Source organism: Delphinus delphis, chromosome 18 (genome assembly GCF_949987515.2).
Source record: "Delphinus delphis chromosome 18, mDelDel1.2, whole genome shotgun sequence".
Classification (NCBI taxonomy): domain Eukaryota; kingdom Metazoa; phylum Chordata; class Mammalia; order Artiodactyla; family Delphinidae; genus Delphinus; species Delphinus delphis.
In genome coordinates, this window is record NC_082700.1 from 41414928 (window position 1) to 41487016 (window position 72089).

Sequence of the window (72089 nt, forward strand, 5' to 3'; positions counted from 1 at the left end):
TAGCTTATTTCACTAAACATAATTTCCTCGTGTTTATCCATTTTACCACATATTGCAAGAGTTCATTTTTTTTCAAGCTAAATAATATTCCATTGCCTGTATAAACCACATATTCTTTATTCATTCATCTGTCTATAGACATTTAAATTATTTCCATATCTTGGCTATTGTAAATAATGTTGTAATAAACATGAGAGTATAGATAATTCTTATCTATAAGAATCAGTTCAGATGCTGATTTTATTTCCTTTGGATAAATATATTCCAAACTGGAAATACTAGATAAGGTAGTTATATTTTTAATATTTGAGGAACTCCCATGTTGTTTTCCATAGTGGCTAAACCAGTTTACATTCCCACCAAAAGTGTACAAGCTTCCCTTTCCTCTAGAACCTTGCCAATACTTGTTATCTCTTATCTTTTTAATACTAGCCATCCTAGCATGGGTAAGGTGGTACTTTTTTTTTTTTTTCATTTCCCTGATTACTAGTAATGTTGAGAATCTTTTCATGTACCTATTGGCCAATGTATGTCTTCTGTGGAGAAAGCCTATTCAAGTTATTTGCCCATTTTTAATAGTTTTTTTCCCTATAAGTTGTAAGAATTCTATTTATATTTTGGATATTAACCTCTTCTCAGATATATGGCTTGCTAATATTTTTTTTTTTCCCATTCAATGGCACTTTTTTTTTTTTTTTGGCTGCATTGGGTCTTCATTGCTGTGCATAGGCTTTCTCTAGTTTTGGTGAGCGGGGCCTACTCTTCATCGTGGTGCATGGGTTTCTCACTGCGGTGGCTTCTCTTGTTGCAGAGCACAGGCTCTAAGCTCATGGGCTTCAGTAGTTGCAGCACTCAGGCTCATTAGTTGTGGCACATGGAAACTAGAGCACATGGGCTTCAGTAGTTTTCGTGTGTGGGCTCAGTAATTGCAGTATGTAGGCTCTAGGGCATGTGGGCTTCAGTGATTGTGGAGTGCAGGCTTGGTAGTTGTGGCTCGTGGGCTCTAGAGTGCAGGCTCAGTAGTTGTGATGCACAGACTTAGTTGCTCCACAATATGTGGGATCTTCACAGACCAGGGATCAAACCCATGTCTCCTGCATTGGCAGGCTGATTCTTAACCACCACACCACCAGGGAAGTCCTGGCAATTTTTACAGAATTAGAAAATACAGTTTTAATAATATAAAACTAAAACAGACTCTGAATGGCCAAAACAATTTTTAGAAAACAGAATAAAACTGAAGACATCACACTTACTAATTTCAAAATATATTACAAAGCTACAGTCATTAAAACAGTATGGTACTGTCATAAAGACAGACATAAATCAATAGAACAGAATAGAGAGCTCAGAAATAAATTCACACATATATGGTCAATTTTGATAAAGGTGCCAAGAATACACAATGAGAAAAAGATAGTCTCTTCCACAAATGTTGTTGAGAAAACTGAATACTCAAATGCAAAAGAATAAATTTGCATACATATTTTATACCATACACAAAAATACACAAGTATACAAAATGGATTAAAGACTTAAATGTAAAACCTGAAACTGTAAAACTCCAGAATAAAACATAGGGAAAACCTTCCTAACTTGGGTCTTCACAATGATTTCTTGTAGATGACACCAAAAGCATATGGAACCAAAGCAAAAATAGACCAGTGGACTACATCAAAATTTTGTTTTGATGTATTTATAACATTGTTTAGAAATTCACGCTTTAACTCAGGCTTAAAGACTCATCCTTTATGACAAAATTCCATAGCTCCATGAATGTGCATAGGTAAATATATTTAGGAACACTTTCATAGCATTGCCTAAACCATAAGTAGATCTTAAGAGATAGGGAAAGGCAAGTGACAGGATGGTCACTTATTTTGGATTAAGACTGTCCAGGAAAGGTCTTGATGAAGAAAATAGGAAGGAAGTGAATGAAATTCTCAGGTGGAGGGGAGATTTATTTAATATCAACTGGAATGATGTTCCATTGCAAATATCTACAGTGAGATTGTCCTCAGTGTATCCTTATCTTGGGTTAACATGGACAGAAGTAAGAGAGAATGATCCAATAGTGTGGGAGAGAGAATTGGATCAAAAAATAAGAACTCTTAATGAGATTCTAAAACATGAATATTAAGAATTAGGAAGACAGAGAAAAAAGAAAAAGTGTACATTCTTAGTATATTGAAAGTTATGATTTCAGAAATACAAATAGAGAACTGCCATCACAAGTAGCCACAATATTACAAATATATATTATTCATATGTCAAAAACACTAATAATATAAAAATCATATCAAATATCTCTATTTGCTATCAAAACATTTCTGTATTAATAAATGTGTCATTCAGAGATATCAGCTCGGTGTTTTGTGACTGCCTGGAGGGGTGGGGTAGGGAGGGTGGGAGGGAGGGAGACGCAAGAGGGAAAAGATATGGAAACATATGTATATGTATAACTGATTCACTTTGTTATAGAACAGAAACTAACACACCATTGTAAAGCAATTATACCCCAATAAAGATGTTAAAAATAAATAAATAAATGTGTCATTTATTTCCCATGTATATGAACACATCAGCTTCATATGTTTTATTCCATAAAAAAAGGAATTAAAACTTAATTCAGTATTCCTCAAAGTGTATTTCACAGAAAAGTAGGTTTTATTAGATGCTTGAAACAAATAAATAAAAAATGTCCATACAGTTAGTCAGAATGAACTAGCCAACCAGAGAGATGGATGTTGTCTAACCAAATTCCCGTGGGAAAGCCCTGGCTTCTCTGATTGCAGTTTAGATTAAATTTGCTCTCATCTTCTGAGTTGGACAGTCAGTTTCACCAGTTAACATCAGTGTTTCTATGTTACTACTGGGCTGACATATGTCACTTGATTCATCCTAATCTATGAAGTGTCAATGTTATCCACTGTCTGCAAAAGGCCTGGAGTAAAGGGATGAAACAAAGGCTTGCAATTTCAATTTGCAGGATGTTGCTGAAACTATAATACTGAGCCTCTTATTAAAAACTAAGTGGGAGGTGGATAGACCTAGAGTCTGTCATACAGAGTGAAGTAAGTCAGAAAGAGAAAGACAAATACTGTATGCTAACACATATATATGGAATTTAAAAAAAAAAATGTCATGAAGAACCTAGGGGTAAGACAGGAATAAAGACACAGACCTACTGGAGAACGGACTTGGGGATATGGGGAGGGGTAAGGGTAAGCTGTGACAAAGCGAGAGAGAGGCATGGACATATATACACTACCAAATGTAAGGTAGATAGCTAGTGGGAAGCAGCCGCATAGCACAGGGAGATCCGCTTGGTGTTTGTGACCGCCTGGAGGGGTGGGATAGGAAGGGTGGGAGGGAGGGAGACGTAAGAGGGAAGAGATATGGGAACATATGCATATGTATAACTGAATCACTTTGTTATAAAGCAGAAACTAACACCCCATTGTAAAGCAATTATACTCCAATAAAGACATAAAAAAGAAAAAACAACTAAGTGAGATTTGCCCTGTACAAAAGGGCAGAATACATTCATTTGTGATTATCTAAATTCTGAAGGGAATTTTATCCCTTCCAAAGAGTTGATTAATTTCCAGGAACAGTGAGAAACAGTGGCAAGGAATATGATCTTGATCATCTCCATCACATGGCCTGGCAGAAAAATCCTCAGATGACCTGTGCTGTGTAATTGCTTCCTTCCTTCTTTCTTTCTTTCATTTATTTGGTGTGTCTCCTGCATATGAAAGACTATCATTTTCTTTTGCAGAGAAAAATTCCCTACTTTCATCGCATTTCTCTGCTACGGCATGACTTACACAGGTATTTCCTTCTTTCCTTTGGAATTTCCTTTCTGCCTCTAGTTTATCCCAAACTTGCCTCCTCTTACAAAGATGATGATACTGTTTGGCATTCACATAGAGGCTCTTCTTCAAATATCTCTGTCCCAGTAAAGGGATACCTTAGATAGCACGCACAGAGCCAGCTCCAAACACCACCATGACCGTCCCTCCTGAATTGATCACATAACCTGCCACTGGTAGAATTATGATAGACCTTTGTTGGTTGTGTTGGTTTTGGCTCCTGTCTGAACAGTCTGTGCCCCTATCAAACTTGCTGCTGGATCATGCCTTTCCAGTGAGTGATGTCATCTTCCTTAAATGGCTGATAGAAGATGGTCTGTCCTTCAACAGTCTGTGCTACTTGCTGCCCCTAGAGAGTGATCTGCTGCTGTGTTTGTGTCTGACTGGTAGTGACAGTTGTCTGTGGCTGCTGGATGATGATATGATGCATCTGGCCCTTGCAAAGTCTGTCCTTTCTTTTACTCCCAGATCTGGATCTATCTCAATGGAACCAACTGTATCTGCTACAAATATTCTGTGTCCCAGATACAGGTACTAACATGATGGTTTCATCATGTCCACAAGGGATAGTTTGGATAATGATAGGTTGGACAGAGATTAACACTAACTTGTACCACTAATGTATGCCCCTGGACCTGCTGTTGAATCCATCTTGCAATCTGCTCTTTTGAAATATTGCTCTTTGGTGCATTCTGCTCTATGGTCCAATGAAGTTAAAATCTTATTCAAAGACAGCTTTGCTCTGGAGATCCTAGAAGATTATGAAGTATATTTCAGAGTGCAGGGGAGTTGGTAATAGTCAAGATTGCTCTGGGTCTGGTGCCTGAAAATCTGGACCTAAGTGTGAGAGAGAAAGAGGTGCATCTCTATCTGGCACTAGCACTCTGCAAGGGTCAAGAACTCCAATGTGCCTGCTCCAGTGGTCACATCCATGCATGGGACTGGCGTCTGCAGGCCTTGGACTAGAGTGCCTGGAGGCACTCACAGGCTCTGGGCCAAGGCCACCAGCTCTTTTGCTCATGTAGGTAGGCTAAGCTCAATTCTAACAATCTATTTTTTTATTTAATATATATTCATAAACATATGCATATGTACACTGGACTACATTACTTTCTGAAAACCATTCTAGGATATTTAGGCAAGTATTATTCATAAAACCATCTATAAGGCATTAGAAAAAGTGAAAACAGCAAAGAAAATTCCTATGACAATGCAAACTAAGAGATAAAAGAGACATAGAAAGACAGTTCTAGGGATATTAGCAGAATAACAACCCTGTCTAAAAATCAGAGACTAGAGCACATAGTGATATTTGAACATGATCTTTAATATAGAAATACTTTGACAAGAAAAGTGGGAAATTTTTGGAAAACAGGATAAACTTCTTTCAAAAAGTGGGGAACAATCCAATTTGACATTAATATGAGACACACAAAGGAGCAGTGGTCTTATATTAATAAGACAATATTAATAATAAATATTATAAATAATAAATATAATATAAAAATAAATATTATAAATATAATAATAAATATAAGACAATAAAGGAGTTGCAATCTTCTATATTTTGTTACTGTGTTCTCTCAACTTTTTTTTTTTTCTTTCTACAGATATGCTATATTTGTCTAGTATGGACTTCTTGTTGCAACCCTGTAAGTCAGCATTTCCAAGGGTTCTGGCTTTAAACTTCTTACTTTGTACACTCATCCTTAGAGCTGACATCACAGCCATGGCTTCCTGAAAAACTTTAATGCTGATGACTCCCATCTTAAATCAGTCTCCTAAACTGCAGACTATTTCACCAAATGCCTCCTAGTTATCTCCCAATGAATGCCCTATAATGATTCTAAAACCATTATGTCCATCATTTCCTCACATATCTATGTTACGTTGAGTTCTCTAACTTAATATATAGCAATGAAATGCTTGAAAAAAACAATAGAGGAATCCCTAGGCAACAGTAATAATCACATGATGTCACATCTGTAGACAATTTAGAATATCCTTCAGAAATTTTCCACACAGAGGAAATAAAAGAAAGTGATAGCGATCCACCTTAAAGATAGTTTTACTGGAATAGAATTTCTCTGAAATGTGCCTCTGTGGAGAAGTAGGAAGAAAGAGCAAAAGAGATTTTCAACTGAAAGGGAGGCATGCAGGACTAGCTACATAATTTACAGCGCCCAGTGAAAAATAAGAAGTGGGACTCCTGTTAAAAAATTATTAAGAATTTCAAGTCAGTAGCAGTAGAACATTAAACCAAGTGTGAGACCCTACCATGTGCAAGCCCTGAACAACTGCATAGCCCACACACCTTGAAGCCATCCTTACGTGCAAGGATCCTTATGTGCTAAACCATCCTTTTGTGCTAAGCCATCCTTAGCCTGCCGAAATTGGCAAGTTAGAAAATACTTGGGGTTCACATAAAAGAGCAATAGGTATTCATAACGAAATTTTAAAGACAATTGAAAGAGAGACAAGATCTCTAAATGAGGACAAATTGTGACATAGACATTTTCAGTATCCTATTAATCTTCCATTCAGCTCTACCTGTAATTAAATCAGTGATGATATGAAATATTAAGGAACTATGCTTTTACTTTATTAGCTCATAACCATTCTACATTCATAACTTTTCTTAGAAGTATGATTGACATTTATTAACATATTTTGTAATAAAGAAGTTCTCACTGTGTCCATCATTACTTACCTTAATCTGCATGTGCTTATTTTAAAGAAAATATTCATATGGCTTCTATGAAGATTTGTTTTCACTTCTGACATTTTATCTGCAACTTCCTACATGGTAACTTCAGAAATAAAGCGTATATTGCTTATAAGCTTATCTCTATATTGATATTGTAGGCTATTATTTAATTCCTTCCATTATGTCTTAGTGGTACAAACTCTGCTATTATTGATCATGCTATATTTCAAGACCTATTGAAAAAAATCTTTTGTTGTTTAATTCACTTTCAATGTAGCACATCTTCATATCGTCAACTCTGCCTTTTCATTCAATGGATTTTACCCTCTTTAGATTTATTACATTGTTTACTCTTTTCAGCTTATGAACTATTTTCTCAGATTCAAGAAAATTAGGCACCCGTGAAAAATATAGGAGGATACATAAAAGCATTCTATATTCTATTCTGGAATATATTTGTGCATCATTGTTGACATATGCCCCCTGCTGGTCCAGTTTTGATCCCTCTTCATTGGAACCTGTCAATCATTCTAAATTGTATGTGGGTTTTATAATGTGAGGATATTTCCCAGAGGCTAAAATAACTGAAATTCTTGGGTAAATTGAAAAACAAACAAGTACGTGAATTAATAGATTCAACAAAAGACATGACAGAATATGCAATTCTGTGTATATTTATTATTTGGATTTTCAATGCTGTGCCATAGAGAAAAGATGGAAAAAATCTATTGCTAAAATTGTTATAGTAAAAGGTTTTTAAGCTCATCTTGCTTTTAGAAAATAAATGAGGTAAGTTAAATATCCTGAGTCGTATCAGGGAGAAAAAGCTATCTAATATCCTGTGTTTGGTATAAGTTTTTTTATGTTTTTAATAAATGGTGCATATAAATCTTTTGATATATAATTTTAGTGGTGTATATAGAAAATGAGGTTTTCTGTAATTCTAACCTCTTTTGCATTGTCATGTGCTACTTTCGCTTCCAATGTTGTTATATTGTATATCTAGTATCTCTTTTCTTGTTCATTTCATACTTATGAATTGGGAAATGCTTATTAGAAAACATTTTTATAAAGTTCAAAAAAAACACAAATTATAAAATGTCCATATATAATTTTCATTTTTTGCAAATTAATGTTTGTTAAATGTCTGTTGTTCGTTATCATATTGTAAATTCCATAATGGTGGTAAAATATTTAGTTCTAGATTAGGTGCACAGTTCCATGGTCATAGTTTCCAATATTTTATCAATTCGCCACATGAGTTCCAAATTCATATTTATTCTGTGAGAATTTTGTAGTAACTATACAAGCACAATCCAAATTATAAAATATAGGAGTATTTGGATGAGTTTGTTTTTATTTTTGCTTGTGTTTATTTACTTTGTGAGAGTGCAATAACCTCCAAAGTTTTATTTATTTAATAGTCTGTGAATCAAAACTCATTGAAAAATGACCAATATCAGGCATGTGATGTGTCAGTCATATTTCCTGAATAATAAAATTTTTACCATAGGAGCTACTGTCCTGGGTTCTAGTTTCTCCTCCTCACATACATTTGAACATGTCTGTGTTTATGCTGTTGTTTGAGAACATATATGTTAGGTATGATACAGGCATCTCAGTGAAAAACAGCCTTAACTGGCAATCAGTTCAAGAATACAATCTCAGAGGATAATTCATTGAAAATTGGGGAGATTCTCACATTTCTGTTGCTTTTCTATAATCTTTCACATGAGAATCACATCTTAACTACCAAAATAAATCCAAAAGAAACAGATAAGGAGAGTCAAGAACAGAATGGTGATCTTACCCAGGAATAAAGGTACATGCTTAGTATAAGGGGAAGATAAACAGTAAGAAAAAGTCCCAACTGTAATGTTTACAATGCAGTTATAACTACATCATAAGCATTATCAACTTTAAATAAATTCACATGTAAGTAGGGAATGGTAGCTTGGAGGAATACATTTCATAGGTGTAATATAAAACTATATTTACTTGAGATTACATTAATTAAAAACAAGAGCAATGAGCTCATGAAAAATCTTCCAAGCTGAAGCAGGATATGTTACAAGTAAATTTACCATTTAATTATATCTTGAGGTCCAAATTACTTCATACTTATGGAGATGGCTATTGAACTCAAGAGAATAAGGCTACAAGATATGCATCAAATGGGACTGGTTTGTGGGTCAGGCCTATTGCAGCAGATTATCAATTCTGTAATGAACGCTAATACCAGATTCAGTACTTCCCATAAATTTGAAGAGGTAAAGAAGAATTTTAGAAAAAAAAATCAAAGCCATAAGTGTCTATATTGTCCCTTTTACTGCTAACATCCACTAATTCTCTTGAGGTTCACCCTCTGATAATTGGTATTCTTTGTTGTGAATGGAATTGTCTAGGCTTCCACAAATAATTTTGACTAATAGATGTATTTATAGAATCTTATGCATTGCAAATAGAGAACAAACTGCATATATTAAAAATAAACCATGGACTAGAGAAAAGAAAACCTCATATTCAAAAGAAACATCATAAGACCGTGGCTTCTAACCATAATGCAATAAAGTTAAAAATCAATGAGATGATGTAAAATCCTCATATCTCTACGTTAACAAACTACAAAGTGAATGCTGAGTTTAAAAGAAAATAAGGAAATTTGCAAAATACTACTTAATTCTTATGGAATTTTCTTATACCAAAATATATAAGCCAAAACTAAACTAGCCATTGTAAGAAAATTTGTAGTTTAAAATACAGTTCAAAAGTAAAATGTGTCTACTATACAGCCACTAGAATGGCAAAAGTTAAAAAGACAGACAATAAGAGAATAACAAACATCTGTAAGGATGTGAATGAATAAATATTCATATACTGCTGATGGCAAAGTAAATGGATACAACCACTTTGGAAATTTTTATACCTTGGTGGTATCTTTTAAAGTTAAACAGTTGAATATCATTTGACCTAACATTTACATGCTTAACAGAAATATTTATGATATATATTAACCATATAATATGCACTAGAATGTTCGTGACAGTACTATTTTAATTGACCTAGAACTTTACCAGATGCCCCAAAATAAATTAAATTGTAAATATAAATAAATTAAATTATGCAAATTAAATTGTAGCATATCCATATAATGTAATTCTTTTCAAAAATAAGAATAATCTGGACTACTTGCAATATGAATAGATCTCATAAAGCATTATGACAAGTAAAAGAAGCAAGACAAAAGAATATACACTATTTGGAAGAAATGCTATAGAATACCATAGAGAACGTTGCTTTGAAAGAGGATAGGAACCTAAAGGGAATACAGGACAGCTTTTAAGAGGTTTTGAATTTTGATCTAGGTTGCTAGTTTCACAAAGTAGTCAGTTTGTTAAAATTATGCGAGCTATACTCTTATGTGCACTACTCAGTATTTATATTACCCTTCAATAAACAGTTTTAAAGGACAGATGAATAAATGTTGAAAATATGTAAATTCTCAAGTCAAAATTTTAAAAAGAATAAGAAAGCAAATCCAAAATATGAAGAATGAAGGACGTTGGTTTTGAGAAAGAGCCATGGCAATGAGTGAGAGCAAATTACAAAGCCTGACTCATGTTTGAGGATGATGAAAGCAATGATTTGGATTCAATTAATGTTAGTACCACCTTAATTTATTATGTAATTATCAACAAGTAGTTCAAATTAAAACTCAATTTTTGGTCACAGATACATTTTCCTTCTTTCAAATAGAAAGAACAAAACAGAAAATTAATAGATAAAGGAATCCATGTAGATCATTCTTTTTCTGTTTTAACTGGTAATAGGAGACAGAAGTTGGGAGGGAATATAAATACAAAAGCAGCAATTTTACCTTTCCACATTCTGTTTCTTATTGTATTACTGGGTCTATTTTTGTTTGTATTATGGTAAGTGTGGAGTTTTGATAACCTGTAGGGACACTTTCTCATAAATCTGGTGAGACATCTTTTACTTCCACAGTGAAAAACACAGGGCCAATTTAATTGACAGGTGACAGTACTTTCAGCAAAACTCACTGTACCAAAAACCCTAACACAAAAGTTAGAAAGAATAAAAACTCTATGCAGTTTAGCTCTTTAGCCTGCTGGTACTTGAACATGTTTTACTACCCATATGGTTTATGAAATTACAAGTATATGTCTCGTCCTATTCAAGAGTTCAATAAGCCTTTTCTCATTAATAATTGATTAACTGATCATAACATTTCTTAAGGATCTTTAGCCAAGGAAAGAAGGTGTCACTATATCAGGATAATGATGTATGTGGTCTGTAGCAACTATCTCAGGCTCCGGGTCTGTATGACTGGCAAGCTCCATTTAACTAGACATAACTGGCCATTTGGGGACATAACTTTTGGATTTTGCAAGAGCATTACTCTATTCCTTCAACAAGTTTACCATGAGTATTAAAAAAAACAAAAAAAAGCATTTGTGTAATAACTTCTTTCTCTTTGCCACTAGGCCATATTTCCTAACCCTAACCGTCTCTGCATGATCTACACTGTCTTGGCATATCAAGATAAAAGGCCATCTCAATTTCATAGTGCCAGGGCATTTAGGACTCTTATCCCTTAACTTTTTATTGAGTCTTTAATGAAAAAGAGTGACCAAATTAATATTTCTTACTTTAATTACACATTCCAAACACTTAGGAATATAACAAGTATTCCATCGAATATTCACCTTGATATTACCACCAGACAACTAACAACGACACACACATACATACAAACAGACTGCACGTACTTCCTCCTACCACATCGTATTGGTAAAGTTTGAGTATGAGAGAATATGCCTGAACCATTATAGAGTAAGGCAAATTTTGGAATTTTGTGGAATGTGTATATTGTACTGCATGTACACTATCCCCTCAGATGCATTGGTGAAACAAACTATGTGGATTCCATGAAAATTTTTCCTGGGAACAAAATACAGTATATTTATTCATGTCTCTTAAAATGACTTGCTGAACAATTTACTCCAGTGGATGTCATTATTGAATTGGAGAGCTTTCTATTTTTATTTGTTGATGTCTAAGTGCTTTTACGATTGCTGTCAATCAGAGATCGATGTCCTTGGGCACTCTTTGGAATGGAAAATGTCATTTTATTTGAGAGATTGTTGTGTACAAGTACCACAATTAATTGATCATATAGACCCTCCACCTTCCATAAGGACTTTATAACTTCTACCCACTTTTCCAAATCCTCTATTACACAGCCTCATTGTAACTGTGAGGACCTATATAACAAAGATATTCTCATGTGGATATTTTAAAGCCAGTTAACTTCTACCAGTGGAATAAAGGAAATAAACTTAACAAATCAATTACTTCATTCCATTCCCTTGTTGACAGGGCAACAACTATCGTTGTCAAAGTTTGTACTAATGATTATAAGTGTGACACAATGTTATTTAATCCATTCTAGTTCCACTGTGAGGTACCATGACCAATCTACATAGAGGGAGTTGTTTAACAAAAGTAATATAAAGTAAAATAAAATAAATAAATTTTCTTTTACATCTTTGAATATCCACTTAACCTAGAAAGAAGCATTTAAACTTCTTAACCACTAAGACAGGCTGTTCAAATTAAGGGATTTCTGTTGTACCTTTCCCATTATTCTGATCCTTGACTTCCTTCCAAATTCATAAAATAACACTATCTTCTGAAATCTCATTTATTTAGTCCCATAATACTTACTGCCTGATCTAACATTATGGTTTTCCTAATTTAGAAGGCATCAGAATAGTTGTTTTCTCTGCTTGCAATGACTCCACTAATATTTATATTACCCTAAATAACTCTCCATGTCAATAGGCAGTATCTACATCCCATATTAACACTAACTTCAGCACAACTGCATGTTCCATAGAATGTAGAATGACATAATGGGGGGTGTGACCTTCATGTTTAGCTATTACCAGCCAGGTAAGCTCTGGCACTGGGTTTGCTAAATATCTGGGCCAAAGGGATAAAGTGTGCCATCCTGAGAAGCAATCAAGATATACTACTTTTTTCCTTTTCTGTGACTACCATAGGGTCCTACCACATTTGAGTGGGTTGGAACTTTCTTTGCCAAATCCAGAGTTCTGCTAGTGACTAATTAAGTAGATAATAAGATGATGAAGCATTTGATAAATGACAGGCACAGAAGATCCACATGGAGGCATCTAAGCAACAGTGATCCCACTCAGGTGTCCCCAGTTATACTACAGATTAAGAGTCAGTCTCTGAACTCATACCAGTTGAAAGACATCTGTTAAAAAGAATCTGAGACTAGACATTACAGGGGACCTTGACTCAACAGTGCATGCAAGAGTAACAAAAGATCTCACCAGGGGAATTTACCAGTAGAGGCTAGGCCACCTCCAGAGTCCAATCCTCAAACCCTCACTTGGGTTAGAGATTGAAAGGTGCCCTCCTAAACCTTTTTTGAATTGCATGTTGTACTCAAGAGAAGACTGTAGAGACCTGACTGGTTTTCTGCCACAGGCCGTCTCCTAGAGGCCTCTTAGAATGTTCTTCTTTGTTCCTTTTTGCTTAAACCAAAACAAAGGGAGTATGCATCTTATATTTATATCAGCCTTTCCCCTTTCTCACTTAAACCACTAGGCTATTCTGTCAGTCCTGCCACAGCTACTCTAATGCCAGTAGAGTACATTTATAAAATATTTTTCAGAGCTTTGTGTGTGCGTGTGTATGTTTGTGCATATGCGCTTATGTACACACTCATAGGCTATAAAATAGGGGAAAATGTCTGTCATTGGAAAAATTGATCAATAAAATGTGGAGGATGAAGACTGTATAATATATATAACATTTAGAAAAAGTCTTCACAAGCAACCTAGGAGAATATTAAATAACACTCTTCACCCAGGTACATTCTTCTTTCCTCAAAGAGGATGGCAAAAGGAGTCTTTAATTTTATCTGGCAGCCTTAAAATAGAGCGGTGATTTTTTTGAATCTTAAGCCCCTTCTTAGACAAGGAGAACTGTCATGTCTCCTGCTCTATGTATGTATTTACATGGATATATATACGTGTAATAGGTTGTTCACTTTAGTATAATAACTGGTATTGTTGGTCTATTTCTCCACATCTGGCTGTTCGACCCACTTTGATCATCCCACAATGGCTAAAATAACCTTCTACTTTGTTTTCTATCTAATCTAAAGTTTGAGTGCTTTACCAAACTTAAAATTATAAAAGCAGCTGCCATGAAATAAAACTATGTCTATTCTCAGTAGCCTGGCATATGAGATATGTATCACTCACTGGATTATGAGCTAGATAAGTATAAGAACTTACTTTGTCATATTTACCAATTTAACCCTGGTGCACAGTACACCACTGGTTTTAATTGTTTTTTAAATAATAAATGCCTTTTAAGTTCCAGCTCCAGTTAAATATTGTAGCTCTTTCTGTGTATTCTTCTTCACACCAGACAATATCATAATCATGTGTGGAATCTCGTACTGTAACTTCCTATTATTTGTTAAAATATATTCTCAAAATATAGATTAAGTAGCTTTTCAAACTTAGAACTGTGGCAGAAATTACTTCTGGTTCTTCTCTATGCTGGACTCAAAAGAATATTATACTGCCCTGTTCCCTGAGGTTAACATGTTTATATAATACTTTGGCCAAGAAAATGTGAGTGAAACTGACATATATCACCCCTGGGTGGAAATACTTAATTGCTAGTGCTTGACTTTTCCATTCATTCTTTCTCATTCATACAGAACTAGAAAGTTGTGTATTCCTGATATATGTGTACAGATGGTTGAGCCTCATTCAGCTTGGCTCACTGAACTGCCTCATAAGGATAGTTGCACGAATGATCACTTAGATTTGCAGGGGTATTTACCTCAGTTACTGAGATCAAAGAGTTGTGAGTTGTCAGAGCATAACATAGTCTGTCCTGATGGACACAGAAGTTTCTCACTTCATTGTGTTTTCTTAGCCTGTCTTTTCCCCTAAGGAAATGAGTAATACCTTTTTTTATTTCTTTCTGCATTTTATTTATTTTTTATTTTCTCTTTTTTTATTGAGGGATAATTGCTTTAAAGTGTTCTCTTATTTTCTGCTGTACAACAAAGTGAATCAGCTATATGTATACATATATCACTTCCCTCTTGGACCTCCCTCCCACCCCCACCCTCCAATCCCCCCATCTAGGTCACCACAGAGCACCGAGCTGACCTCCCAGTGCTATACAGCAGGTTCCCACTAGCTATCTGTTTTACACATAATAGTATATATTTGTCAATCCCAATTCCCAATTCATCCCACACCCCTTCCCGCCATGGGACCAAACATTCATTCTTTACATCTGCCTCTCTATTTCCACCCTGCAAATAGTTTCATTTGTACTATTTTTCTAGATTCCACATATATGTGTCAATATACGATATTTTTCTCTTTCTGACTTACTTCACACTGCATGACAAACTAGAGGTCCATCCACATCTCTACAAATGACCCAATTTCATTCCTTTTTATGGCTGAGTAATATTCCATTGTATATATGTACCACATGTTCTTTATCCATTCATCTGTTGATTGACATTTAGGTTCCTTCCATGTCTTGGCTATTATAAATAGTGCTGCAATGAACATTGGGGTGCATATTTCTTTTCGAATTATGGTTTTCTCTGGGTATATGCCTAAGAGTGGGATTGCTGGGTCATATGATAGTTCTATTTCAGTTTTGTAAGGAATCTCCATACTATTCTCCATAGTGGCTGTATCAATTTACATTCCCACCAACAGTGCAAGAGGGTCCCCTTTTTTCCACACCCTCTCCAGAATTTATAGTTTGTAGATTTTTTGATGATGGCCATTCTGACAAGTGTGAGATGATAACTCACTGCAGTTTTGATCTGCATTTCTTTAATAATTAGTGATGTTGAGCATCTTTTTATGTGCTCCTTGGCCATCCGTATGCTTTCTTTGAAGAAAGGTCTATGCTTTCCACCTATTTGGTGATTGGGCTGTTTGTTTTTTTGATATTGAGTTGCATGAGCTGTTTGTGTATATTGGAGATTAATCCCTTGTCAGTTGCTTCATTTGCAAATATTTTCTCCCATTTTGAGGGAGAATTATCTATTCATCTGGTTTATGGTTTCCTTTGCTATGCAAAAGCTTTTAAGTTTAATTAGTCCCATTTATTTATTCTTGTTTTCATTTTCATTACTCTAGGATGTGGTTCAAAAAAGATCTTGCTGTTATTTATGTCAAAGAGTGTTCTTCCTAAGTTTGTTCTCTAATATTTCTATAGTGTTTGGTCTTACATTTAGGTCTTTAATCAATCTTGAGTTTATTTTTGTGTATGGTGTTAGGGAGTGTTCTAATTTCATTGTTTTACATGTAACTGTCCGGTTTTCCCAGCACCACTTATGAAGAGACTGTCTTTTCTCCACTGTATATTCTTGCTTCCTTTGTCATAGATTAGGTTACCATAGATGCATGGGTTTAACTCTGGGCTTTCTATCCCATTCCATTGATGTATATTTCTACTTTTGTGCCAGTACCATACTGTCTTGATGACTGTAACTTTGTAGTGTAGTCTGAAATCAGGGAGCCTGATTCCTCCAGCTCCGTTTTTCTGTCTCAAGATTGCTTTCACTATTAGGGGTCTTTTGTGTTTCTATACAAAGTGTAAAATGGTTTGTTCTAATTCTGTGAAAAAGAGACATTGGTAATTTGATACAGATTACACTGGATCTATAGATTGCTTTGATAATACAGTTATTTTCACAATACTGATTCTTCCCCTCCTAGAACATGGTATATCTCTCCATCTGTTTGTGGCATCTTTGAGTTTTTCATCAGTGTTTTATAGTTTTCTGAGTACAAGTCTTTTACCTCCTTAGGTAGGTTTATTCCTAAGTATTTTGTTCTTTATGTTGCTATGGTAAATGCAATTTTTTTCCTTAATTTCTCTTACTGATATTTCATTGTTAGTGAATACGAATGCAAGAGATTTCTGTGCATAAATTTTGTATCCTGCAACTTTACCAAATTAATTGATTAGTTCTAGTAGTTTTCTTGTGACATCTTTAGGATTTTCTATGTATAGTATCATGTCATCTGCAAATATTGATAGTTTTCCTTCTTCTTTTCCAATCTGGATTCCTTTTATTTCTTTTTCTTCTCTGCATTTTGTGGCTAGGACTTTCAAAACTATGCTGAATAGTAGTGGTGAGAATGGACATCCTTGTCCTGCTCCTGATCTTAGAGGACATATTTTCAGTTTGCTGTGGGTTTGTCATATATAACCTTTATTATGTTCAGGTAGGTTCCCTCTATGCCCACTTTCTGGAGAGTTTTTATCATAAATGGTGTTGAATTTTGTCAAAAGCTTTTTCTGTAACTATTGAGATGATCATATGGTTTTTATTCTTCAATTTGATAATATGGTGTATCATATTGATTTATTTGCATATATTGAATAATCCTTGAATAACTGGGATAAATCCCACTTGATCATGGTGTGTGATCCTTTTAATGTGTTGTTGGATTCGGTTTGCTAGTATCTTGCTGAGGATTTTTGCATCTATGTTCATCAGTGATATTTGTCTGTAATTTCTGTTTTGGTGATATCTTTGTCTACTTTTGGTATCAAGGTGATGGTGACCTCGAAGAATGAGCTTGGGTGTGTTCTCTGCAATTTTTCAAAGAGTTTGGAAGGATGGGAGTTAGCTCTTCTCTAAATGTTTGATACAATTTATCTGTGAAGCCATATGGTCCTGGACTTTTGTTTTTTGGAAGATTTTTAATTAAAATTTCAATTTTGGGCTTCCCTGGTGGCACAGTTGTTGAGAGTCCGCCTGCCGATGCAGGGGACGTGGGTTCGTGCCCTGGTCCGGGAAGATCCCACATGCCGCGGAGCGGCTGGGCCCGCGAGCCGTGGCCGCTGAGCCTGCGCGTCCGGAGCCTGTGCTCCGCAATGGGAGAGACCACAACAGTGAGAGGCCCGCGTACTGTAAAAAAAAAAAAAAAAAAAAATTCAATTTTGTTACTTGTGATTAGTCTGTTTATATTTTCTATTCTTCCTAGTTCAGTCTTGGAAGGTTGTACCTTTCAAATAATTTGTCCATTTCTTCCAGGTTGTCCACTTTATTGGCATATATTTGCTTGTAGTTGTCTGTTTTGATCCTTTGCATTTCTGCAGTGATAGCTGTAATTTCTCCTTTTTTGTTTCTAATTTTATTGATTTGAATCCACTCCCTTTTCTTGCTAAAAGTTTATCAATTTTGTTTACCTTCTCAAAGAACCAGGTTTTAGTTTCAATGATTTTTGCTACTGTTTTCTTCGTTTCTATTTCATTTATTTCTGCTCTGATGTTTATGATTTCTTTCCTTCTATAACTTTGAGTTTTGTTTGTTCTTCTTTCTCTAGTTGCTATAGTTGTAAGTTTAGATTGTTTATTTGAGATTTTCTTTGTTTCTTGAGTTAGGATTGTATTGTTATAAACCTCCCTCTTAGAACTGCTTTTGCTGTGTCCCAAAGGTTTTGGATCATTGTGTTTTCATTGTCATTTGTCCCTAGGTGTTTGGGATTTCCTCTTTGATTTCATCAGTGATCTTTTGGTTATTTAGTAGAATATTGTTTAGCCTCCATATGTTTGGAATTTAGAAATCAATTACAGTTTTTTCCTGTAATTGATTTGTAATCTCATAGTGTTGTGATTGGAAACGATGCTTGGTCTGATTTTAATTTTCTTAAATTTACCAAGGCTTGATCTGGGACCCGAGATGTGATCTATCCTGGAGAATATTCTGTGTGCACTTGAGAAGAAAGTGCATTCTGACACTTTCAGATTGAATGTCCTATAAATATCAATAAAGTCTATCTGATCTATTGTGTCATTTAAAGCTTGTGTCTCCTTATTTATTTTCTGTCTGAATGATCTGTCCATTGGTGTAATTGGGGTGTTAATGTCCCCCACTATTATTGTGTTACTGCCGATTTCCCCTTTTATGGCTGTTTGCATTTGCCTTATGTATTGAGGTGCTCCTATGTTGGGTGAATAAATATTTATAATTGTTAAGTCTTCTTCTTGGATTGATCCCTTGATCATTATGTAGTGTCCTTCCTTTCTCTTATAACAGTCTTTATTTTAAAGTTTATTTTATCTTATATAAGTATTGCTTCTCCAGCTTTCTTTTGATTTCCATTTGCATGGAATATCTTTTCCATCCCCTAACTTTCATTCTGTATGTGTCTCTATGTCTGAGGTGGGTCTCTTGTAGACCTCATATATGGGTTTTGATATTGTATCCATTCAGCCAGTCCGTGTCTTTTGGTTTGAACATTTAATCCTTTTACATTTAAGGTAATTATCAATATGTATGTTCCTATACCATTTTCTTAATTGTTTTGTGTTTGTTTTTGTAGTTTTTTTCCTTCTCTTTTGTTTCCTGCCTAGAGAAGTTCCTTTCATTTTTTTTTGTAAAGCTGGTTTTGTAGTTCTGAATTCTTTTAGCTTTTGCTTGCCTGTAAAGCTTTTGATTTCTCCATAGAATTTGAATGAGGTCCTTGCTGGGGAAAGTAATCTTAGTTGTATGTTTGTCCCTTTCATTACTTTATATATATCCTGTCACTCCCTTCTGGCCTGCAGAGTTTCTGTTGAAAAATCAGCTGATAACCTTATGGGGATCCCCCTGAATGTTATTTTTTGATTTTCCCTTGCTGCTTTTACTATATTTTCTTTGAACTTAACTTTTGTTAGTTTGATTAATATGTGTCTTGGTGTGTTCCTTCTTGGGTTTGTCCTGTACAAGTCTCTCTTCACTTCCTGGACTTGGGTGGCTATTTTCTTTCCCATGTTAGAGAAGATGCAGCCCAAGTGCCACCCCTGACATGGTCTCCTCTCACTACCCAGGTCCAGGTGGGTTGAGTGTCACTCCCCTCCAAGGCCTCCTGTGGTGCAGCAAGTCCCTGCGGGTCTGCATGTGGAGGCCTGTACCCCTGCTGGCCTGCAAGGGAAGCTGTGCTCTGTGCCAGCTCCAGGAACAGATACTGGAGGCAGAAATACATGCGGAGGTGGGGCTGACTCAGAGGGTCCAGGGATGTACCTAGAGGTCTTGGAGGGCTGCTGGGGAGCTGGTGGCTTGTGGGGTCTTTGTTCTCAGGCCTGGAGTTGGTCCTGTGCTCCTGTGGTGGGAACAGTGAGTCCAAGCCACTGGGCTAACAGAGAGCTTTGGTCCCAAGGAATATTAATCAGTGTGAGGTCTCCCAGAGGTTCTCCTCTTGGTACCAAGACCCAGCTCCACCCAACTGCCTGCAAACCCTGGTGCTGGATACCTCAGGCCAAACAACCAGCAAGACAGGAACACAGCCCCAGTCATCCAAAAAAAAAAATAGATAACAAAAAAACATGCTACAGATGAAAGAGAAAGGTAAAACCTACAAAACCAAATAAATGAAGAGGAAATAGGCAACCTACCTGAAAAAGTATTCAGAGTAATGATAGTAATGATGATCCAAAATCTCAGAAATATAATAGAGGCATAGATTGAGAAAATACAAGAAATGTTTAACAAAAACCTAGAAGAACTAAAGAAGAAACAAACAGTGATGAAAAACACAATAACTGAAATGAAAAATCACTCAAAGGGATCAATAGCAGAATAACTGAGACAGAAGAACAAATAATTGAGTTGGAAGATAGAAAGGTGGAAATAACTTCTGAGGAGCAGAGCAAAGAAAAAGAATGAAAAGAAATGAGAACAGTCTCAGAAGCCTCTGGGACGACGTTAATCACACCAACATTTGAATTATAAGGGTCCCAGAAGGGGAAGGGTCTGAGAAAACTTTTTGAAGAGCAATATCTTCTTTAAAACTAAAATACCTTTATGTTCATTTGCAGATATCAAAAGAAAGAGTTAACTAGTGAAATTCATTCTTTCAAAAGACCCAAGAGTGAAAGAGTACATGGAGAAAGCAGGCTGAGGCCCTGAAAAATGAACTATGGTTCTTACTCTCTAATCTGTTCCTTTTTTGGAACATTCTACCTCTTCTGGCTTGCAGTAAAAAGCAGATTGTAATTCATAAGTAGTCTTCCTCAATTGCCATTACATTGCCACTCATGAAAGCCACAGCAGAGTGAGTTCCTGTTTTCCTTAGTAAAAGAATAACTTCACTTAGTGGTATAGTTAAACATGGCTGTGAACCTAATTATATTAGTAAAATATGGTTTCAATAGGCCAATAGTGACCATGCCTGTATAAGTAAGGTCAGGCAGCTATTAAAACCAAAACACATTCATGCACAAAGTATCATTGCTGTTCTATTTTTTTTCTAACACAAATACCCCAATGTTTGAACCTCTCTACATCTGCTTCATAGAATCTACTCTGTTTTCCCTTTTTCTGTTATTCTGTATGAATTCCAAAGCTATACACTCTATACTTTCTTATTTCTGAATTTTCATGTCCTGCTAAACGAGTTATTCTTATGCTAAATGTGATATAACAAAATTTTGCATACATATTATGTTTATGTAGGTTAAAAATAAACTACATAATGTTTTGTAGTAAAATATTGTCAATTAATTAACTGAAAATACATAATCAGAGTTATACTAGTGAGACAGCATAACAGATACAATTTTATATTGATTTGTGCTAATACTGACCATGTATCTGAGCAGGACCCTATCGGACCTTTCTGAGACAGACCCTTCCCCCATATCCTCTGCTTTAACTCCTCTCTGAAGTACCTAGATAACAGTATCTGATGAATATTTCCTGAGTTGTTTTATAGATAAGAAAAACCCTCACCAAATGGAAGATGTTAACTACTTGATGACCATGAGCCCATAGCCCCAGCCATTGGAGCCAAATGATTGATAATTTTAATCCCTGTGACACTGCCCTGTTACCTTACCTTACCATTAATCAATCAGAGAATTGTACACAAGTTGATCATATATTCTGCAACCTCACTCCATCACCTGCCTTTTAAAAGTGCTTTACTGAAATCCTTCAGGGAGTTTGGGGCTTTTGGGCATGAGCCACCTGTCACCTTGCATGACTCTGCAATAAACATTTCTCTGCTCCAAACTCCGATGTTTAGGAAGTGTATGGCCTCATTGTGTATCAGGCACGTGAAATTGGGCTTGGCAATAACTAATCAGTACTTGTGAGCTAGTGATCCACATGGTACCTTGGTAAGTAATCATCTTTGGGCAACAAGTTTGAGAACAAGTTGGATTTATGTGACGTTTCCATGGGTTTCCAGTTCATGTATTACTCATTAACATGTACACTGGATACTTGGAACTTATTTTTCATGTAATTTTTATTCACCACTTTATTCTAAATATGCCACTTATAGGGCAGTCTCCTTTATATACATTTTTTGATACGTGATGAAAATGTTACAAATAGTATAGCTGAGCAGAATAAGGAGAATAGAATAGGTCAGAAGAAATTGAATGTTACAATAGATCTAAATTATTTTGGTATGTGTTATAAACCGCTAGATAAAAAGTGCCATAAAGTTGAGGAAATGGCCTGAAAAATAAAATGAGCTTGTGATATAGGGGAAAAAGAACTGGTGAAGGATTTTAATTACCTAGTGCATAAAAATAAATCTAAAAATGTGCTGTTCAGAACTACATAATATTGTCTCATAGTCAAGATATCACTTACCTTCTTTTCACTCCACTTAAGGTAAAACTTCTATATAATCCCAAACTATACAGTTTTTTTTCAAATTATCTGCTCAGTTTTGTGTAAGTTTTGACTCATTTATTTGGCATAGATATTCTAAATTTTTAAAATTAACTTTAGTTATGGCATTTTTCCTAGTTAAAAAATAACACTTTGATTATGATTAAACAGTAGATATAAAACAGACCAGAAATCTATTAATAGGTTACTAGGAAAATCAAACTGAAAATAAATTATATTAATATATGTAGTTCAAAAAGAGAACCATAAGAGTTCAGCACATTTAGAGTAGAAAAGCACTGCAAATCTACCCACATGTATTTTGGAATATCTATATTGTTGAGTCTTGGAAAGGAAAACAAAACAAGTTAATGAAATGTCAAAAGTCCAAAGTTGAATTTAAATAAAAGCATTTCACCTAAAATTACCAAACAAGTTTGAACTGAAGTTTAAATCATCATAACTTTGCCCTGTACCTCAATTTATTGCTGTACCACTTTGTCTTCAGAGAAAAAGAATGAAAAAGAAGAATCAAAGAAAGTGTTTGCAAGCACCTGAAATATCAAGGGTCTGGATTCTAGTTGCTAATTGGTTTAAATCCTTAGATAGGCACCTCTTATAGCAAAACCTCTTATTAGTAAGCTTATTTTTTCCCTCAGCTCACTGGTGTCTGGACTTCTATAGGAAAAATTCTATTTAACATATCAGAGGAATTTTCATTAATCACTGTGCTTCAATAGTAATTTACTATGTAGTATTTAAAATAAATGTATCCTGTTTATAAAGGAATAAAGGCATCTTAGTGTGCTAGGTTAAACAATAAATAGTTTATAAGTGAATTAAAACATGATGACTTTCTCATCTTCTACAAGCATAACAACCCAGATTCTGGAACCTAGAGTTAATTTACTTTCCCATAAAATATTGAAAAAGGCTACAGTGTTCTTTTGTATTCATTACCAGGTACTTGAACTTCAGTTTTGCAAAAAGATAGAAAATCTTGATAACTTGCTCCAGAAAAGTCTCTGATAAAATTTAATATAATACATTGATTAAAACTTAAGTATTTGAAAGTTGATGCCTGAACTCATAGCCCAAATTTTAGCCATTTTTAGCTCGGACACCTTGAGCGAGTTCATTATTCTCTTGGAGTTTCAGGCCCCTAATCTGGAAAATGAGGAAAATAATAACTTACAAGGTTATATATAGAGAGATTAAATGAGATAATAATATAAAATGCTTAGGACAGTGACTAGCATTTGCTGTATAAAAGTGGACTTTCATTTTCTGTAAGCTATTATTTTTGAAAATCAGAGATAAATGGTTCCATCTAAGAGTGCATAGTGTTTCAAAGATAAATTTGAAATGTCCTTCGGGCTAGATGTCAAATATTGTAATTGATTTTTTCTTGGGTCCGTAGCAGAAGAGTTTGATATTTCTAAGTGTATAAATTCATTTCCAGAGACTTAGTAGGAAATCTTTATATCTCAGCTACCAGTTAACCCTTCATGGTATTTCAGGCAGTCATTTCTGCAATCCGGCTGGCAGTGTATAGAAAAGATTTCCTCTTGATAGAAAATTGAGACATTTTTGATTTTTATTATTATTATTTTTTTTTGCGGGGGGGAGGTACGCGGGCCTCTCACTGTTGTGGAATCTCCCGTTGTGGAGAACAGGCTCCGGACACGCAGGCTCAGCAGCCATTGCTCACGGGCCTAGCTGCTCCGTGGCATGTGGGATGTTCCCGGACCAGGACATGAACCCGTGTCCCTTACATCAGCAGGTGGACTCTCAATCACTGTGCCACCAGGGAAGCCCAAGACAGATTTTTTTTAACATCTTTATTGGGGTATAATTGCTTTAAAATGGGGTGTTAGTTTCTGCTTTATAACAAAGTGAATCAGTTATACATATACATATGTTCCCATATCTCTTCCCTCTTGCATCTCCCTCCCTCCCACCCTCCCTATCCCACCCTTCCAGGCGGTCACAAAGCACCGAGCCGATATCCCTGTGCCATGCGGCTGCTTCCCACTAGCTATCTACCTTACGTTTATTAGTGTATATATGTCCATGACTCTCTCTCGCCCTGTCACAGCTCACCCTTCCCCCTCCCCATATCCTCAAGTCCGTTCTCCAGTAGGTCTGTGTCTTTATTCCTGTCTTACCCGTGGGTTCCTCATGACATTTTTTTTCTTCTTAAATTCCATATATATGTGTTAGCATACGGTATTTGTCTTTTTCTTTCTGACTTACTTCACTCTGTATGATAGACTCTAGGTCTATCCACCTCATTACAAATAGCTAAATTTCGTTTCTTTTTATGGCTGAGAAATATTCCATCGTATATATGTGCCACATCTTCTTTATCCATTCATCCGATGATGGGCACTTAGGTTGTTTCCATCTCCGGGCTATTGTAAATAGAGCTGCAATGAACATTTTGGTACATGACTCTTTTTAGATTTTGGTTTTCTCATGGTATATGCCCATTAGTGGGATTGCTGGGTCATATGGTAGTTCTATTTGTAGTTTTTTAAGGAACCTCCATACTGTTTTCCATAGTGGCTGACCCAATCCACATTCCCACCAGCAGTGCAAGAGTGTTCCCTTTTCTCCACACCCTCTCCAGCATTTATTGTTTCTAGATTTTTTGATGATGGCCATTCTGACTGGTGTGAGATGATATCTCATTGTAATTTTGAGTTGCATTTCTCTAATGATTAATGATGTTGAGCATTCTTTCATGTGTTTCTTGGCAGTCTGTATATCCTCTTTGGAGAAATGTCTATTTAGGTCTTCTGCCCATTTTTGGATTGGGTTGTTTTTTTGTTATTGAGCTGCATGAGCTGCTTATAAATTCTGGAGATTAATCCTTTGTCAGTTGCTTCATTTGCAAATATTTTCTCCCATTCTGAGGGTTGTCTTTTGGTCTTGTTTATGGTTTCCTTTGCTGTGCAAAAGCTTTGAAGTTTCATTAGGTCCCATTTCTTTATTTTTGTTTTTATTTCCATTACTCTAGGAGGTGGGTCAGAATGGATCCTGCTGTGATTTATGTCATAGAGTCTTCTGCCTATGTTTTCCTCTAGGAGTTTGATAGTTTCTGGCTTTACACTTAGGTCTTTAATCCATTTTGAGCTTATTTCTGTGTATGGTGTTAGGGAGTGATCTAATCTCATACTTTTACATGTATCTGTCCAGTTTTCCCAGCACCACTTATTGAAGAGGCTGTCCTTTCTCCACTGTACATTCCTGCCAACTTTATCAAAGATAAGGTGACCATAGGTGTGTGGATATATCTCTGGGCTTTCTATCCTGTTCCATCGATTGATCTTTCTTTTTTTTTGCCAGTACCATACTGTCTTGATTACTGTAGCATTGTAGTATAGTCTGAAGTCAGGGAGCCTGATTCCTCCAGCTCCGTTTTTCGTTCTCAAGATTGCTTTGGATATTCAGGGTCTTTTGTGTTTCCATACAAATTGCGAAATTTTTTGTTCTAGTTCTGTGAAAAATGCCAGTGGTAGTTTGGTAGGGATTGCATTCAATCTGTAGATTGCTTTGGGTAGTAGAGTCATTTTCACAATGTTGATTCTTCCTATCCAAGAACATGGTATATCTCTCCATCTATTTGTATCATCTTTAATTTCTTTCATCAGTGTCTTATAATTTTCTGCATACAGGTCTTTTGTCTCCTTAGGTAGGTTTATTCCTAGATATTTTATTCTTTTTGTTGCAGTGGTAAATGGGAGTGTTTTCTTGATTTCCATTTCAGATTTTTCATCATTAGTGTATAGGAATGCCAGAGATTTCTGTGCATTAATTTTGTATCCTGCTACTTTACCAAATTCATTGATTAGCTCTAGTAGTTTTCTGCTAGCATCTTTAGGATTCTCTATGTATAGTATCATGTCATCTGCAAACAGTGACAGCTTTACTTCTTCTTTTCTGATTTGGATTCCTTTTATTTCCTTTTCTTCTCTGATTGCTGTGGCTAAAACTTCCAAAACTACATTGAATAACAGTGGTGAGAGTGGGCAACCTTGTCTTGCTCCTGATCTTAGTGGAAATGGTTTCAGTTTTTCACCACTGAGGATGATGTTGGCTGTGGGCTTGTCATATATGGCCTTTATTATGTTGAGGACAGTTCCCTCTATGCCTACTTTCTGCAGGGTTTTTATCATAAATGAGTGTTGAATTTTGTTGAAAGCTTTCTCTGAATCTATTGAGTAGACCATATGGATTTTCTCATTCAGTTTGTTAATATGGTGTATCACATTGTTTGATTTGCATATATTAAAGAATCCTTGCATTCCTGGAATAAACACCACTTGATCATGGTGCATGATACTTTTAATGTGCTGTTGAATTCTGTTTGCTAGTATATTGTTGAGGATTTGTGCATCTATGTTCATCAGTGATATTGGCCTGTAGTTTTCTTTCTTTGTGACATCCTTGTCTCGTTTTGGTATCAAGGTGATTGTGGCCTTGTAGAAGGAATTTTGGAGTGTTCCTCCCTCTGCTATATTTTGGAAGAGTTTGAGAAGGATAGGTGTTAGGTCTTCTCTAAATGTTTGATAGAATTCGCCTGTGAAACCATCTGGTCCTGGGCTTTTGTTTGTTGGAAGACTTTTAATCACAGTTTCAATTTCAGTGCTTGTGATTGGTCTGTTCATATTTTCTATTTCTTCCTGATTCAGTCTTGGCAGGTTGTGCATTTCTAAGAATTTGTCCATGACTTCCAGATTGTCCATTTTTTTGGCATAGAGTTGTTTGTAGTAATCTCTCATGATCTTTTTTATTTCTGCAGTGTCAGTTGTTACTTCTCCTTTTTCATTTCTAATTCTATTGATTTGAGTCTTCTCCCTTTTTTTCTTGATAAGTCTGGCTAGTGGTTTATCTGTTTAGTTTATCTTCTCAAAGTACCAGCTTTTATTTTATTGATCTTTGCTATTGTTTCCTTCATTTCTTTTTCATTTATTTCTGATCTGATTTTTATGATTTCTTTCCTTCTGTTAACCTGGGGGATTTTTTGTTCTTCTTTCTCTAATTGCTTGAGGTACAAGGTTAGGCTGTTTATTCGAGATGTTTCCTGCTTCTTAAGGTGGGCTTGTATTGCTATAAACTTCCCCCTTAGAACTGCTTTTGCTGCATCCCATAGGTTTTGGGTCGTTGTGTCTCCATTGTCATTTGTTTCTAGGTATTTTTTCATTTCCTCTTTGATTTCTTCAGTGATCATTTCATTATTAACTAGTGTATTGTTTAGCCTCCATGTGTTTGTATTTTTTACAGATCTTTTCCTGTAATTGATATCTAGTCTCGTGGCATTGTTGTCGGAAAAGATACTTGATACAATTTCAATTTTCTTAAATTTACCAAGGTTTGTTTTGTGACCCAAGATATGATCTAACCTGGAGATTGTTCCATGAGCACTTGAGAAAAATTTGTATTCTGTTGTTTTTGGATGGAGTGTCTTATAAATATCAATTAAGTCCATCTTGTTTAATGTATCATTTAAAGCTTGTGTTTCCTTATTTATTTTCATTTTGGATGATCTGTCCATGGGTGAAAGTGGGGTGTTAAAGTCCCCTACTATGAATGTGTTACTGTCGATTTCCCCTTTTATGGCTGTTAATATTTGCCTTATGTATTAAGGTGCTCCTATGTTGGGTGCATAAATATTTAAAATTGTTATATCTTCTTCTTGGATCGATCCCTTGATCATAATGTAGTGTCCTTCTTTGTCTCTTCTAATAGTCCTTATTTTAAAGTCTATTTTGTCTGATATGAGAATTGCTACTCCAGTTTTCTTTTGGTTTCCATTTGCATGGAATAATTTTTCCATCCCCTTACTTTCAGTCTGTATGTGTCTCTATGTCTGAAGTGGGTCGCTTGTAGACAGCATATGTAAGGGTCTTGTTTTTGTATCCATTCAGCCAATCTGTGTCTTTTGGTGGGAACATTTAATCCATTTACATTTACGGTAATTATCGATATGTATGTTCCTATTCCCATTTCCTAATTTGTTTTGGGTTCGTTATTATAGGTCTGCTCCTTCTCTTGTGTTTCTTGTCTAGAGAAGTTCCTTTACCATTTGTTGTAAAGCTGGTTTGGTGGTGCTGAACTCTCTCAGCTTTTGCTTGTCTGTAAAGATTTTAATTTCTCCATCAAATCTGAATGAGATCCTTGCTGGGTAGAGTAGTCTTGGTTGCAGGTTTTTCTCCTTCATCACTTTCAGTATGTCCTGCCACTCCTTTCTGGCTTGTAGGGTTTCTGCTGAGAGATCAGCTGTTAACCTTATGAGGATTCCCTTGTGTGTTATTTGTTGTTTTTCCCTTGTTGCTTTTAATATGCTTTCTTTGTATTTAATTTTTGACAGTTTGATTAATATGTGTCTTGGCGTATTTCTCCTTGGATTTATCCTGTATGGGACTCTCTGTGCTTCCTGGACTTGATTAACTATTTCATTTCCCATATTAGGGAAGTTTTCAACTATAACCTCTTCAAATATTTTCTCCGTCCCTTTCTTTTTCTCTTCTTCTTCTGGAACCCCTATAATTCGAATGTTGGTGTGTTTAATGTTGTCCCAGAGGTCTCTGAGACTGTCCTCAGTTCTTTTCATTCTTTTCTCTTTATTCTGCTCTGCAGTAGTTATTTCCACTATTTTATCTTCCAGGTCATTATCTGTTCTTCTGCCTCAGTTATTCTGCTATTGATCCCATCTAGAGTACTTTTAATTTCATTTATTGTGTTGCTCATCATTGCTTGTTTCATCTTTATTTCTTCTAGGTCCTTGTTAAATGTTTCTTGCGTTTTGTCCATTCTACTTCCAAGATTTCAGATCATCCTTACTATCATTATTCTGCATTCTTTTTCAGGTAGACTGCCTATTTCCTCTTCATTTGTTAGGTCTGGTGCATTTTTATCTTGCTCCTTCATCTGCTGTGTGTTTTTCTGTCTTCTCATTTTGCTTATCTTACTGTGTTTGGTGTCTCCTTTTTGCAGGCTGCAGGTTCGTAGTTCCTGCTGTTTTTGGTGTCTGTCCCCAGTGGCTAAGGTTGGTTCACTGGGTTGTGTAGGCTTCCTGGTGGAGGGGACTAGTGCCTGTGTTGTGGTGGATGAGGTTGGATCGTATCTCTCTAGTGGGTAAGTTCACGTCTGGTGGTGTGTTTTGGGGTGTCTGTGGCCTTATTATGATTTTAGGCAGCCTCCTTGCTAATGGGTGTGTTTGTGTTCCTGTTTTTCTAGTTGTTTGGCATAGGTTGTCCAGCACCATAGCTTGCTGGTCATTGAGTGAAGCTGGGTGCTGGTGTTAAGATGGAGGTCTCTGTGAGATTTTTGCCATTTGATATTATGTGGAGCTGGGAGGTCTCTTGTTGACCAGTGTCCTGAAGTTGGCTCTCCTACCTCAGAGGCAGAGCCCTGATCTTGGCTAGAGCACCAAGAGCCTTTAATCCACACGGCTCAGAATAAAAGGGAGAAAAAATAGAGAGAATTAGTAGAAGTATGAAGAAAGAAAGAGAGAAAAGAGGGAAGGAAGGAAGGAAGGAAGGAAGAAAGAAAGAAGCAAAGAAGGAAAGAAGGCAAGAAGGAAAGAAAGGAGGGAGGGAGGAAGGAAAGAAGGAGGGAAAAAAGGAAAAGAGACAGAAAGAAAGAAGATACGGTAAAATAAAATTAAGTATAATAAAGTTATTGAATTAAAAAATATTTAGAAAAAAAAGGGACGGATAGAACCTCAGGACAAATGTTGGAAGCAAAGCTATACAGACAAAATCTTACACAGAAGCATACACATACACCCTCACAAAAAGAGGTAAAGGGGAAAAAATCATAAATCTTGCTCTCAGAGACCACCTCCTCAATTTGGGATGATTCATTGTCTAAAGGAGCGAAGGGAGGAAAGAAAGAAAGAAAGAAAGAACGAAGGTAAGGTATAATAAAGTTATTAAAATTAAAATTAATTATTAAGAAAATAAAATTTATAAGAAACCATGGACGGATAGAACCCTAGGACAAATGGTGGAAGCAAAACTATACAGATAAGATCTCACACAGAAGCATACACATACACATTCACAAAAAGAGGAAAAGGGGAAAAAATAATAAATCTTGCTCTCGAAGCCCCCCTCTTCAATTTGGGATGACTCGTTGTCTATTCATGTATTCCACAGATGCAGGGCACATCAAGTTGATTGTGGAGCTTTAATCCACTGTTTCTGAGGCTGCTGGGAGAGATTTCCCTCTCTCTTCTTTGTTCTCACAGCTCACAGGGGCTCAGGTTTGGATCTGGCCCTGCCTCTGCATGTAGGTCGCTGGAGGGCGTCTGTTGTTTGCTCAGACAGGATGGGGTTAAAGGAGCCGGTGATTCAGGGGCTCTGGCGCACTCAGGCCGGGGGGGAGGGAGGGGCACTGCATGCAGGGCGGGCCTACGGCGGCAGAGGCCGGCGTGCTGTTGCACCAGCCTGAGGCCCGCCATGCATTCTCCCGGGGAAGTTGTCCCTGGATCCCGGGAACCTGGCAATGGCGGGCTGCACAGGCTCCGAGGAAGAGGGGTGTGGATAGTGACCTGTGCTTGCACACAGGCCCCTTGGTGGCGGTAGCAGCAGCCTTAGCGTCTCCTGCTTGTCCCTGGGGTCCGTGCTTTTAGCCGCGGCTCGCACCCGTCTCTGGGGTCCACGCTTTTAGCCACGGATCATGCCTGTCTCTGGGTTCCACGCTTTTAGCCGTGGCTCATGCCTGTCTCTGGGGTTCGCGCTTTTAGCTGTGGCTCGCGCCCGTCTCTGGAGTTCCTTTAAGCAGCGCTCTTAAATCCCTCTCCTCGCGCACCAGGAAACAAAGAGGGAAGAAAAAGTCTCTTGCCTCTTCGGCAGGTGCAGACTTTTCCCAGGCCTCCCTCCCGGGTAGCCGTGGTTCACTAACCCCTTCAGACTATGTTCAAGCCGCCAATCCCAGTCCTCTCCCTGTGCTCAGACCTAAACCAAAACCCGAGCCTCAGCTCGCAGCCCTGGCCGCCCCAGCAGGTGAGCAGACAAGCCTCTGAGGCTGGTGAGTGCCGGTCGGCACTGATCCTCTGTGCGGGAATCTCCCCGCTTTGCCCTCCGCACCCCTGTTGCTGTGCACTCCTCCGCGGCTTCGAAGCTCCCCCCGCCACCTCCCACATTCTCCACCCGCGAAGGGGCTTCCTAGCGTGTGGAAACTTTTCCTCCTTCACAGCTCCCTCCCACTGGTGCAGGTGCCGTCCCTATTCTTTTGTCTCTGTTTTTTCTTTTTTTCTTTTGCCCTACCCAGGTACGTGGGGGAGTTTCTTGCCCTTTGGGAGGTCTGAGGTCTTCTGCCAGCCTTCAGTAGGTGTTCTGTAGGAGTTGTTCCACGTGTAGATGTATTTCTGGTGTATCTGTGGGGAGGAAGGTGATCTCCGTGTCTTACTCTTCCGCCATCTTCAAGGTCCCCCCCAGATTTTTTTAAAATATAAATATTACCAGTTCCTATGCTAGATTCTCAGTAATATATTTTTCCCTGTGTTTAACATATAGACTATTTTTTGCTTTAGGAAATTAACCTTGCTAGAGATAATGGTAATATTTTATTTCACTTCTACAAACATCATGAAATTGTGGGTGATTTTTCTAGGCAGTATTCATCTATTAAAATCCAGATAATCGAGACGAGGGGAAGATGGTGGAAGAGTAAGATGCAGAGATCACCTTCCTCCCTACAGATACACAAGAAATACATCTACACGTGGAATAACTCCTACAGAACACCTACTGAACACTGGCAGAGACGTCAGACCTCCCAAAAGACAAGAAAGTCCCCACATACCTGGGTATGCCAAAGAGAAAAGAATAAACAGAGACAAAAGGATAGGGATGGGACCTGCATGAGTGGGAGGGAGCTGTGAAGGAGGAAAAGTTTCCACACACTAGGAAGTCCCTTCGCGGGTGGAGACTGTGGCAGGTGGCAGGGGGAGCTTCGAAGCCACGGAGGAGTGCACAGCATCAAGGGCACGGAGGGCAAAGTGGAGAGATTCCCGCACAGAGGATCAGTGCCGAATGGCACTCACCAGCCCAAGACGCTTGTCTGCTCACCCACCAGGGCAGGCAGGGCTGTGAGCTGAGGCTTGGGCTTGTCAGAGTACAGGGTGAGGACTGGGGTTGGTGGCGTGAACACAGCCTGCAAGGGGTTAGTGCACCATGGCTAGCCAGGAGGGAGTCCGGAGAAAATCTGGACCTGCCGAGGAGGCAAGAGACTTATTCTTCCCTCTTTGTTTCCTGATGTGCAAGGAGAGGGGATTAAGAGCACTGCTTAATGGAGCTCCAGGGACAGGTGTGAGCCACGGTTAAAAGCACGGACTCCAGAGACGGGCATGAGATGCTAAGGCTGCTGCTGCTGCCACCAAGAAGCCTGTGTGTGAGCACAGGTCAGTATCCACACGCCCCTGCCAGGGAGCCTGTGCAGCCTTCCACTGTCAGCATCCCGGGATCCAGGGAAAACCTCCCCGGGAGAATGCACGGTGTGTCTCCAACTGGTGCAACATCATGCTGGTCTCTGTCACTGCAGGCTTACCCCGCACTCTGTAGCCCTCCTTCACCTCCGCCTGAGTGAGCCAGAGCTCCCGAATCAGCTGCTCCTTTAACCCCATCCGGTCTGAATGAAGAAAAGTTGCCCTCCGGTGGCTCATGTGCAGAGGCGGGGCCAAATGCAAAGCTGATACCCGGGAGCTGTGAGAATAAAGAAGAGAAAGGGAAATCACTCCCAGCAGCTTCAGAAGCAGCGATTTGAAGCTCCACAATCAACTTGATGTACCCTGCATCTGTGGAATACATGAATACACAACGAATCATCCCAAATTGAGGAGGTGGACTTTGAGAGCAAGATTTATTATTTTTTCCACTTTTCCTGTTTTTGTGACTGTGAATGTGTATACTTCTGTGTGAGATTTTATCTGTATAGATTTGCTTCCACCACTTATCCTAGGGTTCTATCCGTCTGTTTTTTTTTTTTTTCTTTTTAAAGAAAAAAAAATTTCTTAATAATTATTTTTTATTTTAATAACTTTATTTTATTTTATCGTATTTTATTTTATCTTCTTTCTTTCTTTCCTTGTTACCCTCCTTCCTTCCTCCCTTCCTCCTTTCCTAACTCCCTCCTTGCTTTCTTTCTTTCTTTCTCTCTTTCTTTCTTTCTTTCATTCTACTTTTTCTACCTTTTTTTCTGAGCTGTGTGGATGAAAGGCTCTTGGTGTTGCAACCAGGAGTCTGCACAGGCTCCCCGGCAGGGGTGTGTGGATACTGACTGTGCTGTGCCTCTGAGGTGGGAGAGACACCTTCAGGACACTGGTCCACAAGAGACCTCCCAGTTCCACATAATATGAAATGGTGAAAATATCCCAGAGATCTCGATCTCAACACCAACATCCAGCTTCACTCAATGACCAGAAAGCTACAGTGCTGGACACCCTATGCCAAACAACTAACAAGAAAGGAACACAACACCACCCATTAGAAGAGAGGCTGTCTAAAATCATAATAAGTCCACAGACACCCCAAAACACACCACCAGATGTGGACCTGCCCACAAGATAGAAAAGAACCAACCTCATCCAACAGAACACAGGCACTAGTCCCCTCCACCAGAAAGCCTACACAACCCACTGAGCCAACTTTAGCCACTGGGGACAGACACCAAAAACAATGGGAACTATGAACATGCAGCCTTCAAAAAGGAGACTCCACACACAGTAAGATAAGCAAAATGAGAAGACAGAAAAACACACAGCAGATGAAGGAGCAAGATAAAAACCCACGAGGCCTAACAAATGAAGAGGAAATAGGCAGTCTACCTGAAAAGCAATTCAGAATAATGATAGTAAAGATGAGCCAAAATCTTGGAAATAGAATAGACAAAATGCAAGAAACATTTAACAAGGACCTAGAAGAACTAAAGATGAAACAAGCAACAATGAACAACACAATAATTGAAATTTAAAATACTCTAGATGGGATCAATAGCAGAATAACTGAGGCAGAAGAATGGATAAGTGACCTGGAAGATAAAAGAGTGGAAATAACTACTGCAGAGCAGAATGAAGAAAAAAGAATGAAAAGAACTGAGGACAGTTTCAGAGACTTCTGGGACAACATTAAACACACCAACATTCGAATTATAGGGGTTCCAGAAGAAGAAGAGGAAAAGAAAGGGAGTGAGAAAATATTTGAAGAGGTTATAGTTGAAAACTTCCCTAATATGGGAAATGAAATAGTTAATCAAGTCCAGGAAGCACAGAGAGTCCCATACAGGATAAAGCCAAGGAGAAATATGCCAAGACACATATTAATTAAACTATCAAAAATTAAATACAAAGAAAACATACTAAAAACAACAAGGGAAAAACAACAAATAACACACAAGGGAATCCCCTTAAGTTTAACAGCTGACCTTTCAGCAGAAACACTGCAAGCAAGAAGGGACTGGTAGGACATATTTAAAGTGATGAAGGAGAAAAACCTACAACCAATATTACTCTACCAAGCAAGGATCTCATTCAGACTTGATGGTGAAATTAAAATCTTTACAGACAAGCAAAAGATGGGAGAGTTCAGCAACTCCAAACCAGCTTACAAGAAATGCTAAAGGAACTTCTCTAGGCAAGAAACACAAGAGAAGGAAAAGACCTACAATAACGAACCCAAAACAATTAAAAATGGGAATAGGATCAAATATATCGATAATTACCTTAAAGGTAAATGGATTAAAGCTCCCACTAAAAGACATAGACTGGCTGAATGGATACAAAAACAACACCCACATATATGCTGTCTACAAGAGAACCACTTCAGACCTAGAGACACATACAGACTGAAAGTGAGGGGATGGAAAATGATATTCCATTTAAATGGAAACCAAAAGAAACCTGGTGTAGCAATTCTCATATCAGACAAAATAGACTTTAAAATAAAGACTATTAGAAGAGAAAAAGAAGGACACTACATAATGATAAAGGGATTGATCCAAGGAGAAGATAAAATAATTGTAAATATTTATGTACCCAACATAGGAGCAACACAATACATAAGGCAAATACTAACAGCCATGAAAAGGGAAAATGGCAGTAACACATTCATAGTAGGTGACTTTAACACCCCACTTTCACCAAAGGAAAAATCATCCAAACTGAAAATAAATAAGGAAACACAAGCTTTAAATGATACATTAAACAAGATGGACTTAATTGATATTTAGAGGACATTCCATCCAAAAACAGCAGAATCAACATTTTTCTCAAGTGCTCATGAAAAATTCTCCAGGATAGATCATATCTTGGGTCACAAATCAAGCTTTGGTAAATTTAAGAAAATTGAAATTGTAGCAAGTATCTTTCCTGACCGCAACGCTATAAGATTAGATATCAATACAGGAAAAGATCTGTGTAAAATACAAACACATGGTGACTAAACAATACACTATTTAATAACAAAGTAAACACTGAAGAAATCAAAGAGGAAATCAAAAAATACTTAGAAACAAATAACAATAGAGACAATATGACCCAAAACCTATGGGATGCAGCAAATGAAGTCCTATGAGGGAAGTTTATAGCAATATAATCCTACCTTAAGAAACAGGAAATATCTTGAATAAAGAACCTAACCTTGCACCTATAGCAATTAGAGAAAGAAGATCAGAAAATAACCACAAAGTTAGCAGAGGAAAGAAATCATAAAGATCAGATCAGAAATAAATGAAAAAGAAATGAATGAAATGATAGCAAAGATCAATAAAACTAAAAGCATGTTCTTTGAGAAGATAAACACAATTGGTAAACCATTAGCCAGACTCATTGAGAAATAAAGAGAGAAGACTCAAATCAATAGAATAAGAAATGATAAAGGAGAAGTAACAACTCACACTGCAGAAATACAAAAGATCATGAGAGATTACTACAAACAACTCTATGCCAATAAAATGGAAAACCTGGAAGAAATGGACAAATTCTTAGAAATGCACAACCTGCCAAGACTGAATCAGGAAGAAATAGATAATATGAACAGACCAATCACAAACACTGAAATTGAAACTGTGATTAAAAATCTTCCAACAAACAAAAGCCCAGGACCAGATGGCTTCACAGGAGGATTCTATCAAACATTTAGAGAACAGCTAACACCCATACTTCTCAAACTCTTCCAAAATATAGCAGAGGGAGGAACACTCCCAAACTCATTCAACGAGGTCACCATTACCTTGATACCAAAACGAGACAAGGATGTCACAAAGAAAGAAAACTACAGGCCAATATCACTGATGAACATGGATGCAATAATCCTCAACTAAATACTAGCAGACAGAATTCAACAGCACATTAAAAGGATCATACACCATGATCAAGTGGGGTTTATTCCAGGAATGCAAGGATTCTTCAATATACACAAATCTATCAATGTGATAACCCATATTAACAAAATGAAGGAGAAAAACCATATGATCATCTCAATAGATGCAGAGAAAGCTTTTGACAAAATTCAACACCGATTTATGATAAAAAACCCTGCAGAAAGTAGGCATAGAGGGAAATTTCATTAACATAATAAAGGTCATATATGACAAACCCACAGCCAACATCACTGTCAATGGTGAAAAACTGAAAGCATTTCCACTAAGATCAGGAACAAGACAAGGTTGCCCACTCTCACAACTCTTATTCAACATAGTTTTGGAAGTTTTAACTACAGCAATCAGAGAAGAAAAGGAAATAAAAAGAATCCAAATCAGAAAATAAGACGTCAAGCTGTCAATGTTTGCAGATGACATTATACTATACATAGAGAATCCTAAAGATACTACCAGAAAACTACTAGAGCTAATCAATGAATTTGGTAAAGTATCAGGATACAAAATTAATGCACAGAAATCTCTGGTATTCCTATACCATTATGATGAAAAATCTGAAATTGAAATCAAGAAAACACTCCCATTTATCATTGCAACAAAAAGAATAAAATATCTAGGAATAAACCTACCTAAGGAGACAAAAGACCTGTATGCAGAAAATTATAAGACACTGATGAAAGAAATTAAAAATGATACAAATAGTTGGAGAGTTATACCATGTTCTTGGATTGGAAGAAGCAACATTGTGAAAATGGCTCTACTACCAAAAGCAATCTACAGATTGAATGCAATCCCTATCAAAGTACCATTGGCATTTTTCACAGAACTAGACCAAAATATTTTACAATTTGTATGGAACACAAAAGACCCTGAAGAGACAAAGTAATCTTGAGAACGAAAAACAGAGCTAGAGGAATCAGGCTCCCTCACTTCACACTGTACTACAAAGCTACAGTAATCAAGAAAGTATGGTAGTGGCAAAAAAAAAGAAAGATCAATCGATGGAAAAGGATGGAAAGCCGAGAGATAAACCCATGCACATATGGTCACCTTATCTTTGATAAAGGAAACAGGAATATACAGTGGAGAAAGGGCAGCCTCTTCAATAAGTGGTGCTGGGAAAACTGTACAGGTACATGTTAAAATATGAGATTAGATCACTCCGTAATGTCATACACAAAAATAAGCTCAAAATGGATTAAAGACCTAATTGTACTGCCAGAAACTATCAACCTCCTTGAGGAAAACATAGGCAGAACACTCTATAACATAAATCACAGCAAGATCTTTTATGACCCGCCTCCTAGAGAAGTGGAAATAAAAACAAAAATAAACAAATGGGACCTAAAGAAGCTTAAAAGCTTTTGCACAGCAAAGGAACCATAAACAAGACCAAAAGACAACCCTCAGAATGGGAGAAAATATTTGCCAGTGAAGCAACTGACAAAGGATTAATATCCAAAATATATAAGCAGCTCATGCAGCTCAATAACAGAAAAACAAACAACCCAATCCAAAAATGGGCAGAAGTCCTAAATAGAGATTTCTCCAAAGAAGATATACAGACTGCCAAGAAACACATGAAAGAATGCTCAACATCATTAAGCATTAGATAAATGCAAATCAAACTACAATGAGATATCATCTCACACCAGTCAGAATGGTCTTCATCAAAAAATCTAGAAACAAGAGATGCTGGAGAGGGTGTGGAGAAAAGGGAACACTCTTGCACTGCTGGTGGGAATGTGAATTGGTACAGCCACTATGGAGAACAGTATGGTGGTTCCTTACAAAACTACAAATAGAACTACCATATGACCTAGCAATCCCACTACTGAGCATATACCCTGAGAAAACCACAATTCAAAAATAGTCATGTACCAAAATATTCATTGCAGCTCTATTTACAGTAGCCTGGAAATGGAAACAACCTAAGTGTCCATCATTGGATGAATGGGTAAAGAAGATGTGGCATGTATATACAATGGAATATTACTCAGCCATGAGAAGATACGAAATTGAGCTATTTGTAATGAGGTGGGTGGACCTAGAGTCTGTAATACAGAGTGAAGTATGTCAGAAAGAGAAAGACAAATACCTTGTGCTAACACATATATATGGAATTTAATTTAAAAAATGTCATGAAGAACCTAGGTGTAAGACAGGAATAAAGACACAGACCTACTGGAGAGTGGACTTGAGCATATGGGTAGGGGGAAATATGAGCTGTGGCCGGGCGAGAGAGTGGCATGGACATATATACACTGCTAAGCGTAGGGTGGATGGCTGGTGGGAGGCAGCCGCATAGCACAGGGAGATCAGCTCAGTGCTTTTTTACTGCCTGGAGGAGTGGGCTGGGGAGGTTTGGAGGAAGGGGGATGCAAGAGGGTAGAGATGTGGGAGCATGTGTATGTGTTTGGCTGATTTGCTTTGCTGTGGAGCAGATGCTAACACACCATTGTGGAACAATTGTACTCCAATAAAGAATTTTTAAAAATCCAGATAATCACATCAAAGCCAAACTGATCCTTTATGGTATTTATAGTTAGAGTAATATCAAATTTGGCAATTTTATATTTTCTTCTTGACATTTCTAAACCATATGAGTCAAAAAAATCCATATAAAGTTTTACTCAGAATTTGTGGATTTCAAAGCATTCGTTAAAATTCTTTAATTACAAAAACTTCCATAGCTACCACCTATAAATCTCACCTCCCTGAAAACAAAATCCTATGTTCTCCTTCACATCTATTTGAGAGGATGGGATTTAGAGGCAAACAAGAAATAAATTACGGCTGACTACACTGTCATTTTTTGTTGGAGTGCTTCTGATCTGAACCCATCCTGTGAGATCTTGGCCTATAATGTCTTCTTTACCTACAAGCCTTGAAAAAGCTGAGTTGAGTATATACTTTGGGATCAATAACAAATTCCAAAATCACTAAATATATATTTCAGATTTGTTTGGAGACTACTTGTAAATGAGACTCACAAGTCAGGAGTCCCAAGTTCCAATTTTCTAATAAAGGAAAAATATACACATAAAGTAAACCTACCTTAAGTGATTGCAATTTTTTTGTTTCAATATTTTGATCATTTAATTAAATTGTAGCAAACCTCACATTTTTTTCAAGTTCAGATAATATGCTAGTTGTCACCTTCTGATATTAATTCCGTTCTACATATATTTAAATTAATTTCTAATTAGCCCTAGGTGGATAAGTTTCTGTTGACTATTACACATGCGGTTTACAAAATATCAACAATTACAGAAAGACACTTATGATGCTCAGTCATTGGTTTAATTTAGTATGTCACTGCAGGCAACTAAAAGAATCATAAATATGCTTCTTCTCCTTAAGTATAGATATAATACTAAGAGTATTATTCCAACCGTCTTTTGTCATAGACATATGAGGCTCTTAACCTGGCCACCAAAATGAAACATTTATAATTTAGAAAATAATTGCATATAGTTAAGTGTACAAACTTGCATCAGAGAATAGAGATAATTATCTAGATTCTTTACTGTAAATTCCCAAAGTAATTTTCATCTTACTTGTAAAAATATTTGACATTTTATATCTGAAAAAAAATGCTGTTTTTGCATTTCACTTAAACATCATTACAATACTTGTAAACATATGACCACAAAAATATTTTCTTTAGCACTAAAATTGTATATCATATGTTTAAATATTGTCACAATAATAATAAATAACAGAAGGAAACACATAAAATAAACTAATTGTGCTAAGAATCTATATTTTTTTGGCTTAATAGAAACATCTTCTCATGAAAGAAAAAAACTGTTCCAGTGTACCAATTATTTTCTTAACAGGATAAATAATCTGCATTAAGAGTATTTAATCTCAGGTAATAGAAGACAAAACCATTAGAACCATTCATACAATTTCTTGGTGTTAACAATCCAATTTGTGAGCTCATTTTGAGGAAATTTCAGTCCCCACCACAAACACTATGGTAGTTTCCTTCCCCCAGATTGGTTCATAACCTTGACTAGAGATATAAAAAAAGAAAGAAAGAAAAAAAAAAAACATGTTAGACAAGAGTAAAACAATTGGGATAGGAAAAGCTATATAATTAAATATAAAAGAAAATTTTTTAACGATTTCCTTAATCTAAAAATATAATTTGGTATTATGGACATATTTCCATAAAGAATTGGTATTTCATAGTTATTTTATACCTAGAGTTATTTCCTTTTTTTAATATGAAAAAAGAATTTGCTCCTTGGCAAACATCACATAAGGCTATTAGCTCAATATTTTAGTTAAATATGATTTTTTAAATTTAATTCATAATAACTGAGAAAAAAGGGAAAAATTAGAAAATGAATTTAAAGAGAATGAAGTCTTTATTATGCCCTATATTTATGCCCTATAATTATCAATTAAGTCTATCTGGTCTTATGTGTCATTTAAGCCTTGTGTTTCCTTACTAATTTTCTGTCTGAATGATCTGTCCATTGGTGTAAGTAGAGTGTCAAAGTCCCCCACTATTATTGTGTTACTGTTGATTTCGTCTTTTATGGCTGTTAGCATTTGTCTTATACATTGAGCTGCTCCAATGTTGACTGTCTATATATTTACAATTGTTATGTCTTCTTCTCGGATTAATACCTTGATCATTATGAAGTGTTCTTCCTTGCCTCTTGTAACAATCTCTCTCTTAAAGTCTATTTTGTAGCTACTCTAGCTTTCTTTTGATTTCCATTTGCATGAAATATCTTTTTCCATCTGCTCACTTTCAGTCTGTATGTGTCTCTAGGTCTGAAGTGTGTCTCTTGTAGACAGGTCTTGTTTTTGTATCCATTCAGCCAGTCTATGTCTTTTGGTTGGAGCATTTAATCCATTTACATTTAAGGTAATAATCAGTATGTATTTTCCTATTTCCATTTTATTAATTGTTTTGGGTTTGTTTTCTTAGGTCTTTTTCTTCTCTTGTGTTTCCTGGCTAGAGAAGCTTCTTGAGCATTTATTGTAAAGCTGCTTTAGTGGTGCTGAATTCTCTTAGCTTTTGCTTGTCTGTAAAGCCTTTGATTTCTCTGTGGAGTTTGAATGAGATCCTTGCTGGGGAGAGTAATCTTGGTTGCAGGATTTTCCCTTTCATTACTTTAAATATATACTGTCACTCCCTTCTGGCCTTTAGAGTTTCTACTGAAAAGTCAGCTGATAACCTTATGAATATTCCCTTGTATGTTATTTGTTGTTTTTCCCTTGTTGCTTTTGATATTTTTTCTTTGTATTTAATTTTTGATAGTTTGATTAATATGTGTCTTGTTGTACTCCTCCTTGGGATTATCCTGTATGGGACTTCCTGGACTTGATTGATTATTGCCTTTTCCATGTTAAGGAAGTTTTTGACTATAATCTCTTCAAATATTTTCTCAGTCCCTTTCTTTTTCTCTTCTTCTTCTGGGACCTCTATAATTTGAATGTTGGTGCATTTAATGTTGTCCCAGAAGTCTCTGAAACTGTCCTTATTTCTTTTAATTCTTTTTTCTTTATTCTGTTCCATGGCAGTGACTTCCACCATTCTATCTTCCAGCTCACTTCTCCATTCTTCTGCCTCAGTTATTCTGCTATTGAATCCTTCCAGTGTATTTTTCATTGCATTTATTGTATTGTTCATCACTGTTTGTTTGTTCTTCAGTTCTAGGTCCTTGTGGAACATTTCTTTTATCTTCTTGATCCGTGCCTCCATTCTTTTTCTGAGATCTTGGATCATCTTTACTATCAGTATTCTGAATTATTTTTCAGGTAGATTGCTTATCTTCTTCATTTAGTTAGTCTTGTAAGTTTTTACCTTGCTCTTTCATCTGCAACATATTTCTCTGTCACCTCATTTTCCCCATCAATGTTTTCCCCGCCGTTGCAAGCCACAGCCAACCCCCACCTACCCAGGAGGCATTCCAAGACCTCTAGGTAGGTCTCTATACCTGCTGTGGGCATTGTGGGGGCAGCTCACCCTCTGACCTGGCCCAACCCCCTCATATACATGCCCACAAAATCCACACCTGCTAAAGCTAGACCCTTCTCAGTTGTAGGAGGACTTGTCCATTCAAATGTTCTGCAGACACAGGGTTCACTAAGCCAACTGTGTGGGTTTAATTTGTGGTCTGTGCAGCTGCAAAGAGAGATTTCAGTTCTTTCTTAGTCACACAGACCCTTGGGCTCAGCTTTGGTTTTGCCACCACCTCTGCATGTAGGCCTTCCTCAGGCATCTGCTCCCCACCCAGGTGAGAGGGAGGTGAAGACAATGACTGACTGGAGCAAGCTTGCTAACTTAAGTGGGAGGGGCAAGTGATGGTGATTGACTGTGACATGTGCTTGCTCAGGAGGAAGAGGAATAAGGTGGCAAGACTGGGACACACGACCTCACCCCAATGGGATTCCCTTCTACTATCTGTGGTGGCAGGGGCCATCAGGAGGTTGCAGCACACTGGGAATATGCACACCCACTTAGGCCTGAGGGGGACAAAGTGGTAACAACTGGAGTACACATGGTAACTCCAGTGGGAGCCCCCTCATTGCCCATGGAGCTGGGGCCGGCAGGAGGTGATGAACAACTGAGGTGCGTGTGCTCTATCAGGTGTGAGGGGGACAAGGTGGCAATGACTGGGGTGTGTGGGCTCCCTCTGGTGGTATTCCCTCCCAGAGCCTGCTGAGGCAGGAGCTGGTATGTGGGGAGAGAGGCAGTGATGTCTCCCCTGCCCCTCATATGGCACTCAACAATGGCATCTCACTTCCAACGCAGTCTGTGCTTTCTCCAAGAGCATTCCCTGCTGCAGAGCTCCTCATTCTGGTACCTTCAGGCTGTCTCACACAGAAAGGCATCTCACTTCTGTCCCTTCAGGCCATCTACATGCAGCCAACAGCAGTCTTGTCCTAGGGTCTGCTTTCCAAAGTCCATGCTTCAGCACCCAGCCCCCACCAGCCCTGGCAGATACCCATTTCAGGCTGGGGCATGCAGGGCTATGGCATGGACTATCCATGCAAGTCTTGCTCTGTCCTGCCTGCCACAGACTGGCTACTGTGTTTTCCTCCAGTAGCCTCCAAATCACCCCCTCTATTTCAGCAGATCTCACTGGTGAGAGAACTGCCCCAGGTGAGATAACCTCTCCTCTCCTTCAGCTCCCACCAAGCGTTGCAGGTTCCATCCCCTTTCTTCTTTTCTTTTTCTTCCTTTTCTCTCTTTCATCTTACCTGATTATGAAGGGATCTTTTCCTGTCCTTTTAGATGTCTGAGGTTCTCTGCTAGTTGTCAGCAGGTGCTCTATGTGAATTGTTCCACTTATAGATGTATTCTTAATGTACTTGTGGGGTGAGGTGATTCCCAGGTTCTCCTATTCCACCAGCTTGACCTCTTCTGGGGATTTACTATATTAACTGAATATTGCCTTACTAGGATCAAGAAATTTCTTTTATTTCTCTTTTTTTATTGTTTTATTTTTATTGGAGTATAGATTTACAATGAAGTGTTAGTTTCAAGTTTACAACAAAATGAAAAAGTTTTATATATATATATATATATATATATATATATATATATATATATATATATATCCACTCTTTTTTAGATTATTTTCCAATATAGGACATTACAGAGTATTGAGTAGAGTTCCCTTTGCTGTACAGTAAGTCCTTATTAATTATCTATTTTATATATAGTAGTGTGTATATGTCAATCCCAATCTCCCAATTTATCCCTCCCTCCCTTATCCCCTGGTAACAGTTTGTTTTCTACATCTGACTATTTCTGTTTTGTAGATAAATTCATTTGTACCCATTTTTACATTCCACATATAATCAATATCAATGATATTTGTCTTATTCTGTGTGACTTACCTCATCCAGTATGATCTCTAGGTCCATCCATGTTGCTGCAAATGGCATTATTTCATTCTTTTTTATGGCTGAGTAATATTCGATTGTATCTATGTACCACACCTTCTTTATCCATTCCTCTGTTGATGGACATTTAGGTTGCTTCCATGTCCACACTATTGTAAATAGTGTTGCAATGAACATTGAGGTGCTTGTACCTTTTCTCATTATGATTTTCTGTGGATATATGCCCAGGAGTGGGATTGCTGGGTCATATGGTAGTGTTATTTTTAGTTTTTTTAAGGATCTTCCATACTGTTCTCAATATTGGCTGTACCAGTTTACATTCCCACCAACAGTGTAGAAGGGTTCTCTTATCTCCACACCCACTCCAACAGTTACTGTTTGTAGATTTTTTTGATGATGGTCATTCTGGCTGGTGTGAGGTGATACCTCATTGGTTTTTTTTTTTTTTTTTTTTGCTTTTTTTTGCGGTACACAGGCCTCTCACTGTTGTGTCCTCTCCCATTGTGGAGCACAGGCTCCAGACGCGCAGGCTAAGTGACCATGGCTCGCGGGTCCAGCCACTCCACAGCCTGTGGGATCTTCCTGGACCAGGGCCTGAAGCCACGTCCCCTGCATCAACAGCATCCGCAGGCAGACTCTCAACCACTACACCACCAGGGGAGCTGCTTATTGTTGTTGTTTTGATTTACATTCCTTTAATAATTAGTGATGATGAGCATCTGTTCATGTGCTTTTTAGCCATCTGTATGTCTTCTTTGGAGAAATGTCTATTTAGATTTTCCACCCATTTTTTTTTTATTGTGTGTGTGTGTGTTTTTTTTTTTATATTGAGCTGCATGAGCTGTTTGTATATTTTGGAGATTAATCCCTTGTTGGTTGCTTCTTTTGCAACTATTTTCTCCTATTCTCTGGGTTACCTTTTTGTATTGTTTATGGTTTCATTTGCTGTGCAAAAGCCTTTAAGTTTAATTAAGTCCATTTTTGTTTTCATTTTCACTGTTCTAAGAAGTGGATTGAAAAAGAGCTTGCTGTGATTTATGTCAGAGAGTGTTCTGCTTATGTTTTCCTCTAAGAGTTTGATAGTTTCTGGCCTTACATTTAGGTCTTTAATCCATTTTTTATTTTATTTTTGTGTATGGTGTTAGGGAGTGTTATAATCTCATACTTTTACATGTACCTGTCCAGTTTTCCCAGAACCACTTATTGAAGAGGCTGTCCTTTCTCCACTGCACACTCCTGCCTCCTTTTTCAAAGATAAGTTGACCATATGTACGTGGGTTTATCTCTGGGCTTTCTATCCTCTTCCATTGATCTATATTTCTGTTTTTGTGCCTGTACCATACTGTCTCGATTACTGTAGCTTTGTAGTATAGTCTGAAGTCAGGGAGCCTGATTCCTCCAGCTCTGTTTTCCATTCTTAAGATTGCTTTCGCTCTTTGGGGTCTTTTGTGTTTCCATACAAATTGTGATTTTTTTGTTCTAGCTCTGTGAAAAATACCATTGCTAATTTGATAGAGATTGCACTGAATTTGTAGATTGCTTTGGGTATTATAGTCATTTTTACAATATTGATTTTTCCAATCCAATAACATAGTATATGTCTTCATCTGTGTCACCTTTTATTTTTTTCATCACTATCTTTTTCATCATTTTCTGAGAACAGGTCTTTTACCTCCTTAGGTCAATTTATTCCTAGGTATTTTATTCCTTTTTTTTGTGATGGTAAATGTATTGTTTCCTTGATTTCTCTTTCTGATTTTTCATTGTTATTGTATAGGAATGCAAGAGATTTATGTGTATTAATTTTCTATCTTGCAATTTTACCAAATTCATTGATGAGCACTAGTGTTTTCCTGGTAGAATCCTTAGGATTTTTTCTGTATAGTCCCATGTCATCTGCAAACAGTGACTGTTTTACTTCTTCTTTTCCAATTTGGATTCCTTTAATTCTTTTTCTTCTCTGATTGCCATGGCTAGGACTTCCAAAACTATGTTGAATAATAGAGTAGAAAGTGGACATCCATTTCTTCTTCCTGATATTAGAGGAAATTCTTCAGTTTTTCACCATTGAAAATGATGTTTGCTGTGGGTTTGGTTTTTTTGGCCTTTATTATGTTGAGTTATGTTCCCTCTATGTCCACTTTCTGGAGAGTTGTTATCATAAATGGAGAGTTGCTATCATAAACGGGTGTTGAGAGTTGTTATCATAAATGTGTGCTGTTATTATAAACAACACCCATTTCTGTGTGTTGTTATCTGGAGAGTTGTTATCTTAAATGGGTGTTGAGTTTTGTCAAAAGATTTTTTTGCAGCTATTGAAATTATCATATTATTTTTGTTCTTCAATTTTTTAACATGGTGTATCACCCTGATTGATTTGTGGATATTGAAAATTCCTTGCATCCTTGGGGTAAATCTCACTCGATCGTGGTGTATTAGCCTTTTAATGCATTGCTGGATTTTTTTTTTTTTAACATCTTTATTGGGGTATAATTACTTTACAATGGTGTGTTAGTTTCTGCTTTATAACAAAGTGAATCAGTTATACATATACATATGTTCCCATATCTCTTCCCTCTTGCGTCTCCCTCCCTCCCACCCTCCCTATCCCACCCCTCCAGGCTGTCACAGAGCACCGAGCCAATATCCCTGTGCCATGCGGCTGCTTCCCACTAGCTATCTACCTTACTACGTTTGTTAGTGTGTATATGTCCATGACTCTCTCTCGCCCCGTCACAGCTCACCCTTCCCCCTCCCCATAACCTCAAGTCCGTTCTCTAGGAGGTCTGCGTCTTTATTCCTGCCTTACCCCTAGGTTCTTCATGACATTTTTTTTTTCTTAAATTCCATATATATGTGTTAGCATACTGTATTTGTCTTTTTCTTTCTGACTTACTTCACTGTGTATGACAGACTCTAGGTCTATCCACCTCATTACAAATAGCTCAATTTCGTTTCTTTTTATGGCTGAGTAATATTCCATTGTATATATGTGCCACATCTTCTTTATCCATTCATCCGATGATGGGCACTTAGGTTGTTTCCATCTCCGGGCTATTGTAAATAGAGCTGCGATGAACATTTTGGTACATGACTCTTTTTGAATTTCGGTTTTCTCAGGGTATATGCCCAGTAGTGGGATTGCTGGGTCATATGGTAGTTCTATTTGTAGTTTTTTAAGGAACCTCCATACTGTTCTCCATAGTGGCTGAACCAATTCACATTCCCACCAGCAGTGCAAGAGGGTTCCCTTTTCTCCACACCCTCTCCAGCATTTATTGTTTCTAGATTTATTGATGATGGCCATTCTGACTGGTGTGAGATGATATCTCATTGTAGTTTTGATTTGCATTTCTCTAATGATTAATGATGTTGAGCATTCTTTCATGTGTTTGTTGGCAGTCTGTATATCTTCTTTGGAGAAATGTCTATTTAGGTCTTCTGCCCATTTTTGGATTGGGTTGTTTGTTTTTTTGTTGTTGAGCTGTATGAGCTGCTTGTAAATTTTGGAGATTAATCCTTTGTCAGTTGCTTCATTTGCAAATATTTTCTCCCATTCTGAGGTTTGTCTTTTGGTCTTGTTTATGGTTTCCTTTGCTGTGCAAAAGCTTTGAAGTTTCATTAGGTCCCATTTCTTTATTTTTGTTTTTATTTCCATTACTCTAGGGGGTGGGTCAGAAAGAATCTTGCTGTGATTTATGTCATAGAGTGTTCTGCCTATGTTTTCCTCTAATAGTTTGATAGTTTCTGGCCTTATATTAGGTCTTTAATCCATTTTGAGCTTATTTTTGTGTATGGTGTTAGGGAGTGTTCTAATTTCATTCTTTTACATGTACCTGTCCAGTTTTCCCAGCACCATTTATTGAAGAGGCTGTCCTTTTTCCACTGTACATTCCTGCCACCTTTATCAAAGATAAGGTGTCCATATGTGCATGGGTTTATCTCTGGGCTTTCTATCCTGTTCCATTGATCTATCTTTCTGTTTTTGTGCCAGTACCATACTGTCTTGATAACTGTAGCTTTGTAGTATAGTCTGAAGTCAGGGAGCCTGATTCCTCCAGTTCCTTTTTTTGTTCTCAAGATTGCTTTGGCTATTCGGGGTCTTTTGTGTTTCCATACAAATTGCGAAATTTTTTGTTCTAGTTCTGTGAAAAATGCCAATGGTAGTTTGATAGGGATTGCATTGAATCTATAGATTGCTTTGGGTAGTAGAGTCATTTTCACAATGTTGATTCTTCCAATCCAAGAACATGGTATATGTCTGCATCTATTTGTATCATCTTTAATTTCTTTCATCAGTGTCTTATAGTTTTCTGCATACAGGTCTTTTGTCTCCTTAAGTAGGTTTATTCCTAGATATTTTATTCTGTTTGTTGCAATGGTAAATGGGAGTGTTTTCTTGATTTCACTTTCAGATTTTTCATCATTAGTATATAGGAATGCCAGAGATTTCTGTGCATTAATTTTGTATCCTGCTACTTTACCAAATTCATTGATTAGCTCTAGTAGTTTTCTGGTAGCATCTTTAGGATTCTCTATGTATAGGATCATGTCATCTGCAAACAGTGACAGCTTTACTTCTTCTTTTCCGATTTGGATTCCTTTTATTTCCTTCTCTTCTCTGATTGCTGTGGCTAAAACTTCCAAAACTATGTTGAATAAGAGTGGTGAGAGTGGGCACCCTTGTCTTGTTCCTGATCTTAGTGGAAATGCTTTCAGTTTTTCACCATTGAGGATGATGTTTGCTGTGGGCTTGTCGTATATGGCCTTTATTATGTTGAGGAAAGTTCCCTCTATGCCTACTTTCTGCAGGGTTTTTATCATAAATGGGTGTTGAATTTTGTCAAAAGCTTTCTCTGCATCTATTGAGATGATCATATGGTTTTTCTCCTTCAGTTTGTTAATATGGTGTATCACATTGTTTGATTTGCATATATTAAAGAATCCTTGCATTCCTGGAACAAACCCCACCTGATCATGGTGTATGATCCTTTTAATGTGCTGTTGGATTCTGTTTGCTAGTATTTTGTTGAGGATTTTTGCATCTATGTTCATCAGTGATATTGGTCTGTAGTTTTCTTTCTTTGTGACATCCTTGCCTGGTTTTGGTATCAAGGTGATGGTGGCCTCGTAGAATGAGTTTGGGAGTGTTCCTCCCTCTGCTATATTTTGGAAGAGTTTGAGAAGGATAGGTGTTAGCTCTTCTCTAAATGTTTGATAGAATTCGCCTGTGAAGCCATCTGGTCCTGGGCTTTTGTTTGTTGGAAGACTTTTAATCACAGTTTCAATTTCAGTGCTTGTGATTGGTCTGTTCATATTTTCTATTTCTTCCTGATTCAGTCTTGGCACGTTGTGCATTTCTAAGAATTTGTCCATTTCTTCCAGATTGTCCATTTTATTGGCATAGAGTTGCTTGTAGTAATCTCTCATGATCTCTTTTATTTCTGCAGTGTCAGTTGTTACCTCTCCTTTTTCATTTCTAATTCTATTGATTTGAGTCTTCTCCCATTTTTCTTGATAAGTCTGGCTAGTGGTTTATCTATTTTGTTTATCTTCTCAAAGAACCAGCTTTTAGTTTCATTGATCTTTGCTATTGTTTCCTTCATTTCTTTTTCATTTATTTCTGATCTGATTTTTATGATTTCTTTCCTTCTGCTAGCTTTGGGGTTTTTTTGTTCTTCTTTCTCTAATTGCTTGAGGTACAAGGTTAGGTTGTTTATTCTAGATGTTTCCTGCTTCTTAAGGTGGGCTTGTATTGCTATAAACTTCCCCCTTAGAACTGCTTTTGCTGCATCCCACAGGTTTTGGGTCGTTGTGTCTCCATTGTCATTTGTTTCTAGGTATTTTTTGATTTCCTCTTTGATTTCTTCAGTGATCACTTCATTATTAAGTAGTGTATTGTTTAGCCTCCATGTGTTTGTATTTTTTACAGATCTTTTCCTGTAATTGATATCTAGTCTCATGGCGTTGTGGTCAGAAAAGATACTTGATACAATTTCAATTTTCTTAAATTTGCCAAGGCTTGATTTGTGACCCAAGATATGATCTATCCTGGAGAATGTTCCATGAGCACTTGAGAAAAATGTGTATTCTGTTGTTTTTGGATGGAGTGTCCTATAAATATCAATTAAGTCCATCTTGTTTAATGTATCATTTAAAGCTTGTGTTTCCTTATTTATTTTCATTTTGGATGATCTGTCCATGGGTGAAAGTGGGGTGTTTAAGTCCCCTACTATGAACGTGTTACTGTCAATTTCCCCTTTTATGGCTGTTAGTATTTGCCTTATGTATTGAGGTGCTCCTATGTTGGGTGCATAAATATTTTCAATTGTTATATCTTCTTCTTGGATCGATCCCTTGATCATTATGTAGTGTCCTTCTTTGTCTCTTTTAATAGTCCTTATTTTAAAGTCTATGTTGTCTGATATGAGAATTGCTACTCCAGCTTTCTTTTGGTTTCCATTTGCATGGAATATCTTTTTCCATCCCCTTACTTTTAGTCTGTATGTGTCTCTAGGTCTGAAGTGGGTCTCTTGTAGACAGCATATGTAAGGGTCTTGTTTTTGTATCCATTCAGCTAATCTGTGTCTTTTGGTGGGAGCATTTAGTCCATTTACATTTAAGGTAATTATCGATATGTATGTTCCTATTCCCATTTTCTATATTGTTTTGGGTTCGTTATTATAGGTCTTTTCCTTCTCTTGTGTTTCTTGCCTAGAGAAGATCCTTTAGCATTTGTTGTAAAGCTGGTTTGGTGGTGCTGAACTCTCTCAGCTTTTGCTTGTCTGTAAAGGTTTTAATTTCTCCATCAAATCTGAATGAGATCCTTGCTGGGTAGAGTAGTCTTGGTTGCAGGTTTTTCTCCTTCATCACTTTCAGTATGTCCTGCCACTCCCTTCTGGCTTGTAGGGTTTCTGCTGAAAGATCAGCTGTTAACCTTATGGGAATTCCCTTATGTGTTATTTGTTGTTTTTCCCTTGCTGCTTTTAATATGCTTTCTTTGTATTTAATTTTTGACAGTTTGATTAATATGTGTCTTGGCGTATTTCTCCTTGTATTTATCCTGTATGGGACTCTCTGTGCTTCCTGGACTTGATTAACTATTTCCTTTCCCATATTAGGGAAGTTTTCAACTATAATCTCTTCAAATATTTTCTCCGTCCCTTTCTTTTTCTCTTCTTCTTCTGGAACCCCTATAATTCGAATGTTGGTGCGTTTAATGTTGTCCCAGAGGTCTCTGAGACTGTCCTCAGTTCTTTTCATTCTTTTTTCTTTATTCTGCTCTGCAGTAGTTATTTCCACTATTTTATCTTCCAGGTCACTTATCCGTTCTTCTGCCTCAGTTATTCTGCTATTGATCCCATCTAGAGTATTTTTAATTTCATTTATTGTGTTGTTCATCATTGCTTGTTTCATCTTTAGTTCTTCTAGGTCCTTGTTAACTGATTCTTGCATTTTGTCCATTCTATTGTCCATTCTATCTCCAAGATTTCGGATCAACCTTACTATCATTATTCTGAATTCTTTTTCAGGTAGACTGCCTATTTCCTCTTCATTTGTTAGGTCTGGTGCATTTTTATCTTGCTCCTTTATCTGCTGTGTGTTTTTCTGTTTTCTCATTTGCTTATCTTACTGTGTTTGGGGTCTCCTTTTTGCAGGCTGCAGGTTCGTAGTTCCTCCTGTTTTTGATGTCTGTCTCCAGTGGCTAAGGTTGGTTCAGTGGGTTGTGTAGGCTTCCTGGTGGAGGGGACTAGTGCCTGTGTTGTGGTGGAAGAGGCTGGATCTTGTCTCTCTAGTGGGCAGGTTCACGTCTGGTGGTGTGTTTTGGGGTGTCTGTGGCCTTATTATGATTTTAGGCAGCCTCTCTGCTAATGGGTGGGGTTGTGTTCCTGTTTTGCTAGTTGTTTGGCACAGGTTGTCCAGCACTGTGGCTTGCTGGTCGTTGAGTGAAGTTGGGTGCTGGTGTTAAGATGGAGGTCTCTGGGAGATTTTCGCCGTTTGATATTATCTGGAGCTGGGAGGTCTCTTGTGAACCAGTGTCTTGAAGTTGGCTCTCCTACCTCAGAGGCAGAGCCCTGCCTCCTGGCTGGAGCACCAAGAGCCTTTCATCCACACGGCTCAGAATAAAAGGGAGAAAAAGTAGAGGGAATTAGTAGACGTATGAGGAAAGAAAGAAGGAAAGGAGGGAAGGAAGGAGGGAAGGAAGGAAGGAAGGAAGGAGAAAGAAAGAAAGAAGCAAAGAAGGAAAGAAGGCAAGAAGGAACAAAGGAGGGAGGGAGGGAGGGAGGAAGGAAGGAGGGAAAGAAGGAAAAACAAAAAGAAAGAAGATACAGTAAAAATAAAATAAAGTATAATAAAGTTATTGAATTAAAAAATTCTTAATTAGAAAAAAAAAAAAGGACGGCTAGAACCTTAGGACAAATGTTGGAAGCAAAGCTGTACAGACAAAGTCTTACACAGAAGCGTACACATACACCCTCACAAAAAGAGGTAAAGGGGGAAAAATCATAAATCTTGCTGTCAGAGACCACCTCCTCAATTTGGGATGATTCGTTGTCTAAAGGAGGGGAGGAAGGAGGGAAGGAAGGAAGGAAGGAAGGAAGAAAGAAAGAAGCAAGGAAGGAAAGAAGGCAAGAAGGAACGAAAGGAGGGAGGGAAGAAGGAAGGAAGGGGGGAAAGAAGGGAAAACAGAAAGAAGATACAGTAAAAATAAAATAGAGTATAATAAAGTTATTGAATTAAAAAATTCTTAATTAGAAAAAAAAAAAAAAAGGGACGGATAGAACCTTAGGACAAATGTTGGAAGCAAAGCTATACAGACAAAGTCTTACACAGAAGCGTACACATACACCCTCACAAAAAGAGGTAAAGGGGGAAAAATCATAAATCTTGCTGTCAGAGACCACCTCCTCAATTTGGGATGATTCGTTGTCTAAAGGAGGGAAGGAAGGAAGGAAAGAAAGAAAGAAAGAAAGGACGAAGGTAAAGTATAATAACGTTCTTAAAATTAAAATTGATTATTAAGAAAAAAATTTTTAAGAAAAAACCATGGACGGATAGAACCTAGGACAAATGGTGGAAGCAAGACTATACAGACAAGATCTCACACAGAAGCATACACATACACATTCACAAAAAGAGGAATAGGGAGAAAAATCATAGATCTTGCTCCCAAAGTCCACCTCCTTAATTTGGGATGATTGGCTGTCTATTCATGTATTCCACAGATGCAGGGTACATCAAGTTGATTGTGGAGCTTTAATCCGCTGCTTCTGAGGCTGCTGGGAGAGATTTCCCTTTCTCTTCTTTGTTCTCACAGCTCACAGGGGCTCAGCTTTGGATTTGGCCCTGCCTCTGCGTGTAGGTCGCTGGAGGGCGTCTGTTTTTTGCTCAGACAGGACGGGGTTAAAGGAGCCGCTGATTCGGGGGTTCTGGCGTACGGAGGCCGGCGGCGGGGAGGGAGGGGCACGGAATGCGGGGCGGGCCTGCGGCGGCAAAGTCCGGCGTGACTCTGCACCAGCCCAAGGCCCGCCGTGCGCTCTCCCGGGGAAGTCGTCCCCGGATCCCGGGAACCCGGCAGTGGCGGGCTGCACAGGCTCCGCGGAAGAGGGGAGTGGAGAGCGACCTGCGCTCGCACACAGGCCCCTTGGTGGCGGCAGCAGCAGCCCCAACGTCTCCCGCCCGCCTTGGGGTCCGCGCCTCCAGCCGCGGCTTGCGCCCGTCTCTGGAGTCAGCGCCCTCAGCCGCGGCTCGCGCCCGTCTCTGGGGTCTGCGCCCTCAGCCGCGGCTCGCGCCCGTCTCTGGGGTCCGCGCTTTCAGCCGCGGCTCGCGCCCGTCTCTGGGGTCCGCGCTTTCAGCCGCGGCTCGCGCCCGTCTCTGGGGTCCGCGCTTTCAGCCGCAGCTCGCGCCCGTCTCTGGGGTTCGCGCTTTTAGCCGCGGCTCGCGCCCGTCTCTGGAGTTCCTTTAAGCAGCGTTCTTAAACCCCTCTCCTCACGCACCAGGAAACAAAGAGGGAAGAAAAAGTCTCTTGCCTCTTCGGCAGGTGCAGGCTTTTCCCCGGACTCCCTCCCGGCTAGCTGTGGTGCACTAACCCCTTCAGGCTATGTTCAAGCCGCCAACCCCAGTCCTCTCCCTGCGCTCCATCCGAAACCGAAACCCTAGCCTCAGAGCCTCAGCTCGCAGCCCCGCCCGTCCCGACGGGTGAGCAGACAAGCCTCTCGGGCTGGTGAGTGCCGGTCGGCACCGATCCTCTGTGCGGGAATCTCCCCGCTTTGCCCTCCGCACCCGTTGCTGTGCACTCCTCCGCGGCTTCGAAGCTCCCCCCTCCGCCTCCCGCAGTCTCCGCCCGCGAAGGGGCTTCCTAGTGTGTGGAAACTTTTCCTCCTTCACAGCTCCCTCCCACTGGTGCAGGTGCCGTCCCTATTCTTTTGTCTCTGTTTATTCTTTTTTCCTTTTGCCCTACCCAGGTACGTGGGGAGGTTCTTGCCTTTTGGGAGGTCTGAGGTCTTCTGCCAGCCTTCAGTAGGTGTTCTGCAGTTGTTCCACGTGTAGATGTATTTCAGGTGTATCTGTGGAGAGGAAGGTGATCTCCGCGTCTTACTCTTCCGCCATCTTCCCTTACTCCGCATTGCTGGATTTGCTTTGCTAGTATTTTGTTGAGAATTTTTGTGTCTGTGTTCATTGGTGATATTGGCCTGTAATTTTCTTTCTTTTTGTGTGTGTGTGATATCTTTTTCTGGTTTGGTATCAGGGTGATGGTGGCCTCATAGAATGAGTTTGGGAGTGATCCTTCCTCTGCACCTTTTTGGAAGAGTAAGTGTTAGCTCTCTCTAAATGTTTGATAGAGGTCACTTGTGAAGCCATCTTGTCCTGGACTTTTGTTTGTTGGAAGATATTAATCCCTGTTTCAATTTCATTACTTGTGATTTTTTTAATATATATTTTATATTTCTTCCTGGTTCAGTCTTCAAAGTTTGTACATTTCTAAAATTTTGCCACTTTCTTCTAGGTTGTCCATTTTATTGGCATACAGTTGCTGGTAGTAATCTCTTATAATCCTTTGTATTTCTGTGGTGTCAGTTGTAACTTCTCCTTTTTCCTTTCTAGTTTTATTTGTCAACCAATAGATCACTGAAGAAATCAAAGAGGAAATTAAAAAAATACCTAGAGACAAATGACAATGAAAACACAATGATCCAACCCATTTCTTTTAAATGTTGTTTAATCAATTATATGAATATAGCAACCACAAAATAACACATCTATTCACCAGATTTTTTCTTTTAAATATTTTGTCCTTTTCTGTGTGTATAATTCTCCAAGTTTTAAAAGCTCTCATTGTGTAGCCATCACCACAATCAGCATATAAATCAGTGATTCCAAACCTTCTTCCAAGCCAAGAGGTGATCAACATTTTCCTCAACCTCCACCCTCTGGCAACACTGATATTTCCTCTCCTGATAGTATTTTTTTGTTTGTTTTTTACAATATCATATCAATGGAGTTATATTAAATACACGTTTTAGAGTGTGGATATTTTTAAATTGAATGATACATTTGTGATTTGTCCATGCTTTGTGTGTTTAATAAGTTAATTCTCTTTAACTTATAGTCATTCTACAGTTTGGTTATGCACTCGCCAGTTGACTGACATTTGGATTTTTACTGGTTTTAGATGATTATATAAATCCACTCTAAACATTTACTTACTGTGTTTTATATGAACATGTTTTTATTTTATTGGGTAAATACCTTGAAGTGGGATTCCTGGAATAATAAGTAAGTGTATGTGTGAACTCATAAGAAACTGCCAAACTGTATTCTAAAATGACTGTACCATTTTGATTTTCCACCACCTATATATGAGTTCCAGAAACTACATCTTATTCAATGCTTGATATTGTCAGGGTTTTCTTTTCATATTATTGTTGCTATTGTTTTGTTTTTCCCATTTCATTAGGTATAATCAATTTATTGTATGTCTAATCTGCATTCCTCTTTTGACTAATGAAATTAAGAAACTTTTTTATGTTTGTCTATTTTCTAATTCATACTGAATTCAATATAGACACTCAATAACACTTTGAAAAAATAAAATTGTTACATATTTTTAGAAATTTATTCTTAGCTTCCCTTATCAGAAAAAAGTAGTTCAGTTCTCATCTCTTTATAAAACTAAAATTATCTTTCACAGTTATGTACTAAAATGAAGATCAAAAAAATGCCAGTAATCAAATGCAGTGAATGTTATAATAGTAAAACTCACCCTAGGGATTATTCTAATGTTACTCTGCTAGATATATTATTAAAAAATTTCTAGTACAAAAATTAACATTTAAGGAAGAAATCATTTATAAATGAGAGAAAATACCACAAATAATCAAGAAATGGGAATGTCTCTGAAAATAAGCCTGAAACTTATCATGCTTCCTCAAAGTCAACAGATTATGCTTGTTGAACTAGGTTAACATTGGGTACTTCTGAAAACATGAACTCTGTTTGAATCATGTTGCTATAGGAATTTTAGTATCTAGTATTAATCATTATTTTGTAACCATAGCCACATACAATAATTTCAAGTTACTTATGCTTTGGAACATAAAAGAATGCCCTATAGATAGACTCATTGTATTGGAATGATAGTTAAATACTACAAGTTTTGCTAGTTCAAGTTTGACCTACATTTAGCTCAGCAAAGCTAATCAGTTCTAGTCAGCAAAGAACCAGGCCAGTCCTTCCATAAATTTGACTCTTTAATAAGTTTGAAAAAGTAGTAGTACTTTTAAGTGGCTACAGTTAAACAAATCATTGTATTAATTTTTAATCTAGTATCAGTCCCATCCTCTACAGACCTCAACATTTTTTGTATTGGATTCAGTTTTATTCATCCCTTTAAGAAGCAAATACTTAAAGCTATTTTGTCTTTGCATTAGACATGCCACATATACATTCTCAACATGATAGGTTTGGAGAAAAAAAGTATATTTGTAGAAATAAAGTATTATTTGAAAATTTTGTCTTGAAATACATACCTATTTAGCCACAATACATTGCATGCATTAATTTAATATATTTGAATCACATAACAGTTTTGCTTCATTTCCCCTCAATTTAATTCAATTCTAGTAAAAAAAAAAAAAAAAGAAAGCTCTCAATGATAAATGATGAATGTTTTGAGAGAATATCAATATATTAGTATTAAGAATGTACAAAACTGATAGTTTTTTAAATAAAAGAACAGCAAATTTTCACTTTCTATGTTGGTGGGAAAATCCTGTATGTGTAGACATACTTAAATGCAAAGACTGTCCACATTTTTATAAGTACAAGATAATTAACTTTTCTTCCACATTTATCATGGATATAAAGATTTATATGCAGCTAAATTTCTTGTTAACTTATAATACAACACATTCTAGATAGTGAATGGGCCCAGTGCAGAAAAGAAATATATATGGCAATCCCACAACCAGAACAACTTTTCTTAGAATTATATCACTTTATTTTGTCTACTGTCTAGTTCATTTTGCCTCTATATCTTCTTTAGACAGGTCCTATATTACAAAATTGAGATTTAAAGTGAGGTTTTATTATACACTACAGAGTTTGAAAATAATTTTTAGATTATCTATTGAAGTCAGCAGTAACATCTAGTGGCCCAAAAATTATTTAAATGGAGGAAAGCTGTTGAAAACCTTTAGGCAACAGAAATAAAGTGACTACATTATTTACCTAGTTTCTATAAACTGACATTTAATAAAGTAATCTTGTGGATGTCAATATATGACAAAATTCTTCCTGTCAGCTACATCTTTAAATCATAAATCTTCTGATATAACTTGCCAAAAGGCTCTATTTAGTATTTGGTATGGAAATATGTCGACAAACAGTACATCCTGGGGATCATATCACCACATTATATATGATATACAACTTCATATCTCAGTAGACTCACATGAGTGATCATTTCTCTCACTTTGCAATTACATAAATTGTGGTTATTTACTTGCTTATATATAGTACTTTGTAACAAATTAAGGAGTTGTTTGCAGGTACATCTGATTACAAAAATCTGTGACTTTCGTACTATGCTACATTGTCTCTCTATAGCCTACTACTATCTTCTAACATAGTGATGGAAGAGGGAAATTTTTGTGAAACTTAAAGCATGATGTTGCACAGTAACATAGTGCCCGCATGTATTAGGTTTTTTCAGAGAAACAGCACCAATAAACAAAATGTGGTATGTTAACACAATGTAATATTATTCATTCAAAAACAGAAAGGAATTTAGTACTGAACTGAGACATATTACAACATGAATGATCCTTGAAAACATTATGCTGAGTGATAGGAACTAGTCACAAAAAACCCCATATATTATATGATTTAACTTATATGAAATATCCAGACTACATAAATCTATAGAGAAAAAGAGTAGATTAGCTGCTCCTTAGAATGGTGGCCAGAAATAGGGTGTTAAAGGATGATAGCCAAAGGTCATGTGTCTTAATGTGGTGGTAAACATGTTTTAAAATTCACTTAATTGAGGTTGCACATATCATTGAATATGCTAAAATTAATGCATAGTACACTTTAAATGGGTGAGCTTTACAGTTCTCAATAAAACTTTTTCAAAAATAAAACTGCTTGACTAAAACAGCAAGGCAAATACACATATTAGCTTTTATTATTATCTATTTTGAGATGTAGCACTTGACACAAACCATTAAATCTTATATTCAGTTTCCTTTGAATTAAACCATATTCTGAGGGGTTTTTTTATCAGAGAAATTATTTACCTGCTTGTCTCTACAAATTCTTTCACTTATATAGTATTCTTTCTAGACAGGAAACTGTGTTTAGTGAATATACAACAGTATTTGGATTTATTCATATTCTAAAAATTGTATGTGCCAGTTCACAGTCAATCTGATCACAGACAGTTTGAAACAACTTTTTTCTACTTTAGAGCAAAAGACACATCTTGAAACTATGCAACATTTTAAAAATCATTTGTTAAATTACCCCGGAGTTTTAGCCAATTTATTCGGAAACAAATTGCAGTAATTTTAGTATTTACAGGGATATTGCTGGGTCACTGAATATCAGTGGTTTTAAACATGACTGTATTTATGTATAGATATAAGAAAAAGAATGAAAAAGATAGTGAATAGAGAGCAAAGTGGCAATTATAACACTCAATTGTCCAACAATAACAATTCAAATGATTGCTAGAATGATTACCATTGCGCTGGCTACAATTTGTCTTCCTTTTCATTTTACTCTTTCATTTTCTGGCCTATATACCCACAAGGTAGATTCTTTAAAAGATACTATTTTATTCCCTACCAACTTTTTTTGCTACAATTATTTACATTTTGAACATTTGCTCTAAATGAATGTTTCTTTGCCACTTATTCCATATCAAGGTTTCTGTTTGCCTTTCCTGTTCCCATTGCCTTTCCTTCCCATGTTTATGTTGTGGACAGCTAGACAACGACTTCACAGTCATTACAACCCATCTGTAATTGAAATTTATGTAAATCACCTCTGATTATCCACAATCACCAAAATTACAAACATTTTTTCAAATGTTCAAGATTACGCTCTCCTGCTTCATATATACAATTTTCCTGACCTTTTCTGGTGATTTTGATGAAAGAATTCATGAAATTGAATTGATTGAAAGGTAAATTTGACACAGTTATTGTGAATGAAAAATATTGCTTGCCATATCAGTAGACAAAGGACGTTGCAGCCATCAAGACATCACATTACAGCTGTCCCTAGGTTGAGCCCTGGGGGAACTCAGGATAGAAATATAATTCCTATCATCAAATCATCAGACACTGTAGCCACCCCCCACCCCCTTGGTCATTGTGCACCCTGAGGAAACTCAGAATGAGAAAACACAGGATACTGTATCCAGATAGCTGAGGTACATATCAAAGGAATGATTTCAGTGAGCCCAGACTCTTGCATCTTCCCATATATAGAAAAGCACTAAATTCCTTAACTTGAGATATCTGGTTTTCTTTAATTAACAGTAATCTTATGATGTTCTGACTACCTGGCCTTTGTTGCAAAAACTCCTACATATCCTGGTTTCCTCCTTGCCTCTTCAGAGCAGTCTCTCAGAGTTATCTGAGATGCTGTATGCGAGGCTTAAGTCTTCAGTTTTGCCCCCTGAATAAAACATAACTTGCAACTTTTAGGTTGTGCACTTTTTTCAGTCAACAATATCATCTATTTGAATAAAAATAAAAACTTTTTTTTACCAAATTTTGTGCATGATAGAACATCACAGCTGTTATTCTGTTCTTAATCACTGCACTGATTTAAATGAAGGCTATACATTTATACAGAATCTGAATAAATTACAAGTTTGGACTACCTCTGTATTTTGGAAAGCCTATATTTTCTAAAACCATACACACAGTTTTAGTATTAAAATATATATCTTTTAAAGCTGCATACCTCAACAAAGGCATTTATTTATATTAATATCACAGCTAGGCTTAGTTATGAGAAAATTGTTAAAAGTATTTTAGAATTTTCTGTTTGATATGAAGCATAGAACAAGACCTTATAATGTAGCCCACTTTTTTCCTCTCAATTAGTGTCAAATATAATCAAATGTGTATAATCAGGTACTCTAGAAAAATTACCAGTAATCAGATTTTATATTAAATTGATATTCAGATTTGTGATTTGTGAACCTTATTCATTTATTAAACCTTATTCATATATTTATAAAAATTAAAAAGTATAATTTTTGAACTTTTAAGAGAAAAAAATCAAACAATTTTTAATGATTAAAAATAACAACGCAGGGGCTTCCCTGGTGGCGCAGTGGTTGAGAGTCTGCCTGCGGATGCAGGGAACACGGGTTTGTGCCCCGGTCCGGGAAGATCCCACATGCTGCAGAGTGGCTAAGCCCATGAGCCATGGCCGCTGAGCCTGCGCATCCGGAGCCTGTGCTCTGCAACGGGAGAATACACAACAGTAAGAGGTCCATGTACCGCAAAAAAAAAATAAAAGGAAAAAAGAAAAAAAGAAAAAGAAAAAAATAGCAATGCAATGAATAATTTTAGTGTCCAAATCTAACAAAAAGTAAGGATGTTAACAAACTTGGCAAACACTATGGTTGTGTCAAAAGGTTCAGGAGTCAAAGTAAAGTGGATCCTGCTGGCCAGAAGAAGTAATTTATGCTTGAGTAAGAACTGCGATGAATTAAAACTCATCAAATATGTTTAAACTCATGAGTTTCTAATGATGCTTAGATAAGAAAATAAAACCAGTTAGTCAAGTTCTAAGACATTAGGGAGACAATTCCTTATCTAGACAACTTGTTAAATAGGAAAGAAAAAATGAAGGTATTTCTCCTCCTATCCTATATCAACTATACCAAAGAATAATAGAAGAGTAACTAAATAATATAAAAGACCATCTTTTTATAAATATTATAATATTTATGTACACTCATGCTAAAAATGAAAACCGAAGATGTAGTAATGACTTAAAAGACATAAATTTGAGAAGCAGTGAATGCTAATATCATAAAAAGAAAGACAACCATTACATACTACCTGATAAAAGAACAAAACCACCAATTTTCTTGTCAAATAAATCAAATCTAAGTCTGGATCCACCTTCCTTTTTTTTTTTTTTTTATAAAAGATTGACACCAGAGGAACCTGTAGAACTTCACAATGAATTTGTAATCTGTAAATTATAGAGAGTGGGATATTCTAAAAAGTAATGGACTGGGTTTGTCAAAAACTAAATTATTTCCTGCAGAAGTTAATTCTCTGACAGGCTTACTAAAAGACATGCTGATTTTTAAAGCCTGACAATCTATTACATATTCAATTTTTTCAAAGAGATATTTCAACTCATACTTTCTTGAAGATAGCCAGGAAGTTACATCTGCATGGCTCCACCTTGGCTATTCTCTCCTCAATCTAAGGGTTTCTTTGATTCCAGAGTGCATTATTGAAATCATGTTTGTGGTAACTACAATGTGGGGGAGGGGCGGTATAACCACATTTTTTTTTTTTAGTGTAATATTAGTTTTCTCTACAAAATGGCAAAATAAGTATGCCATATTCAGTTACATTAGACTAAATTTCTGGAAGTTTTTTTCCTGTTTTTCATCTTGAAGAAAATGTAGCATATTCCACAGCTACAAGACAAAAAGACAATAAAATTTTTTTTATAATTACATTGTTTTCAGTTTAATAAATGATTATTTTTCATTGGAAACCTCCATATTAGACAAATTACTATTCTTCCTTACTATTTCTTTCTTCTAGAATGGCATAGAATTGACTAAATAGCACCCATTAGATATTTCCAATTGTGTTCATGCAGCTCTGGTCTCCCAAAAGTCTATAGATGTGTTACAATCTGTGCCATGTTTATACACTGACAAACTAAAATCAGAATTCTGAAGCAACTTTCCATATTGGTACGATTGAGGTATCTGAAATTTTTTCAGCTTACTCTTTGACTACGATTCCTTCTGTCTTATATTTTTATAAAAGTACCTGACTCCAGACAGCTCCACCAAGAATCAAACTAAGGCTTTTGGCAGCATGCTTGAGTAGTGATTTGGATGGGGACTTAGGTACCTTTACAATTTTTTCTCAGCTTTATTGATATAGAGTTAACATGTAATATTATATTTGCCCAAGGTATGCGACATAGTCATCTGATATACGTATATATTGTGGAATGATCACCACAGTAAGTTTAGTTAACATCCATCACCTCATGTAGTTACAGTTTATGTGTGTGTGTGACTGCTTTTAAGATTTACTCTCTTTGCAACTGCTGCTTTTTTAGTTGAAATATGTGTCAGTGACCTACAACACCATGTTAGTTCACAACATAGTTATTCAATATTTTTATACATTACAAAAAGGTCTATAAGTCTAGTTACTACTTGTCAACAAAGTTATTAAGATATTATTGATGATATTCCCCAAGGTGTCCATGTCATTCCCATGACTCATATATCGTGTAACCAAAAGTTTGTATACCTTAAACTCCCTCATCTATTTCACTCATCATCCCACCTCACTGCCCTCTGGCAACCACGTGTTTAATTTTTGTATCTGTGATTTGTTTCTATTTTGTTATATTTGTTCATTTCTTCTGTTTTTCAGTTGTTCCATGCAGCATGCAGGATCTTAGTTCCCAACCATGGATCGAACCCACAGCACCTGAAGTAGAAGTGCAGAGTTAACCACTGGACCACCAGGGATGTCCCATCTTCTGACTTTTAGATTCCGCTTGTGAGTAGAATCATATGGTTTTTATGGTTCTCTGTCTGACGTAATTCACCTCTACATCCATTCATGTTGATCCAAATGGCAAAATGTTGTTATTTTAGTATGGCTGAGTAATATTGCATACACACACACACACACACACACACACACACACATATATATATATATATATACACACACACACACACATACCACATATTCCTTTTACATTCATCTATCAATAGACACGTAATTACTTCCATTTCTTAGTTATTGTAAATAATGCTGCTATGAACATTGGGGTGCAAATATCTTTTTCAAGTAATGATTTCATGTTTTCAGATGAATACCCAAAAGTGGAATTGCTTTATCATATGGGAGTTCTAGCTTTAATTCTTGAGGAAACTCCATACTGTTTTCCATAGTACTGCAAAAATTTATAGTCACAAAAACAGTGCATGAGGGTTTGCTTTACTCCACATCTTTGCCAACACTTGTTATTTGTTGACCTTTTGATCATGGCCATTCTGGTAGGTGTGAGGTGATCTCTTATTGTGGTTTTAAGTTGCATTTCCCTGATGATTAGTGATGTCGAACATCTTTCTTTTCTCATGTCTGTTGGCCATCTGTCTGTCTTCTTTAAAAAATGTCTGTTCAGTTCCTCTGCCCATATTTTATTGGGTTGTTTTTTCCTTTTTCTTGACATCAAGTTGTATGAGTCCTTTGCATATTTTGGATATTAACCCCTTAGAGATGTATCTTTTGCAAATATCTTCTCCCATGCAGGAGGCATTTTTTTTATTCTTTTTTATTTTGTTCATAGTCTCCTTCACTATGCAAAAGTTATTTAGATTGATGTAGTACTATTTATTTTTTATTTTGTTTCTCTTGCCTGAGGAGACATTTCCAAAAAATTACTGCTAAGGCCAATGTCAAAAAACATACTACTTATGTTTTATTCTAGTATTTTTATGGTTTTACATCTAAGATGTAAGCTTTTGTCTATTTCAAGTTTAATTTTGTATATTGTGTAAGAAAGTAGTCCAGTTTGATTCTTTTGCATGGAACTGTTCAGTTTTCCCAACATGATTGATTAGAGGCTATTGTTTTGCCATTATATATTCATGCATTTTTTGTCATAGAATAATTGAACATCTAAGTGTGGCTTCATCCAGACTATTTTGTTTCATTGAGCTATGTGTCTACTTTTGTGCCAGTTCTAAACTGTTTTGATTGCTATAGCTTTTAGTATAATTTGAAATCAGGAAGTGTGATAAACTTTGTTTTTCTTTCTCAAGAACATTTTTTGTGGCATTCAGGGTCTTTTGTGTTTCTATACAAATTTTAGAATTACTTTTTTAGTCCTGTGAAAAATTTCACTGGTTTTTAATAGAAATTGCATTGAGTCTGTAGATTGCTAGGGTGGTATGGTCATTTTAGCTGTACTGATTCTTCCAATCAATGAGCATTGTATATCTTCCCATTTGTTTGGGTTGCCTTCAGTTTCGGTCATCAATGTCATAGATTTTTGAGTGCAGGCCATTGGCCTCCTTATTTAGATTTACTCCTATGTATTTTATTATTTTTAATGCAATTGTAATAAGGCTGTTTTCTTAATTTCTCTTTGTGATAATTTATTGTTAGTGTATAGAATGCAGCAGAATTCTGCATCTTAAATTTGTATCCTTCAACTTTGCTGAATTTATTTATTTGTCCTAATAGTTTTTCATGGTGGTGCCTTTAGGATTTTCTGTATATAGTACTATGTCATGTGCAAACAGTGACAGTTTTAATTTCATTCCAATTTGGATTTCTTTTATACCTTTTTCTTGTCTGATTGCTAAGGCTAAGACTTCCAATACTGTGTTGAATAGAAGTGGTGATAGTGGACAACCTTGTCTTATTCCTGATCTTATGGGAATTTTTTCAGCTTTTCACCATTGAGTATGTTGTTAAGTGTGGGCTTGTCATATAAGGCCTTTATTACATTAAGGTACGTTCCATCTATGTCCACTTTTATGAGAGTTTTTATCATAAATCGATCTTGAATTTTGTCAAAAGCTGTTTCTTCACGCTTCCCTGGTGGCATAGTGGTTGAGAGTCCACTTGCCAATGCAGGGGACATGGGTTCGTGCCCCAGTCTGGGAAGATCCCACAGGCCGTGGAGTGGCTAGGCCTGTGAGTCATGGCCACTGAGCCTGAACATCCGGAGCCTGTGCTCTGCAAAGGGAGAGGCCACATCAGTGAGAGGCCCACGTAATGAAAAAAAAAAAAAAAAAAAAGCTGTGTCTTCATCTGTTGAGATGGTTATATGGTTTTTATTCTTCAATTTGTTAATGTAATATATCACAGTGATTGATTTGCAAATATTGAAACATTCTTGCATCACTGGGATAAATCCCACTTGATCACAGTGTATGATCCTTTTAATATACTGTTGAATTTGGTTTGCTAATTTTTTAGGGGATTTTTGCATTTGTTTTCATTGGTGATGTTGACCTGGCATTTTGTGTGTGTGTTTTGTGTGTATGTGTGCATGTGTGTGTGTGGAATTTCTTTGTCTGGTTTTGTTTTCCAGGTGATGCTGACCTTGTGGAAGGAGTTTAGAAGCTTTCCTTTTTCTTTAATTTTTTTGAATAATTTGAAATATATAGATGTTAACTCTTATTTAAATAATTTGTAGAATTCACCCATGAAACCTTCTGGCTCCAGACCTTTGTTTGTTGTCAGTTTTATGAATAACAATTCAACTTCCACTGGTAATTGGTCTGTTCATATTTTCCATTTATTCCTGATTCATTCTTTTAAGATTGAATTCTAAGAATTTCTTCTAAGTTGTCCATTATATTGTTGTATTAATGTCAAAATTCTTTGTATTTCTGAGGCAGCAGTTGGGACTTCTCTTTCATGTTTTATTTATTTGGGTGCTCTCTTTTTTTTTTTTCTTGATGCATATTGCTAAAGGTTTATAAATTTTGTTTATCTTTTCACACAACCAACATCTCTTTCATTAATCTTTTCTATTGATTTTTAGTCTCAATTGTATTTATTACTGCTGTGATCTTTATCATTCATTCCTTCTAATACATTTGGGTCCCTTTTTTAAATTCTTCTTTTTATAGTTTATTTGGGTGTAAGGTTAGTTTATTTATTTGAGATTTTTATTGTTTTCTGAGGTAAGCATGTATGGTTATACACTTTGCTCTTAGCATTTTGGCTGTGTCCCATAGATTCTGGGTTATTGTACTCTCATTTTCATTTGTCTGCAATTATGTCTTGACTTCATGTTTTGATATCTTCAGTGACCCATGGGCTGTCTAGCAGAATATTGTTTAGCCTCCAACTGTTTGTGTTTTTTGTAGTTTTTTTCTTATACTTTATTTTTAGCCCCATAGTGTCATAGTTGGAAAAGATGCTTGATATTATTTCAATCTTTTAAAATTTATTGACTTGCTTTATGTCCCTAGCATGTGATCTATCTTGGAGAATATTCCATTTCCAGTTGAAAAAAAAGTATATTCTGCTGCTTTGGGGTGGGATATCCTACATATATCAGTTAAGCTTATCTGGTCTAATGTGTCATTTAAAGCCAATGTTTCCTTATTGATTTTTTGTCCTCGTGATTTGTCCAGGATCTGTTACATCTGGTCTGTTACATCACTTGAGGTAAGTGTAGTGTTAATGTCCCTTACTATTATTGTGTTGCTGTCAATTTATCCCTTTATGTTTGTTAATATTTGCTTGATGTATTTAGGAGCTCCTATGTTGGGTGCATATATATTTGCAATGATCATATCTTCTATTGGATTGATCTCTTTATTATGATGTAGCTTCTTTCTTTGTTTTTTATTACCATCTTTGTATAAGTATTGCTACTTCAACTTTCTTTTTGTTTGTTTCCACTTGCAAATAATACTTCTTTCCATTCTGTCATATTCAGTCTGTGTCTTGAATTCTGTAGTGAGTCTTTTGTAAGCAGCATATAGATGGGTCCCGTTTTTTATCCATTGAGCCACTCTATGACTTTTGCTTGGAGCATTTAGTCCATTTTCGTTTAAAGTAATTATTGACATGTATGTAGTTATTGTCATTTTGTTCATTGCTTTGCATTTGTTTTTGTAGTTCTTATATGTCCCTTTTTTCTTTTCTTGCTCTTCTCCCTTGTGATTTGATGATTATCTTTAATATGTTTGGATTTTCTCATCACTTGTGTGAATATTTATTATAAATTTTTGGTAGGTTTTTCTTATGTTATTATTTTTAGTTATTTTTATTATTACTTTATCTATTTATTATATATATTTGGTTTGTGGTTACCATGAGTTATATATAGCAAAACTTATATACATGTGATTAATTTGTGCCTCTTATGTTCAAACACATTTTACCAACCCTGCATTTTTAATCCCCCCCACAACATTTAATGTTTTTGACATCATATATTACATTTTTTATTTTGTGTGTCCCTTAACTACTTATTGCAGATATATGTGAATTTACATCTTTTGTTTTTAATCTTCCTACTAGCTTTCTAAGTAGTTGATTTACTATATTTACTTTATTTTTTCCTATACCAGTAAGAGTGTTCCTTTCATAATTTTGATATTTCTGGTTGTTGTCTTTTCCATTTAAAGAAGTCCCTTTAATATTGCTTGTAAAGCCAACTTAGGAACAGTGAAATATTTAGATTTTGATTGTCTATAAAACTATTTATCTCTATTTCATATCTGAATAGTAGCTTTGACACACAGTGTATTCATTTTTTTTTCTTTTTTTGTACATTTCTTGTACTTTCAGTACTTTGAATATATATATATATATATATATATATATATATATATATATATTACAACTTTATTGGAGTATAATTGCTTTACAATGGTGTGTTAGTTTCTGCTTTATAACAAAGTGAATCACTTATACATATGTTCCCATATCTCTTCCCTCTTGCATCTCTCTCCCTCCCACCCTCCCTATCCCAGCCCTCTAGGTGGTCACAAATCACCGACCTGATCTCCCTGTGCTATGAGACTTCTTCCCACTAACTATCTATTTTAAGTTTGGTAGTGTATACATGTCCATGCAACTCTCTCACTTTGTCACAGCTTACCCTTCCCCCTCCACATATCCTCAAATCCACTCTCTAGTAGCTCTGGGTCTTTATTCCTGTCTTACACCTAGGTTCTTAATGACATTTTTTTTCTTAAATTCCATATATATGTGTTAGCATAAGGTATTGGTCTTTCTCTTTCTGACTTACTTCACTCTGTATGACAGACTCTAGGCCCATCTACCTCATAACAAATAGCTCAATTTCGTTTCTTTTTATGGCTGAGTAATATTCCATTGTATATATGTGCCACATCTTCTTTATCCATTCACCTGAGGATGGACATTTAGGTTGTTTCCATCTCCTTGCTATTAAAATAGAGCTGCAATGAACAATTTGGTACATGACTCTTTTTGAATTATGGTTTTCTCAGGGTATATGCCCATTAGTGGGATTGCTGGGTCATATGGTAGTTCTATTTGTAGTTTTGTAAGAACCTCCATACTGTTCTCCATAGTGGCTGTACCAATTCACATTCCCACCAGCAGTGCAAGAGTGCTCCCTTTTCTCCACACCCTGTCCAGCATTTGTTGTTTATAAATTTTTTGGTAATGGCCATTCTGACTGGTGTGACATGATATCTCATTGTAGTTTTGATTTGAATTTCTCTAATGATTAATGATGTTGAGCATTCGTTCATGTGTGTGTTGGCAGTCTGTATATCTTCTTTGGAGAAATGTCTATTTAGGTCTTCTGACCATTTTTGGATTGGATTGTTTATTTTTTTGTTATTGAGCTGCATTGGCTGCTTGTAAATTTTGAAGACTAGTCCTTTGTCAATTGCTTCATTTGCAAATATTTTCTCCCATTTTGAGGGTTGCCTTTTGGTCTTGTTTATGGTTTCCTTTGCTGTACAAATGCTTTGAAGTTTCATTAGGTCCCATTTGTTTATTTTTTTTTTTTACTTCCATTTCTCTAGGAGGTGGGTCAAAAAGGATCTTGATGTGATTTATGTCATAGAGTGTGCTGCCTATGATTTCCTCTAAGAGTTTGATAGTTTCTGGCCTTACATTTAGGTCTTTAATCCATTTTAAGCTTATTTTTGTGTATCATGTCAGGGAGTGATCTAATCTCATACTTTTACATGTACCTGTCCAGTTTTCCCAGCACCACTTATTGAAGAGACTGTCCTTTCTCCACTATACATTCCTGCCTGCTTTATCAAAGATAAGGTGACAATATGTGCATGGGTTTATTGCTAGGCTTTTTATCCTGTTCCATTGATCTATCTTTCTATTTTTGTGCCAGTACCATACTGTCTTGATTACTGTAGCTTTGTAATACAGTGTAAAGTCAGGGAGCCTGATTCCTCCAGCTCCGTTTTTTGTTCTCAAGATTGCTTTGGCTATTTGGGATCTTTTGTGTTTCTATACAAATTGTGAAATTTTTTGTTCTATTTCTGTGAAAAATGCCAGAGGTAGTTTGATGGGGATTGCATTGAATCTGTAGATTGCTTTGGGTAGTACAGTCATTTTCACAATGTTGATTCTTCCAATCCAAGAACATGGTATATCTCTCCATCTATTTGTATCATCTTTAATTTCATTCATCAGTGTCTTATAATTTTCTTCATACTGGTCTTTTGTCTCCTTAGTTAGGTTTATTCCTAGATATTTTATTATTTTTGTTGCAATGCTAAATGGGAGTGTTTTCTTGATTTCACTTTCAGATTTTTTATCATTTATCATAGGAATGTCAGAGATTTCTGTGCATTGATTTTATATCCTGCTACTTTACAAATCCATTGATTAGCTCTAGAAGTTTTCTGGTAGCATCTTTAGGATTCTCTATGTATAGTATCATGTCATCTGCAAACAGTGACAGCTTTACTTCACCTTTTCCAATTTGGATTCCTTTTATTTCCTTTTCTTCTCTGATTGCTGTGTCTAAAACTTCCAAAACTATGTTGAATAAGAGTGGTGAAAGTGGGCAACCTTGTCTTGTTCGTGATCTTAGTGGAAATGCTTTCAGTTTTTCACCATTGAGGACGTTGTTGGCTCTGGGTTTGTAATGTATGGCCTTTATTAAGTTGAGGAAAGTTCCCTCTATGCCTACTTTCTGCAGGGTTTTTATCATACATGGGTGTTGAATTTTGTTGAAAGCTTTCTCTGAATCTATTGAGTAGACCATATGGATTTTCTCCTTCAGTTTGTTAATATGGTGTATCACATTGTTTGATTTGCATATATTAAAGAATCCTTGCATTCCTGGAATAAACACCACTTGATCATGGTGCATGATACTTTTAATGTGCTGTTCGATTCTGTTTGCTAGTATATTGTTGAGGATTTGTGCATCTATGTTCATCAGTGATATTGGCCTGTAGTTTTCTTTCTTTGTGACATCCTTGTCTGGTTTTGGTATCAGGGTGATGGTGGCCTCGTAGAATGAGTTTGGGAGTGTTTCTCCCTCTGCTATATTTTGGAAGAGTTTGATAGAATGTTTGATAGAATTCGCTTGTGAAGCCATCTGGTCCTGGGCTTTTGTTTGTTGGAAGATTTTTATTTATTTATTTATTTTTTGGCAGTACGCGGGCCTCTCACTGCTGTGGCTTCTCCCGTTGTGGAGCACAGGCTCTGGATGCGCAGGCTCAGCGGCCATGGCTCACGGGCCCAGCCGCTGCGTGGCACGTGGGATCTTCCTGGACCAGGGCACGAACTCGCGTTCCTGCATCTGCAGGCGGACTCTCAACCACTGCGCCACCAGGGAAGCCCTGTTGGAAGATTTTTAATCACAGTTTCAATTTCAGTGCTTGTGATTGGTTTGTTCATATTTCTATTTCTTCATGATTCAGTCATGGCAGGTTGTGCATTTCTAAGAGTTTGTCCATTTCTTACAGGTTGTCCATTTTATTGGCATTGAGTTGCTTGTAGTAATCTCTCATGATCTTTTGTATTTCTGCAGTGTCAGTTATTACTCCTCCTTTTTCATTTCTAATTCTATTGATTTGAGTCTTATCCCTTTTTTTCTTGATGAGTCTGGCTAATGGTTTATCAATTTTGTTTACCTTCTCAAAGAACCAGATTTTAGTTTTATTGATCTTTGCTATCATTTCCTTCATTTCTTTCTCATTTATTTCTGATCTGATCTTTATGATTTCTTTCCCTCTGCTACCTTTGGTGTT

General features: G+C 36.8%; 1 pseudogene; it reads right to left on the reverse strand.

The window, feature by feature from the left end:
* Window positions 1–3728: 3728 nt before the first annotated feature.
* LOC132413611 (nuclear transcription factor Y subunit alpha-like) lies at window positions 3729–42676 on the reverse strand (annotated as a pseudogene).
* Window positions 42677–72089: the final 29413 nt, after the last annotated feature.